The 72,089-nt window shown below is 40.6% G+C and overlaps 1 protein-coding gene across 2 annotated transcripts; it reads right to left on the reverse strand.

Annotated features, from left to right (window-relative positions):
* Positions 1–9,496: 9,496 nt before the first annotated feature.
* On the reverse strand, positions 9,497–15,541 carry PIM3 (Pim-3 proto-oncogene, serine/threonine kinase). 2 transcript variants are annotated; one of them, XM_080625752.1, is made up of 6 exons: positions 15,027–15,541; positions 14,632–14,741; positions 14,446–14,496; positions 13,835–14,198; positions 12,434–12,610; positions 9,497–12,302 (listed from the first exon to the last, which is right to left on the reverse strand). In XM_080625752.1, exons 1-6 carry the CDS (start codon positions 15,109–15,111, stop codon positions 12,118–12,120), a joined length of 972 nt encoding a protein of 323 aa, XP_080481878.1. In that variant the 5' UTR covers positions 15,112–15,541; the 3' UTR covers positions 9,497–12,117. The 2 variants fall into 2 exon arrangements, with proteins under 2 accessions (XP_080481878.1, XP_080481877.1); XM_080625751.1 differs by having other exon boundaries at positions 14,446–14,741.
* Positions 15,542–72,089: the final 56,548 nt, after the last annotated feature.

A 72,089-nucleotide genomic window follows, 5' to 3' on the forward strand; every position in this document is an offset into this window, starting at 1 on the left:
AGTTCCAACAAGAACATGTAAGGTTTATAGGAACCTATATATGTGGTAAACTAGAGATTTTGCTACATGACACTAACACAATGAAGCTAGAAACATTAAGTTAGGCAGTGAGAGATCTCCTCCAGCAGCTCTGTTCTGCCAGGGCAGTCCGTTATGTAGCCTGAAACAAAGGCCTACCTTATGCTTTTCCATATGTACTTTTCTATACTTATCTGCTTTTATCACTGTTTTTTATAATGTCCTCCATTTTAGCAGACCAACTGTGGCTTGTACAGGTTCCTGTTAGAAGTGATACGATTGCTCTGACTAGATTAATTTTTGGTGGATGAAGGGGAGATGAGATCAGCTACCAACTATGACATTCTCAAAGCTGTCAAGGGATAAAAATAGAGTAGTGTGCAATGTGTGTAATATGTAAACATGTAAAAATAAGGTGCCTGTGTATGTGGCAGAGGTGGGTTGGTTTCACTGGCTGCTCTTGTCCAAGGTTATCCTATGTTATAAGCTGATGTAGATGGTTATTGAACAGATTGGGGCCATCCAGCAACACCTAGCAACATCTAGCATCTGTTCACCTAGCAATGTCAGAACAAGGGGGCAGTTGCCTCTAAAAGCCACTTACATATTAATCCACTCAACTGTTTTCTGCTTGTACATCTGGGGATGAGGCAGGATCAGACTCTAGCCATGACCTCACATAATCCTGCTTCTGTAACGACACCCTTGCATAATGCAGAAGAATATTTGTGGTATAAGGGTCATATGTCACAGCAGCACAGGGAGTCACAAGTGCTGTGACTGTGTCAAGGAGTTTTTAAACAAGTGTGACTGGCTTGGAGCCTTACACGTGTCTGTCACATGGCCTTGTAAAAGACAGATTTGGGAAGCCCTAGGCAAGGCTGTTACCAGATGTAAGGTCACCCTCACAAAACAATGATGTCCCTGTGAGGTGCTCCAAAGACAATCATCACATTTGACCATCAGATTATTAGAGTGGATGTTGTAACAACAGTGTTGAGTTTGAAAGGAAATTATTTTCACATCTGAGCCAAGAAAAATTTTCCAGTAACAGTAGGAAGATTCAACTTGGATGCCTACAAACTAATGCAAGTTAATAATGGCTAGGCAGAAGGCCAGTGGAAATAGATGGTATTTGTTTAAAAAAATATATATTCCCCTTTCCCCTTACACTTTGCTGTTTGTCTTCCTGGACTGCAAGCACTTAATAGCAAAGCTGTGATTTTAGCTTTGGATCACTCATATTGCTCACTTAATCAATGGTTGCTAAGGACAAATAGTAATAATATAAAACATTAACACCTTTTTACCCATATCTGCATCTGTCTCTCAGTGAAGTACTGCCCTTGTTACTGCTGCATCTGACCATATGTTCGCGGTGCAATCCCTTTAATGTCATCACAACAGCAATACACCTGGGATGTGAAAGCTGTTAGCAAATCTTTGGTGTCAGTGCTGGAGGCAAGAGGCAGAAACCAAGAAAGCCAAGAGATACACCAAGCTAAAGGGTGTGGTGTAAAAACGGCAAAGAATGTGAAGAGTCAAGAAATCCATGTAGCCAAAGGTGAACCCTGGGCCAAGGAACAGGCAGAGACAGAGCAAAACCTGGCAAGCTAGATAACAATGAGATCCTACAACACACAGGGTTGGAACTAGATGATATTTAAGCTCCCATCCAACGCAAACCATTCTATGAATCTATCATTCTATGATTCCCTTATCGCTGATCTGTCTAACAAGCCAACTCTTAATCTCAGCTTTGGCCAAATCGTTGACTGTGGCTCAGTCGTCTTGATGGATGCAGCAATATCTATCGCACTCTGGCAAGAACCTGGGGCCCAGATGACATTCTGCACAGATAAAAGTAATGAGATACACACCTCTTACATGTTCCTACATACTAATGATGCAGCTGGATGCTAATATATGTAAGGAGACATTGAAAATAGGCAGTGTTTTGCAAGTCTTTGCACCTCACTGTAACAATAAAAAGTAATCATTTCATTTCAAAAGTAGTCATTGTCATTTTCCTGCATTTTTCCTTCTGACTCTTCAGATGAATGTTACACCAAAACAACCTGGTTTCATTAGCTTTGAACAAGCTGCTGTAGTCATTTCCCTAGAAACAGCAAACATACACAAAATCACATTTTCTGTGAGTATTGTAATAAAGATTCAAGTAGGAATGGTTGTACAAAATTCCAGTGCCCATATCATTCACAAGACCTGATTAACACAATGAACCCAAAATCTGTAAAGCAATATTTTTCCTCTAACTATTCTTCACTTTCTCATTTTTAAGACCATTCAATTTGATCAGTATTCCTTCACTGTGTTGTCAGTCTGCGTTATGGTGGGGTTTTGAAAAGCCTTCAGTAAAAGAATACTTGACTGTGCTACAACCCTCACCCTTTGTACCTCCGTTCAGATCCCAACAGAATGAAATTCTACATGCCCACATGCTGCAGGAAACGAATTCTTAACGAATCTTAGGATACAAGTCTAAACAGATGACAGTACTTCCAATCTGCTACAGAAACAATATGTTTTAATTAAGTATAAGGTTTAATAAAATTTTCACTCCTTGTACAAAAATGAATGGTGATTAACAGATGGCTGACAAACCAATTAAATGCTTTTGTTTAGTGTCTTCAGTCGCTCTCTACAGGGAATTAATTTCTGGAAATTAAAAAAATGAAGTTTCATGCCAGTTAATATCCTTGAGAAACCGAAAGGTAATCAACTGCATAGATTACAGTGGCATATGCAGGGCAGCTTGTGGTCGAAATTTGTACAACATACTCCAAACAGTTTTGAACTTGGTTAGACTGAAAAATGTAGGTATAGAGAATCTGTCTTAAGCAACTACTTCACAGTTTAAGTAAGCAGTGAGCAGCTGTATGCAGAACAAGATTACATTGTGACTTTTCTTCAGTTTATGATTTTTAAATGACATTTATTTATTTACAGGGGCCACTACTATGGTAGGTTCAAAGCACATGTTTACATGATCCTTTCATGCTTCAAATTGCTCTTTAAATAAGCAAACCAGCTTCTAAGGGCAAATCTGCATGGAAATATGCATGAGGAGAAGCATCCACCAGTGATTTAATGTGAAGAATGTAAGTAGACAGGCAGGGAGTGCAGTCACCCTGCTCTGAGATGCTGCTTGCTGCAGTTGGCACTCAGCTCCCCACCCAGATCCAGGTTTCACGTAACTTGCTGAGGCCATTCTAACTAAATTGATATAACAAGCACCCCAATAAATGTCCCCAAACAGGCTTCGTATAAAACTAATTAAAAAGGAGAAGAAAAATCACTTTTTATTGTGCATTGTCCTCAAAGAGATGCTACTTTGAAAATTTACCTGGAAAACTTTATTTGGCAATAATCTTCTGTAGGCAATCCTTTAGCTGAAGTCTGTGACTCTGTACAATGTGCTCCTCTGAGCTGATTGCCAATTAACCTGAGTTAGTTAACAGCATTGGAAATGTTACTCTAGATATTTCATGAACAATTGAACAGAAATGTTTGTGTTTTTCTCCAGGTCTAAGCCAATTGGCAATCAATTAACTTGAATTCTAGCAGCTTAGGTGCAGTACTCTAGAACAAACACATCCTCTGTGCAACAAGGCAGCTGATATTTCCCTGCAGAAAACCAGTACCAAGCCATGTGATGTCTTGTCACTATGCTATTGGAAGCGCCTTCTGTTCCAGTTTGTCTTCAGTGCCACATTAGCTTTGTATTGACCATCTGCAAGAGCTGAGAGAGAAATTCATGTGCACTTCTGATAAACTCGTGTTTCCAGGGTTCTTTAAGACTTTCTAATACTGCCTTGATCATCACCACTTACGGCGTTTAGTTGTCAGTGAGCTTCAGCTGAACTAATTTTTTCATTGCAGAAGACTTACTACGGTAGTCTGAAATATTAGAAAATTGTATAGTCACGTATATGAACTTGTGTCATTCAAAATTTCCATTATACAAATTCAAAGTTTTCCAGTGTAACCAAAAGAAAAAAAAAGAATCAGTAAGTAAGAGCAAATAATTTCAGGTATTTTGGGGTCACTGGCTACAGCTAAAGGCAAGAAAACATAATTAAATGATGAATTCCTCCATGATGGAGATTCATTGGGATATAAATTTCTGTTCACTTTTAAACTCTTCTCCAGCAGGTTTCACTGGGAGCTGGAACAGCAAAGGCCTAAGAAATGTGAATTATTACAAAGTGCAGAGACTTCTTTCTTACAGTCCTGTTTTCATTTTGTATTTTATATTATACAACATATAATAATTAATTATATAATAAATGTAAGTATAATAAACATCTTTATTCTTTTTTAGAGCTCTGGAAAATTAAAATTAATTTTCTTAACTTAGCTAATTGCTCAGTGCTGTCAACTGTATTACTTTAGACTTGAGAAAGTTTTTCTGTAAGGTGGTAGGAAGATGTGAGCAAATGGTTGCTATCATATGTACATTTGCAATCAGCCAAGGAATTTTCTAAACCACTATGAAAACTATGTGGGTGAAAAAGAACATTGGCACCAGTGCAGTTTTTGCCGTTGTGGATGTCAGTTTTTTAAATAATTTTTAATTGATAAAAACATAACTAAGTAAAGAACATGAAAACATGTATTAATATTTGTTCTACAAGCATGACTCACACATACTTGCCTCATCACCTGCATCAGTACTAGCTTGTCACAGGAGTCGGATGGCCCTCTTGGTTTGTGACATAAAAAGTCTGTTCAGCAGAGGAAGAGGAAAAGAGAGGTGTCAATTATTATCAACATTGCAAATGAACACTTTCTCACACTAACAGGCAGTTACATGGGAAAAAAGACTTCTAGTGAGTAACTGCTCTTTGTGGTATTAACAAAAATACCACCCACGTCTCAGGCTTTGAGATCATTTTTATGTTCTACTTTTCTTTCTGGTTACCTTGCCCTTGCTTTCCAAGTATCTCCTTTGTTGTCTTTCAGAGTGATGCAGCTCTGACTCTGGAAAGGCAGAAGGGCTCCCTTTCTCTTCTCTCTACTGCTTTTCAGCATTGCAGTAGAGAGTTTTCAGTACAACTTGAGGCTTTCTCATTAATTTTCTCTCCAGCGAAGCCCTTCTTTTGTCACAACTTGAGAGATAATCTTACAGCCATCATACAGACAACATTCCCCTTGAAATGATTGGAACCTCTGGACAGGAACTGCAGAATTGAGTCCTATGCCACCAAGAGCTCTTTGGCTAGGAGTTGTCAGGAAAGCTATTAGAGCTACTTGAGTGTATCACCACAATAAGCACTAGACTGGGTAAAGAGGTATCTTCAAAATGCACTCAAAATTCATGGTTTACTAGGACTGACAAAGATTTCCAAGATCGATTGCTGACGTTTTCCTATAAATATATTGGAATGCTATATATTAAATTATAAGCATAGGTAGAAATATCTCAGAGATAACAGTGGAGCTCATGCCTGCTGAACAGACTCATAATGACAGAGAAATTGGAAAATAAATATATTGAGCTAAAACAATAAATGCAGTTATGAACTTTCAACTCATTTGTGTTAATTTTTCTCACTGCAACTTTTTTAATGCATACATAGCTGTAAATTGTCATTATTTATTAGCTATTTTGAAATGTTTCATGTATTTTCTCATTTGCAAATGTACCTGTGAAGCTGGTTATAAAGTAGGGCATACTGTAAAAGTATTTGTGAATTAAGTTCTGATCTTTGAGAGATTCCAAGTGATCTGAGTTCTTACTCCTTACATCAGGAGCTGAGGTACTGTGAACCTTTCAAGCAAGTGCTCAGAATCCAATTTGAAAAAAACCCATCTGAAATATTTCACGTACAAGGTTGAAAATAGCAGGATTTGTCAACATTCCTTGGAGATTTTTTGTTGCAGAAGTTATAAAGTCGAAACTAGGGGTCTGTTTGATGGTATTAGAGAAAATGAAGGTTATCACACATACCCTTTCTTCAGCAGTAATATCTCTCTTCCCCCCAACCCCAGTCCCAAGCAGTTGTGCATAATCACTTATGCTGGGTGGCTATCACAGAGATCAGTTTATTGATCTGAATATCAGTGCACCAGTGAAAGGAAGGGATGGTGTGAGGGAGGACCCATTTAGTGATGCTGGCTGTGAGCAAAGGTCAGTAGCCCCATAGCCTCACCATCATGAGAAAGTCTGTCACTACTTTTATTGATTAGGCCAAATTTGCATTAAAAAGTATCTTGCCAGTAGCAAAAGGGATACTGTCAATAAATTTTATACTGGTTCAACAAGCAGAATGAATGCTGTGGATGGAAATCTCTTTTCGTTAACTCGTGATCATTAGGCTGATGAAATCCAAAGCATTTTAAATCAGCTGTAATTTCCAGATGATTTATGAAAAATGCTTGTTTCTAAAAACGATGATTTGATATACTCCACAGTTAGTTTACTCTGGTGCTCAGCTATCCTTACAGATATAAATCTCTTCCTTACCGCAACTTAACCTGCCGTCCTGTAGATTAAATTTGTTATCTATTTACTTCTTCTTGAACAATAGGCAAGTTACCTCTGTAAAGAAGAGATTCTTTATGGTTTTCTATTCTGATGTAAACCTGTACATTGCAAGACTTTTGCTATTACATGGAAAAAAAAAACCTTGCATGGAACCTGAACATTGGAGCATTTCCCCTTGATTAATGGATTCCCATAGGATGAACTTGAAAGAGACTGGTCCCTTCCATGGCACTATCAGGTTTGGAAACCTGGCAAAAATAAACCCCCCCTGGGGTGATCCCCACTCTCACCTTTTATAGCATATGCTTGATAACATATTTCTGTATTTTACCTGGAATAAACTGATACTTCATGCTTATGTTTTCCTTTCCCAAACCAAGGGAAGTAGAAAAGTGGAGACACAAACTTCAACCCTGAAACCAGACCATTTTTTTTGTTGCAAGCAGAACTGTTTTTATTTCAACAAAACAGCAGGTTGTTTTTTTTTTTTTTCTGTAGACCATGCATACAAAAAACTATTCTAATTAGCCATTACACAGACAATGATTCACAGAATTATGAAATTTATTTTTTCATAATTCTACACAGAATGGAGCAAAATAACCTTTGGTTTTCAGTATAATTTTCTTCAATCTTTCATTATTCCTGATTGGAGAGTCAAAGTGACTATTGAGTCATTAATACTAAACAAAGAAGCATATTGATCGACAAGATGCTTTGCTGCCTATGACTAAACTGTAACTTCAGGGTTTTACACAGATTTACCCGAGAAAGGGTGCAAGTTAAGTCTGCATCTCACTAATTCTCTACTAGTGGACTAGTATAAGCAGCTTTTTGGCATAATGGTTTGTGTAGTCAATTAGCAGAGTAATAAGTCTCTGGTTTATCAGCTACCTGAAGGAAACTCTTAGGCAAAACCATATTACATTTTTAAATCACAGATAACCATGAAACTAAGCAATTGCAAATTTACAATCAGAGAAAACTTCAGTATAATATCAGAAAAACTATGTATTGCAACAAAATTAAAATGCCACGATCTCGACTTCTGCTACCAACAGTAGCATCGCGGCTGTTAGTAGTAAAAAATCCACTAATTATAAACTGATAGGGCCGCAATGTTCTGTTCTGTTATTTACTTACACCACTGAGAATTATTGCCCATCTGTATGTCAGAAGACAAGTGCTTCTCATTGTGACTGAAATGAAGTGCAAGAATGAGGGCTAATGGTCGTAAATGCTTATGCCAAGAGTCATATAAGTGACTGGGGGCTCACTAGGCGTGACACCCCTGTAACTTCAGCTACAGAGTTGGCAACCTTTTTATTTCATATTCCTCTCTCCCATTCTCATTGAAAAGCTGTTTTCATAGTTGTAGTGTCTTTTTATCTTTGTTTTTTTTTTTTGTTTTGTTTCCTTTTGTAATTGTAGCTTTTCAAACACTGTAGGATATCTAAGTATTAGCCATATTCGTCCATATCTAAAAATGGCAGTCAGCACTGTTTTAAAATATCTCTTCCCAATTTATGCATCATTATTTTGGGAACATATACTTTAATTTCACCAACAGAGGTCAGTAAACCACTGAAAGAGAACCGTAAGTGTTTGGTGAGAACACACCCTCGTCAATCTTTCTAACATCCCTCTGATAGTTTTGTTCAAAGGGCCTCAGTAAATGTAAGCTTAGCTAACTAAAATTAAATAAAAAAAGAAAAAAGAAAGAAGCGAGTGTATGCTTATGCACACAGAAGAGTGAGTTTTATTAAGGATATGAATTACACAAAATACTACATTGTTAAAAGATCTTTCAGCATTAGAATATATTTCGTATACCTGTTACGAAGCCTGTAACATACATATGTGCATAGGTATGATCACTGCTAAATCAATTTGCCAAGGTTAAAACAGGCTGTGACTTACATAGTAGTATTCTGAATGATCTGCTGAATTTTACTTATCAAGCTCTGTGCTGTTGAAAACCAACCTAGTGTAGGGAAGAGTATGAAGAGGAGGATCCCAGAGAAGTAACATTTAACGATATTAAAATACCAGATAGAAGCGCAGGAGAAACCAAGAGCTGTCACTTACTTGCTCATTTTGGCAGTAACACTCAGCTAATGGAACTATATTAACACATCATTTTCTGACTTTCAGCTGTAATGAAAAGCTATTTTTACAAATCATTACTTTCAGTATATGGTGTTTCAGCCACGTGGCTTCTATTAGTGTACAGGGGAGTTTCACAACTAAAGCTGCCTGCACAGTACTGAAAGTGCACCTTTTTATGTTGAACTAATCCCAGAGGGGAGTCAGCACTCGCGCCCATGTCCTTTTGACCTTTATCCTTTTAATGCGTTTTGCCTCAAGTAGCAGAAGGTGAAAACCTAGTTTTTATGTTTCAAAACAGACTGCTTCAACAGTAATTCTCTATGAAGCTAAGGCAAGTAACATAGGCTCCTGTGGGAACGTTGAAAGTCCTCAGTTCAGCCACCAACAATAGCTTTACAAATGTATTTTTAGAACTGCTTTTCTGGTAGCCCTTTGAAGCTCACCCGAACGGCCTCACTGCCACCCCTCTCAACAGCTGCGAGCATGTGAAGCCACTGGAGTGGAAGATGTTAATTATCATCAGCTACTGGAATTTCTCCAGGGACCACTTGTGGTTAGAAACATGCTTCCCTGAAGAACTGCAATAGGCGCTGGGATCATCTCTCCTGTGGCTTTACCCAAGTCCCTCCTCTTAAGCAAAAGAAACCTGTCATTCCAAAGCAAAACTCCCAATCTTCAATTCTAAGTGTTCTTCCATTCAGGTAGGATTGAGTGATTTTATTAAGCAAATTTAAGATTAAATTAAATTATACTTAAATTAAGTGTAAAATCTTTAATTTCCGTGAATAGAGTTCCAACAATGGGGATTTTCATGGATATATGTTTCACAGGGACTAGGTTTAACGTATGTACAGATTTTCATTAAACTGGAGAAACAAGTCTAAAATGAAAAACAAAACCAGAAAACAGCCAAAATGATGGACACAACTGTAGCTGTTATTTTTTTTCTGACAAGAGCAATATGAACTTCCTTTATATGGCCAAGAAAAAGCTATGCACCTTCTCCCCATATCATCAGAAAACTGCAAGCACAAAAAATGGTCTTCTCCCTTCTGCTTTACCTCCTGCTAATTCAGTGGCATTTTGAGTCTAAACTACTTAGCATCAGGAGCTTGATGTGATGTCAGCAAGTGAGATATTCCCCACAGGGAACCAAAATAATAGATGAGCTGGCAAAAAGATCCCCAGAAAGGGAAATAACATAAACCCAACAGATTTTAAGCCTAGCCCTTTGCTGTGACTACTACAAAGCACCTTTAATGACTGAACACATCCCTAAATGTACTCTGCAGATCCCTCTGTGGTAGTTAAACCCAGTAAATAGCTACACCATGCCCACAAAAGGACTGAGCCAGGTTAGTCTCTAGCTGCACAGAAAGTAGGATGAACTCAGTAGTCTCCAAGGCTTGATTTCCAGCATACTAAGATGGTATTTCTCTTGCCCTTTGCTATGGATGAGAATGGCACGTGTTTCCCAGAACTTTATGAAGTGACACAGCAGTCTTTTTAATAATCTAAAAAAAAAAAAAAACAAACCAGTTACCCTGCTCTCCAAGAATGCTGTCCCTTTCCTTTAAGGGCACAGGAAATCCCTGTACACCCCCGGGAGGAAAGGGCAAGCAGGAAGAAGGAAACTGAATGTAATGGAAAGTAAACACGTCAACTGTTAAAACAGTTATCAGCAGCCAACTACAAAAAAAGAAATCCTTACTTGTTATACTTAAGGGCAGCAAGTACAGTGACACTTCAGCTATTCCGTGTTTACAGAGCTACCCTCTCTCCTCCCATTACTGGCTAATTCCCTTCTATGCAGGCCGCTGGTGCTCTTGTATTGTACACCATCTCCAAATCAACACCCAATACAGCAATGGAGTAGATACAGTCAAGATGAGGGACTGTTTAATTCCCCAAAATGGTCAGGGCTTAATGGCACAGACCTATTAACTGCAGGCCTTTACAAGCTAGAAGGTAAGAGAACACATGTTCCCCAGGTGGTATCAAGAGTAGCAGTGAAGGTAAAAGTGAGCACACAAACACAGAACTGTTATATACAAAAAAAGTTTAATTGAAATACCTGTATAAAAAATATGATCTCCATACATTTCACACTGTTAAAGAAAAAAACAAACAAAACAAACCAAATCCAAGCTGCATAAATGCAACCAGATCACAGAAACACAGCTATTAAAATAAATTAAGGTTTATGACTCTGCCACTCTACCTTCCAGAGCCAATGCACGGAGACTGTACAATGTCAATAATTTAAAACCCTTCCAAACAGCATTACTTTACATTTCTGGTACAATAATACCAGACAAAAGGCATACTGACTAACTTGAAAAAGTCTTTCTATTTCCCTTAAATTAGACTTTGTACAACAATTTTCCATCTTCCAACAGAAACTGGTAAGGTCAGAAATTTTTTTTTGCCTTTTTTTTTTTTTTTTTTTTTTTAAACAAAAGTTGACAGGAATGCAGAAAAAAAAGTGCCACGGGCAAACCACTAGAATTCCCATGGGGAGAAGGAGGGGAAAGCACAGTGTTGAGTAACTCTAACCAAATAAATTAACCAAATAAATAGCCACAGCTGAAACCTGTGGGAAGTCTTCTTCTAAATTCCAAACAATAAATAACTGTATAGTACACGGGGAAAAAATAAGTTTACATAAACACATTATACAGGTATGGAAAAAAAAAGTAAAGTCCTTGAATATTGCATTGATTGTGCATTCAACATGCCCATACATACTTTAAGACTCGCAGGGTGACAAAAGGCCAGGGGGAGTTGAGAAAGGGGCTTCTCATGCCCAAATGGTAGAGATGCTAAAAGGAACATGAATAAATGTTTCTGATAAAAAAAGCTGATATACCTGTTCGTATTTCTGTGCAGGCTATAGGAAATATTTTGAGCAGCAGAGGTGGGTTGGATTTGGAAAAGGACTGGGGCAGGGGGGGCAGGAGTGAAATGTCTTGTGTTCAAGTATTCCATCACCAGTGGATGGGACTACTTCATTCAATCACCGAACATGTTCTCCAATGCATCATAGGAGCTGCTTCCTCCAGCACCGAGTCTAAAGGGAGCAAATTCCTATAATGAACTGGATCTTCTTTGGACATACACAGCTCAAAAAAGAAAGTCCCACTGAAGCAGCTTTCAAAAAGGCACTCAAAAGCAAATAAAATCTAGTCCAGGCTCTATGAGAGCAAAAAAGTTTACCATGTATTCAAGAGGTCACTGCTTTCTTAATAAGGTCAGTCTTTGACTAAGTACTGGCCTGCATCTCCCAAACATCAGCGTTTCCAAAGGAAATCTCATTCCAAAGCAGAAACCAGCAAAGGGGGAAAATAAAATCAAGTCCCTCAGACAAAGATTCAACTACAGAATAATGAATGCATTTTTCTAGCCCCTCCTAAGTATTGGCAGCAGCACTGTGGTCTTTCTGCTTGTAGCTCCCCTCCCAGTGCGAGGTCCTTAGTAATTCACAGACTCTCATTACTTGAACTTGTGCTAGATACATCAGTATCAAGGGTCCGTAGCCTTAAGTCACAGTCCTCGGACTTCACGACTTCAGATTTGTGCATCCATTGATGGTCAAAAATTTGCTCAAGTGTTGGTCTGTCTGAAGGCCTCAGTGAAAGGCACCATTTGATCAGCTGTTGACATTCTGTTAACAACAAAAAAAAAAAAAAAAAAAAGAAAAGAAGGCACTTTTAGACTAGGAAAGTAAAAAGAGAATCCAAGGTCAAAGGTCTTCTATTAGAAGAAAACCCATCACTTGTATAGGGGTCAACTCACCAGGTGAAATTCTTCTCCTGAAGTATAATCGTCCCCTCAAGATTTCTTCATCTTGCTCGAAAGGGATGTCTCCGCAAACCATATCATACAGCAGAACTCCCAGAGACCATACTGTTGCTGACCTCCCATGGTATCTGTGGTATCTGATCCACTCTGGAGGGCTGTATACTCTCGTTCCTAAAATCAAGAGTAAAAAAGAAAAAATTTAAGTCGAGGTTTAGAGTATTTCCCCATTGTTCAGCTCATTCTAGCAGGGATAAAATTACATTCATAAGCTTGTCATGTTGTACTTTAAAAAAAAAAAAAAAGGGAAGAAGCTTTATATTTCTCATGTGCCAAAGCCATTAGCGGTGTAACGTCAGGTCACCCGCGGGGTTACACCACCACCAGACTTGGCTCATCCGGTTGTGCTATCCGCCGCAGGGCCCAGCGCAGCCCATCAGCTGACTGTTTACTGAGGCAGCTCCTTTCACTGACCACGTGGCGTCTGCAGCATCGCACCAAAAATAGACACAAAAGGACAAAGGGGGCTGGCAGGCGGGGAGGTGAAAACCCGCTCTGCCCGTGTGACACCAGGCTAATCCGCTTTATCCAATTCTGCAAGCCGGTAAACAAAATAGGGCTGCTTACCATTTCTACGTTTGTAAGCTTTCCCCCCACTGCTGCCCTGCTTCACCGGCTCTGCCCCGGTGCGCGCCGCTCCCCGGGTACCAAATGGAAGCGGGAGCCGGGTGATGTGCAGCGCGGCTTCGGGTTTCACAACAAACAGATGTGAGTGCGGCAGCTAGCAAGGAGGGAAGGTGTGCGGGAAAAAGTCCTCCGTTACACCAGGGCTGGGGAAACACTCCCTGTCACACACTGGCTTATTTCCAGCCTTTCCCCCTACAAAGCGCCAAGGCGGGCCTCGAAGCTCACATCCCGGCTTTTCCAGGGAGCATAGGTATCCCATCGCTTTAAAACCTGCAATGCGGGATTTCCAGGACACTGGCAGAAAGGGAGGGGGGAGCTACCGCTTCAAGTTAAAAAAAGCGACTCATGTAAAAACTGCATATCCACACATGGAAACATCTGACACTGTCGGAGCCTCCGTGTAAACAGATCGCCCTCTAGGAAAAAAAAAATCGTTTTTTCCAAGACAGGGAAACATAAACTGCTGCGTCACTGCCTGGAATCGCTTCTTCTCTACGCAACTGAACACCCCCTAAGTTGCTTCGGGTCCAAAGGTTTCCATTACTGATAGACCCGATATGAACCCCTGCGTCAGCCACAAGGCTTGCTACCACCGGGCGTCAGGAGTGAAAGAAACGATGGCTTTAGGGAGGGCATCACCCGGGGTTGGAGGGTGGCAGGGGTCTGCCCCAACCCGGCCTGTCCCGGGAGCTAGCGGGGGTCGGCACGTACCATCGAAGTCGGTATAGACTGTGTCCTTTAGGAGGGCTCCCGATCCGAAATCGATCAGCTTCAGCTCGCCTGTCCTGAGGTCAACCAGGAGGTTCTCGTCCTTTATATCCCGGTGCACCACGCCGCAGCCGTAGCAGTGGCGCACAGCCTCCAGCACCTGCCGGAAGAACCCGCGGGCCGTTTCCTCGTCCAGAGCGCCCTTCTCCGTGATGAAGTCGAACAGATCCTTCACCAGCTCGGGTCGCTCCATGATGATCAGGTAGCCGTCGGGCCGCTCGTACCAGTCTAGCAGCTTGATGACCCCTCGGAAGCCGGAGCCCACCTTCTTCAGGAGAACGATCTCCAGGGGCACCATGACCCCGCTCTGGGCAGAGAAGGGGTCGCGGGTCAGCCGCGGGCGGAGGGGCGGGGGGAGGGCGCGGCCGGCGGGCCCCCTCCGCCGCTGCCGCAGTCCGAGGGGCGGGCGCGGCGCTGCGGCGGCAAACCCCCGCCAAATTCCCTCCCGACGCAGAGGCCGCGCCAGCGGGGCGGGCCCCGCCGCCCACACAATAGCCCCGCCGCGCCGGAGCCCCGCAACGCGCCCGCAGCCCCTTCCCCATCGCGGTACTTACAATCGTGCCCCACTCGGTCACCCTCTCCTTCACCACATGCTTCACAGCGACCTGCGGAGCGCGGAGGAAAGGAGGCGCGTGAGCTGCGGCGGCGAGGGCACCGCCTGCGCCCGCAGCCCCCAGCGCCGCGCTCCCCCCGCCGCCATCCCACGGCCACCCCTCGCGTCCGCCCGTCCCGCGGCTCACCGGCAAACCGTCGGCGATCCTGCTGCCCGCGTAGACGGTGCCAAAGCCCCCGCTGCCCAGCACGGAGCCCACCTGGTAGACTTTGTCAAACGGCTCCTTCTCCACTTTCACTGGGGAAACGAAAGGGAAACGCAATGCGTTAGTGCCTGCTGCCGTACTGCGCCAGGAATCGAAAATAATAGTAATAAAAATGCCCGTTGGGCGCACATTATGCGTAGTTCTGCCCAAGGGTTTTTCTTACTAGATTTAAAAAAAAAAAATAATAAAAATCTTCTACTTAAAAAATAAAAGGGCACCCGAAGTTCCGGGGACAGCGAGGCACCGGCCCCAGCACCCGGTAATGCGGGGCCGGCTCCGCTCTCGCAGAGGACACCCCTGCGCCGGTCCCTCCGTACCTGGCTGGAGGATCTTCACCGGCAAGTGGTCCATGCTGGTGGGACTGCAGATGTGAGCCAGAGAGCCAAACTTGGACAGCAACATCTTCTGAAAAGCAGTAGGGGTGGTGGTGAACAGCGGGTCCTCCGCGGCGGCACCGCCGGCGTCCTCCCGGCGCGGCTTTCCTCCCCGCGGGGCCGGCGAGCCGCTGAGACCCTCCGCGCGCCTGTTTTCTCGGCCAGAGGCTGACACCAACGGAGTCCTCGGGGGTCCCCAACGACGCAGGTCCACTCGGCGGCCGCACTAATTCCTCAGGCGAAAGGCGGTTGGCTCAGGCACCGTTCCCAACGGGCGAGAGCCGCTCGCTGTGCGCAGGCAGCAGCAGCGCTCCGAGGAGGCAGTCGGGTGAGCTCGGAGCCCGCCCCTGCGGGGGCCGCGGCGGCAAGCAGCGAGCTGATGAGCCTCAGCGCGAGCCGAGCGCCGCCGAGCCTGCCCGCGCGCTTCTGAAGGGACGGCGCCGCCGAGCCGCCTCTTAACTCCCAATGTTTTGGTGCGGGCAGAGCGCGGCGAGCGCGCCCAGGATATCCCTCCGCGGGGTCCGGGCGCGGGGAGGAGGGAAACACCTCTCCCCGCCGCCACAGCCGGCCCCCTCCCCTCACCACCGGGGCGCCCGCCTTGCGGCGATCGTGGCTGCAGCCTCTCGTCCCGCCCCTTCGTGCGGGCGGGCAGGGGAGAAGATGAGGGAGCTGGGAACTATTTATTTGTAGTAACCGGCGCGCAGCGTTACAGGCTGTCTGAGGTACGCATCACACATTAGCGGCGGAAAAAAAAAGAAGGGCGGGGGGGCGGGGGAGATTCTCCCCTTGCGTGAGCAGCCCCACGCGGCCAATCGCGGCTCCCCTTTTGAAAGGGCTGCCGGCGGGGCCAATGAGGAGGGATCTCATTTTCAGGCGAAGAGCAGGGCCAGGCGGCTACGGCGGGAATGCCGCGGCGCGAGCGGCACGACCCGGCCCCGCCCCACGGCTGCGGGAAGGTCGCCTCGCTCCGTTTCGCGCCACGCCGCGCCACGGCGGGCAGGGCGGAGCAGGGCATGGCATGGCATGGCTGGGGTGCGCCACTCGCTGCAGCTGGGGCCTCCGCCATCGCCGGGGTACGCCGGTTTGCGGCGCTGGCAGCCCCTGACACGGCGTGTCAAATCCCGGTCACTCAGAAAGCCGGTGCTCAACAACGAATCGCGTGGCGCGCTTCCCCCGCCCCTCCTTCGGCTCCCTTCTCGGTGCAGCCCGGCGGCGTGCCAGCGCCGGGGGAAGCCGGGCGCCCACCCTCCGCGCCTGCTTCTGTTGGTCAGCTTCCCTGTGCGGAAGCCCCGCGGGGCTGCTGCGGCGCGACGGCGGGCGCCGGTACCCCGGCGCCGCGCCTCGGAGGAGCTGAGGGCTTCCCTCCCTCCCCTCCCCCGCCCCTCCCGGGCGCCGTGCCGGGAAAGGACACGAAGCCGTTTTCCTTCCCGGGGCCTGCAGCTGCGCGGGCCCGCGGTTCTTCAGCTCGCCCCGCCCCGCAGGGGGCGCTGCATCAACAGGAATCGGGGCGGGCTGCGGCTGTCGAGACTGCCCCCTCCTCCCCGGAGGTGTCCGGCCCGCGGCGATCCGGGCAGCCGGTAGTGGGGGCTGGGGCACGGCCGCTTGAGGCCCACGGCACCGGCCTTGAGGGGAGGCCCAGGCAGCTGGGGAAGTCCATGGGGAGAGGAAGGCCCGAGTGCACACAGGGAATTTTGTTGCGTGCCTGCCCAGCAAAATCTGTGGGCCACTGTGGTTTAGAAATTACTTAGCCCCGTGCTGGATGGGTATCATGGCAACTGTTGTGGCAGCTACGTAGCGTACTGCTCAGATGCAGATAAGCAGAGAAATGGCGTGCAGATGTACGAGGCTGAAGCTGAGCCGGGGAATACCACAGCGTTTGTAGAGAACGGCAGCGCTCAGCACCTCATCCCTGCATGGCCACCTCTTTGACAGTACTGCAGTCCTGGGCACTGCCACCCTTCTGATAGTCCAGGGTGTGTAATGGTCGTGTCTCTTGGCCCCTCAGTTGACAACACTGAAGTTGGAGATGCCGGTGCTGCGTGGGGATCCCTAACGTGAGGGTATTTTTGGACAATTACTTGAAGAGTTGGCAGTCTTTCCCACCCTGGGCACTGGGAGAGCCTTGCAGTTGGCATTGTCTGATAATAGTAGTGCTGTAATCTCAGGCAGTCATGCCCATAAACAAAGCAAGGGCTTTTAGGGGGAGGTAATATCTTTTATTAGATTAGACCAGCTGATGTAAAGGTCAAGTTTTCAGGCGCAGTTTCAACCCTTCATGTTCCAGTATACAGTTTTTTGAAGCTAGATCAGTTAGGCTGTAAAAGTTACTACCGCTTGTACAGACCATGGTGTATGTAGAGGAACCAAACTAAACCATAATTTTATTGAGCAGCTGAAGGATTTGGGAGGTTTCATGTTTACACTTTTCTTAAAGCTAATGATTTGGATTTATCAGATAAGGCAGTAAGAAAGCTATTTTATTTTTTGTTAGTATTCGATATCCTACCTTTTGGCTATTTCTCATCACATTAAATAAATCTTTACCAAGTTTCTTCAGACAATGGCAAATGCATGCTGTGCTTATGCTTATTGCTGCTGAAATGTAAATAGGTACAAACAGTAGGGAGATTTCATGATCTCACAATACATGTTCCAGGTTTATTTTAAAGAATTTTGCTGTATCTGTTGCTATAATCCTTGTCAGTGACTTGATATAAGTATTGTTGTAAATGGAGAGGAAGTGTTTCTCACTTCTAAAATGAGATCTTTGGTTATTGAAATAGTAAATATTTTTAAGGGAGAAAACTGGCATTAAATATTAATATTCATAAATGCAAATTATTTAGGGAATTGACACTGCACGTAGTTACTAATTCCTGCTTTTTTACATGGCTAAGTGTGAAAAATCATGCATGTATCACTACTGTGCAAATACAAAAACATCAGGCCTTTTCATTCCAAATGCATTTGCAGTTTCTGAAATCCATCTCTGTGTTGTCAGTCTATGGTAAGTCAGTGATATACCTGCCTTGAACCTCTTCAAGAAAATAGTACAGTTTCCTCAAAATCTTCTTGACTTTAAGTTGCAACTTCAGTTGTATCAGCTGCAATAGTTTGAGTCAAAAAGAATACAGAATCACTTTACACATCTGCATTTGAAGCAAAATGGTAATCTGAAAGAAGACCATGATCAATGTCTGGTATTCTGATTTTGATTTGTATTTTCACAACAGTGGAAAAGGAAGGGTATTTTATATTTAACATTAAAGAAAACAAGATAGCTACTGTAAAAAAAGTGATAGGGGGATATTTGTTCTTCGTTCACTTAATTTTGGCAGACAGACATTTCATTTGTATACAGCTACAAGGACTCTTGGTTTGACAGAATTACAGATGGATCCCAGACATGGAATTTGCTCTGTCTTTACACATCAGCCTTTCTTGGGTTTGTGGTGCTCCTTTTGATCTGGCTTGGAACATGCAGTTCAGTGGTCCTAAACAATTATAGTTGCAGAAATATTTTATAAACTAATTTTGGCTTCTCTAGCAGTGGTTTTGCAACTATAAATGGAAAACCATTCACGGGTAGGATGCCAGTTTGTTCTTTGATGTACAAATCATTTTTCTGTGCAACAGTCCCTGAGCAGGCATGAGTTTGTCAGGCACAGAAATATGGAAGACCCATGGGAGTTTCTGCTTGCAGCACAGAGGCAGTACCAGCTTCAGGCTACCTTTTAATGTCTGTGTGGAGCCCAGTTCAAAGTTTGCTGTGGTACACCAGGAACTGCACTGGTAGCATCAGTGTACCCTGATAGATACCTATACCCAATGTAGGTCTTCTGGACCTGGTCTTCTGCGTCTGTTTGCATAATGGGACGATAAGAAATGCTGCTAAGAATGCTCTATCAGTAAAAGTCCATTAAAGTTGATAAGAATATTGGTATTCTCAGGTTCCGCATCCTCCTTGTATGTCAAAGCTCCTAGCCATCTTCATGACCCTTCACTTGATTCTCTTCAGTCTCTTTTATTTGGCAAGAGAACAAACTGAACATAGTGCTCCAGTGTGGCTTCATATGTGCTGAATAGAGGGCAGTAATCATGTCCCTTGACCTGCTGGCTGTGGTCTTGCTAGTGCAGTCCAAGACGTGGTTAGTCTTCACTTCCAGAGGGACACACTGATGACTTTGTTCAGTTTGTGGTCCACTGGATCCTCTCCTGGAGAACCACTAGTCCCAACCTGCACTCCTCTGTAAGTGTATCCTCTCCCAGATGCAGGACCTTGTGTTTATCTTTTTGGAACATCAAAACAGATGTATCTGTTATACACTCATTCAGCTTGTTGAGGTCTCCCTGAATGGCAGCTATACCTGCCAGTATACCAACAGCCTCCTTGATTTGGTGTCACCTTGTACTTCCTAAAGGGTCTCATCATGCAGGTCATGGGTGAAAAAGTTAAGTAATATCAGCCCTTGCACTGAGCCAAGGGAAGGTCCCTTCCAACCCTTACTGTTCCATTACTATGAATCATGGTGCTAATTTGACTTCAGTTGTTAGCTGCCCTAACCCACCTCGTAGTCTACCTGTGTCTGCACAGTTTGGCTGCAAGGACCCTAGGAAGCTATCACAGGCCTTGCTAAAGACAAGGAGAGCAACACCTACTATTCTAACCTCACCCAGAGAGCCTGTAATGTAGTTGTAGAAGGCAATCAGTGGCTAGACACAGCTTGCCCAAGATGCTCAAGATGGCTGTTCTCAATAACATTATTGCATTGTATGAATGGAAGTGGTTTCTGTAAATATTTGCTCCACAATTTTCCCAGCAACTGAGAGCAAGTTGATCAGCTTGTTATCACCCAGATCCTTCTCCTTGCAATTTTCTGAGACAGACATAACATTTTTATCTGATCACTGTGTCCTTTCAAGAGGGATAGAGAGTGCCCTTCCAGTGACATTTGCTGTCAGTCTTAGTACTCTCAGATGTATCCTTTCCAATCCCATGGACTTGTATTACGTTTCCAGCTTGCGTAAATAGACCCTAACTTGGTTCTTGCTGCTTGATATAAAGCTCTGTGATGCCTGAGAGCAGACCTTGGCAGTAGAAACAGACAAAGAAGACACTGAGTACCCATGTGCTGTGTCACGAGGTCACCTGCTGTATTTAGCGGCCGGCCTAGCTTTTACTCAATTTCCCATTTGGCTGCAAAAGTGTCATTACCCTTGACATCCTTGGATTTTAACTGTACACAAGCATCAGCCCTCTAATTCTATCCCTGCATCCCTGGGTGGTGCTCCTATATCCCTCCTTGTCATGTTCCCACTTCCACTTCCCATATGTCTCCTCTTGGTTGTTGAGCTCAGCCATATTCACGGTGCCACTAAGGCAGGCCCCTGCTATACCTGCCTGTTCACTTGCAAGTAGGGTGTCTGACTCTGTCAGGTCTTGCAGAAAGGTTGTAGGGCACTTTCAGCAGCTTCACTGCTTTCCTTTTGACCATGTGGTAGTGGTGGGTAGGGCTATGGGACGCATGTAGAAATAACCCCTTGTCTGGTGGAGGCACTTGTAAACTAAGGGGATGAACACTGACCTTTTATCAGGGAAGTATTAATTTAAGAGTAGGCAGAGAATATAACCCCTTTGATTCTGTATGAGACCAGTACTGGGGTACTGTTAAATGAAGGTAGCAAAACTGGAAGGGGTTTCGAGGAGAATACAAGTTCTAGTACCAGTCTCTTAAAACATGAAGCTTTCAATAGCTCAATCTATTTTGCTTATTTGGGAGAAGGTTAAGAAGTAGTCTCTTACCATCACAGTCTAGAAGTATCTATGATATTTACTTTTTTCCCCAACTTATTATTTCACAGCTCTTTAACTTTCACACAGGAAGAGTTTTCCAGCTTGGGAACTGACATAAACCAGCAAATTATACCAGTAAAGTACAAGCAGGTAACAGATAACTGTGGATGTAGTCCTCTGTTAATTGAAGACCTTGTATTGAAACTGGATTTAAAATAAGAAGATATGCTCATGTTTAAAAAGAACTTATAGATTTGATGCAGAATTTACATTAGATACCATGACATTGTGTCAAGGGAACTCAGACTGGAAAGTCTCTGCAGCATTAATATTTATGAATTGAAGAGCATGGCTTTCCACTGATCTGAGTTCTCAGGACCTCATCTTCCACTGTTATGCAGGTGGTACATTCTGCTCAGTAGAGAGATTGTACAATTTCAGCAGCTGTTTTCTGTATGTCAAAAATGTATTGGAGAACTAAAGTGAGATCAAGAAAGGGTAATAAGAATGACTGAAGATATGAAAAAAGACCCCTCTTCTAAAAGATTAGGCCTTTTTTCACTTTAGAGAGAAGATTAAGAAAAGTGATGCAGTAAAATAGTGGTCTAGGAACAGCAGATTAGATGACCGTGTTCTCTGTCATCTAATATGAGCTCAGGAACATCAAGGAAAATTAAAAGGTAACATTCAAAACTGATAACCCTCCCCCCTCCTCCAACCTGTAATTACCTCTACTTATAAAACTTGTAATTAGAGTGTGGAACTCACTTCCAAGTCACAAAGGCCAAGAATGCAACAAGATTAAAAAGAGTATTGTGTTTTTTAGGGATAACAGGAATATTCAGAATTATAATTGGAGCATAAAAATAATAGAAGGGCTATTAAGTCTCAAGTTTCAAGGTGGAAACCAGCTTTCTGTCTTGTAGAATAAGATGATCATAAGGCTGGAGCACCTCTTTTATGAAGACAGGCTGAGAGAGTTGGGCTTGTTCAGCCTGGAGGAGAGAAGGCTGCATGGTGACCTTCTAACAGCTTCCAGTACCTAAAGGGGGCCTACAAGAAATATGGAGAGGGACTTTTTACAAAGGCATGTAGTGATAGGACAAGAACGGCTTTAAACTGAAAGAGGGTATATTTAGATTAGATGTTGGGAAGAAATTCTTCATTACATGAGTGATGAGGCCTTGGCACAGGTTGCCCAGAGAAGCTGTGGCTGTCCCATCCCTGGCAGTGTTCAAGGCCAGGTTGGACGAGGTTTTCAGCAACCTGATCTAGTGGAAGGTGTCCCTGCCCATGGCAGAGAGGTTGGAACCAGCTGGTCTTTAAGGTCCCTTCCAACCCAAACCATTCTATGATTTTATGATTCTAATTTCTACTCTACATAGAGATATGTTTCTAATTTTAAAAGCAAAAGGAGTCATTTAAAAGAGAATGAAAGGAAGATTGGTAGTGGGGCAGTTAAATCAAGAATTATTATAATAATATAGTAGTTGTAATATGGGCATGATGGAATAACTTCACATTTTAAAGTGCAATAGGTGGATGCACTTTGGAACAACAGTTTAAGTTTTCAACCAGTTTTATGGCTATGTAAGGTCCTACTTAAGGCTTTGCAAGCCAGGACTGAACAGTGTAAAAATATTTACACATTTCCTACTACCTTACCATCACTTCCTGTGTGCCTCCGTCTCCACTTTCTCCACTTTAGCTTCTCAACCACCCTGTAATGAGAAAACTGCTGTAAATTTTCACATAATCGCAGAAGTAGGATTTGTCCCTTGAACCACATACAGGAAGAAACCATCAGATTACTTTGAATGGGTGTGCCCCAGCATTCTGACTGGTAAACTGCTGGTGTTCCTGACCTTTGCTAAACTAAAAGAATATAATTATTAACCTGAACGTATGCATCCCACGTGTAGTCTTCTGCAAAACCATCGCTGGTCACTGCTAGCTTTGTTAGTACCAGCCACCAGCAGTATCATGAGCAGCCTGAATTACTGTGTGTGCCTTTGCGCAAAGGATCCTCAATACTGTGCTGATGCATGTAATTGACAACAGAAGTTCACATGGAGGAGGTTACGTACTGAGTACATTTTTTCTGTAAGTGTAATTACTTTTGTCAGCATTGGCCACACTTTTATTTTTTTGAAGTCAGATCAAGTCTATGAGAGGAACAATTCCATTTAGCATATACAGAAGGTTGATACCTGGTTTGTTAATGTACTATTAAAATTGAAAAAAAAAAAAAAGATGGGAAGGGATACGTATCATTAAGTGATCTTTGATCAAGGCTCAGCTGAATGAACTCCAACACTTGCACTATAATTAAAAATGTAGTGACTGTCCTTGCTCAATGTTTTATTCATAGATAACTAAGGTATGTACCATAAACTACGTATGACTATATGTCAAAGGACACTTTACTGTGTATCTTATCTGTAGTAGTATAATAACTTTATGATCAGAATTTTTCTTTTTCTGTTGTATTTACATGGGCTTCATGAAGATTATCATAGTTTTGTTATGTTAATCAATATCTTATGGATTTTTTTTTTAATTGCTTCCTAAATATTAAAATTTAAAACAAATATTATAATGATTTAATTATTATGCTTTCTGAAAGCATGATTTTACTTATATTTCAAGCTGGTAAGTCTCTTATGCCTGATTTAAAAATGTGTCCACTGAAAACCAGAAAAAGATAACAAAATTGGACAGCAAAAGCTGGGACATACAAGACAAGTCCATTCTGAATATTGTGACCATATTATCTTTAATTCCTTTCCCATGTAAAGGTTTTGAGAACAGATGTGAGACTTTCTGGCTTTGAATATATGTGGAGAGCATTCCAAAGGGTCTGATTATAAGGAGGTGGGGTCTCAGTATTCTGTTAGTATTCATGCAGAGTTAAGAAGTAATTCAAGTATGTAAAGAGATGCCATTTTAGATGGTAAGTGTACCCTATTTGGTCTCCCACTGCTGTGCAGTCATGTGCTGTCATCTGCTTTGTCATCTTCCTTTGTGGAAGCCTCAGGTATGCTATTATCTGAAATTATTCATGCATCTAATAGTTTAGACACCTGAATAATTCTGTTATTTTTCAGTAGCTATGTTCCTGTAAGGTGTTATGTGTATGTTCACTTTACAGTGGATTTTCAGATGTTCTATGAATGGATGCTCAGAATCATAACCAGATTGATGTGGATGTATCATTGTGGGACACTTATAACTACCTAACTCATGTTTGTGTCTACACAGAAAATAAGGATGTATCTCGAGGTCATTCTCAAGTCTGTTTGTGTCAGTGAGCCACTGTTATCCTAATAATTGTTTAGCTCTGCTGGGCTTCCAGGAGTGATGATTACCTGAAAACTCTGTCCTTCAGCCCTTCTGTTTCTGCTGTGTGTTAGAAACTACCTATGATCATGTTGAAGATCTGCTGGCAAACTTATTCAGAATTACTTTTTTTTTACCTTTCCATATAACTTTCACTATCTTTTAGAAGCAGCGAATCTGAGATGAGAAAGATATGGTTGTGCCGGAGACCAGAGACCCTGCTTTCCAAATGCAAAGTGTGAAGTGTACAGCTTTCATCCTGGCTGTTCATCCTGGCTTAAAGAAGAGTATTACTTGAGTTATTTTGACAATCGCTTTTGACCAACCCTCACTACTGTTGACATTCATCATGAGGAAGGGTATGTCTGAAGAGGCATCTGACAGAGTCTGGCAGAGGACAGCATCTGCTTGGTAATGAAACATTGTCCTGTGGTGAAAGTACTAAAATACTCGAGTGGTTAGAGCCTTGCAAAAGAAGGAATGGTATGTGTTCTAGACTCTTTGCATTAAGGAGAGGCACAGCTCTTGCTTTTTAGGAAGTATTTTACCAGGCTAATGGTACTCTGAGCGCATCCACCCTCTGAGATGAAGAATGTGTTGATTTGAGCACAAGACTGCACGGACGCCAAAATGGAGTCCTCTAATAACTTGTATTTATAAATAATGTTCAACAGTAAAGTGATTCTTGAGGGTACCAGTGTATTCTTGAGCCTTGACAACTTAAATTCTCATTTGCGATTTCATTTTAAAATGAAATTGCAGTTGAAGCATTCTGAGTATGTCACTACTGGTTAGGGTAATTTTGTGTGAGGGAGGAGTACTGGACTCTAAATCCTGGTCCAAAAGTCATTTCTGTATGTATTGTGTAAAAGGACACCGTTATACTAAGCCATAAAATGTATATTTCATGTGAGGTGAAAAGGAGCAAAGTTATCTGCGTTTAAGACAGTGATATGAAAAAAAAAGGTATTGAAGGAGCTAGTAGCAGTGTGGAACATGCTGCTAAAAATATGTTTTCGATGGTACTGAAGTAGAAGCTATAGACAATTGATAGGTTGATGGAGCTAGAAACTGAAAAAGACTGAATGACTTGGACTGCAAGAAAGTGTGAAAAGACAAAAGTGTACCCAGCACTGCTTAGGCTAGAGAACGGTGACTAGGACTTCTTTCTGGATGACACCCAAGAAGGAAACTAATGACAACCACCACTCTCTCTGCTTCCACAAGTAGCAGGGCCAGCTAGCAGTATTCTGCTTCTGCAGACTTTGGTTGTGATACTTAGCCTGATAATATTTAGTACTTCAGAAACTATATTTAAAATACATGTGAGAAGGCCTGTGTAGACAGTTCTAGCTAAGGTCAGAGGCTGAGATATATAGCACTTTTTCTAAGAACTGTGCCCTCTGTTACTATGTAAAGTTTGGGTTATTTCCTCACTTGGGAAACCTCTGTGTCTTTCACTCTTCTTGTTCTTGCTTCACCCAGAAGCAGCAATATGTTGTTTTAGTTAGGTGATCTAACAGTGACACTCATAATTTTGACTTAATTGTTCAAGATAAACAGTCATCTTGCTGCAACACTTCAGTGGGATATCAACCATGCTTCCAGAGTGGTAACCAACAGGAATGTGCACAGCAGCATGCTGCCGTCATATAAATTTAGGCCGTATAAATACAAACTGGAACAGGTTGCCCAGAGAAGTGGTGGAGTCACCATCCCTGGAGGTATTTAAAATGCATGTAGATGTGGTGCTTAGGGACATGGTTTAGTAGTGTACTTGGCAGTGTTAGGTTAACGATTGAACTCCGTGATCTTAAGGGTCTTCTCCAACCCAAATGATTCTGTGATTCTAAAAATGGATTTGATATTTAGTAGGATAAAGCAATACACATTAACAATTCCCCTTGGGAACTGTGGTGGTCCTGTTGCTGCTGTGCCATTAGTTTGCCTTGGATCGTAACATTTCTCTTTTTGAAGCATTGGTGAAGAAAATTCCAAAAGGCAAGACAAAAAGCCAATTCTGAGTCTTCAAAATGTGTTGAAATTCTCAAGCATCCAGATGACTCATTATTTTAGGATTCTTGGGAGAAAGTTACCCAGGCCTGCTTATTTTTCAGTGTTTAATTGCTTCTCTTCAACATCATCCTTAGCTAATCTTGGAAAAGGAAATATATCACCGTTATTTTATGGTACAAAGACACACTTAGCTCTGTTCTGAACACAGAGCAGAAACGTGGTGAGCACCTCTGTCTTTTCCTGTATGATTAACAATCTTGTCATCTGCCTTTTCTGATATAATTGATATTCTTGCCACCTTTGCAGCAACATTCACAAAAGCTAGGATTTCTTTTACTCCTGATTTTTATTAAAAATCAATTGTTGTCCTTAGTCCTATCAAAAATGGAATTATTCTGTCTATAATGTTAATATCCCCTGTTACCTGGTTTTCTTAACTTCTGTTTTACATTTCTTGATGCCGTATTTATTGTTCTTTGCCATCTCTCTGCAGGGAAATTTGGTATATCTATATTACTAATACTTAAAAAAAGACAAATATGAGAAACTTAATAAATTCCTACATTTTGAAAATGTGTGAAATACATGGGCTGAAGGTAGTGTCTCTGTAGTTTGAGACCTCATAATTTCTATTCTGTAGTCAAAAAGAAGAGAAATAAGACAATGTTGTATTGCTTGCCATACAAATGCTTTTTGTATTGTTTCATAGAGGATAAGATTTCTGGTGGAATTGAAGATTTAAATTCATGATGTGAAAGTTGAAGCCCAATTTTATGTGTGTAAAAAGTACCTGTCTGAGGACACTTACAGGCATGAAGGACCAGCTTAAAATCTAATGTTTATTAGTATCTTACATTTTGTGCCTTACCCCTGAGAGGTCCGCTGCCACCTTTGGGCCCTTCTTGATGTGTCTGCTACAATTTTTAGGTCTGAACACTAAGAGAAAGTGATTTCAAGGCTGAATTGTTTTAGCTGAGTTTTTTATGAATATAGTGAGTGTTAAGTTGTAAAAATATAATTTAGTTATGGTTTCTTTAAATCCTGTGCAAGTAAAGAGAGGCAAAGTATAGTGACACCAATTCTGCCAGCCACCTCTAATAATTCACAAGAGAAGCTGTTATGTCTGCTGCCATTCTTGTCATATTATTGGGTACTTCTGTGTTTGTTCCCACAGTGCTTCACAAGGCCGACTTCTAATTTCTCACATCCTGGATTTTCTTCACTGAATTCAAAAGGATTTCCATTGCCATAAGAGAGATTTAAATAATACCATTGCAGACTCATCTCTGCAGTTGCAGTATTACTGTCCTATTGCTTTTTATGACTCCCATTGCATACTTTATTTTGCTGGAGCAAATGGGCCTTCCCTCCCCCCACCCATACCCAGGATCAAGAGGTAACAGAGCAAAGACTTATCAGCCTTGAGGGTCATATTGCTGAAAAATAGATTTAAATAAGTACAGTCAAATATCTTTGATTTCTAATTTTGTTTTTCAAGTTACATTGCTCACATATCTTTTTTAAAATTTTCATTCTTTTATTTCAGGTGTGAGTCCATGGTTATCCATATTGCTGAACTTTGCATTTTGTCAGGAAATAATAATCAGTGAAAAGATTATATATAGTAGAAGTGTAATTCATCGCTTGCTCTGATTTCAATATTATACGTTGCAGATAACAGAATGTCATAACACGTTGAGATCTGCTGCATAATACCATACAAACTGGCATGATGTCTTTTAAGAGTGTGATAAAGAATCATAGAATGCATTAGAAGTGAACGGAAAAGCTTTTCTCTTAGACTAGTTGTCACTGTAATGAGTCTGTTCTTGACTTCTAAATGTCATAATAATAGTGTTAGTAACAATGAATGCTATACAAGGTCCAAAAGCTCAACAGCTTTCATAATTTATGAAGTTAGAAGTTTCATCTCACAAGCAATGCCTGATTCCTTTGTGTATTAAACTGTATACACCTTCCACTCAGTGTGCAGAAACTGGCAAAATATTGCTTACTGCTTCCTTCATACAGATCCAAAGTGGCAGAAATCTGTCTTGTATCCAAACTCCACTATGTATGTCTTCAGTATGTCTTCATATCCTAACAGGATGAATATTATATTCTGATGAACCAAGTGTCCACTATATACAGACTGTACCTACTAGTTCAGGACTCCATATTGCAAATGTAAAAATTTATTAAATTGCCTTTGATTACAGTGGTTCCTGGTGTGCCTTCTCTTATACCTTCTCTTACATCAACAAGTAGGATACCTTTTCTCTGACCCTTCTGGAGATATCTGAAGGTGGAACAGTTGAACATTGTTTCCTCCTTGGTTTGGTGATGACATCTATTCTTCCCAGAGATGTGGTTATGCATTGCCAAGAACAAAAAAAGCGCTTCTGAAACTTTTTGTATGTAAAGGCAGTATTGCCTTCCACAGTTTATGGCCTTGTAAGGCTCATTGGCTCTGGCAAGGTGATAATCTTACTCATTTTTCTTCTGTGTGAAAGGGGAGGGACAATAGAGAAATAGTGTATTAAAACCCTCCAGTATAGTCCTGCTTACAGGTTCCTGGAAATGTGACTTGACTCAATGGTACTGTATTATGAAAAAGAGGGGTTTGTGTCTTTCAGACACTGTGGAGTTTTTGAAGAAATATGGAATGCATAAAGGCCAACAGGCACGGTCATAGTGTGACGACACAGTAGTGCACAGACTTCTGAACGTTGGCTTGCTTGAGTTCTTCAAGTCACCCTAAGATACCTAGGCTGTGCATTGATTTGCTTTGAATGTTTTGTGCTGTAGGAAATCAGGAGAGGAGCTTCTTGGAGCTCGATGCTAGGGCAATCAGGAAATGTAGGAGTTAACACCACTGCTACAGGACGTTCAGTAAAAGTATGTGAAGTGCTAGGATGGATGAGGGTTTTTTTCATCTATCTTTCTTTTAGTATTTCTTCTGTCTTCACAACAAACACTCTTGATGGATCTGTACATCTTCCCTTGAACATGGATCATCAGTTTTCCTATAATACCACCTGTTTTCCTAATAAGTCTCAGTATGCCTGACTGGGCTGTGACTGAATGCTGCTGTGGAAGGAGAAGGTCTTTTCCCCTCCCTGCCTACTTCTACCCACACCATGCATTTCTTGCTCCACTGCTTTCTTACATTGATGTTGGTGCCCATTATAACTGTGGCTGATTTATCCCTCTGTCATTATAGAACTAGACTAGCAAAGAAATAACCAAACTCAGTGCACAGACATACCTTGTCAAAACTTGTATTAACTGACAATTCATTAAGTAAAAATCTCCCAAGTTGTACCAGTTTGTCTATGACACCATGGTTGAAGGTAGATTATGTTCTGCAAATAAGTGGTGCAACTGAGGATATCCTACTATTGCTTTCTAGGCACATACTGTTGCCTTCTGTTATAATTTATCCCATCCAGGACTTCAGCTGGAAGTTTCCCTTAGCACTTCCTACTTTCTTCTGACAAAATCAGCTAAATAATTTAAAATATTTTATTTAACAATGTGAAGGGGGTTAGCTGATGTGGTCTGAAATAGTCTAGGAAGCACTTCACCTAGTTTAGTGCAGAAGAGTTGGTAAAGGAGTGCTTTCATGGAAAAGCATTAACACTTCTGCTAGTGAAACCTGCATTTCGTAAAGCAGTTGAAGTTTCACTTTACTAAAGGAGACTGACTCCATCCATTGCTACAGCACTCCATTTTGCACAACTCTACATGTGGTAATCTCCAGTGGCAGCATGGTGATGGATAGCTGGAAATCACTGTACCTACGGCTGGCACAGGGTATGTCTAGTCTCATTTCTGGCTCTATACTGCTGTGGATTGATAACACCTGTCATGTCTACCTGTGCCGGTTGAAAATTTCCTCTCTCCTGATTGCAACTAGCCTGTAGATCTGTAAGTATTTCCTAACCTATTTCAGGCACAAGGGTTAGCAAGACCTGTTATTTAAATCCTTTAGGGCAAATTACCTATCTTGACCAAAATGGGTTAGGGACTCCTTATGTGTGTAAATCTGGAAGTGGCAGCCTATTGCTCTGTACAACTGGATTACAAAGTGGGTTGAAACTGCTATCCTGTGTGGCTAGACAGCATTCAGTTCCTAAAGCAAACTTCTTTAGAGGTACTTTTAATATTTTGACCAATTTATAGATACGTTTTCTTTCCTTTTTTCAAGTTAGTTGTACTTCACTTTGCAGCATGTTCTCTGAATTGTATTTTATTCTTTGTCTCCCTAGGCCTCTTTGGCCTCTTTGGAGATAGAAGACCTGATCATGTCTCTGAGTCACAGATTGCTGAAGGCTGGGAGAATGTATAGAAGAAGAAGAAACTCCATGTTTGCCCTGTTTGTATGCTTTCCCATAGCATCTGTTAATAGCTACTGTTGTGAATTGGATACCAGGCTAAAGAGATCTTTGTTTTCACCTGTTATGGCTGTTCTTAGGGTTTGCTCCTATATGGCTCCTGGAGGACAGCAGCTACTCTGGGGGGTTGCAGCACATTGTCCAGCATGGAGATAATTTTTATTTTTTTGGCCATGTACAGTCAAGAAGGGGGAAAAGATCAAGAAAAGTTTGTGTGAGAAAAGCATTTGGCCTTTCCATATGTAGAGGACACATAACGCATGTAAAAATTAAAGGACAGTGAAAACATGGAGTACAGTGAAGAGCTAAGGGTATGTGCTCTTCATTGACAGAGAAAAGGAACAAAGATTGTATTATTAACGCAAGGCATGTACTGAAGGCACTGTATAATAGGGAAGCGGTAAGTACTGTAGCAAACAATACAGTAAAAGCAATATAAAATGTTTACATAGGATTTCAAGAACAAATAGAGATAGTAATTTCTGAAACTTATTTTTGAAACTTTTGAAATCTTTAGCAAATAAAACCAAAAAGAAATACATTTTCTAAAAATTGTGAGCCCTCATTAAAAGGGCAGTGTTTTTACTGATGCACTAATTCACCTGTTCAAAATGCTCCAGTCATCAAATCCTGGAATTTAGAGTTGCAGTGTTAGTGTGTATGTGTGTGCGTGTGTGCATTTGTGGTTTGGGTGAAACTGGTATTTTTTCATTTGAATCAGACAAAGGTGGGGTCAGGGTGTTTTCTTCAGGCATTTATTTATCATAGCTTACAGTTTGGTTTGTTGTTTAAATAGTATGTGACTCCACCCTTTCTCGTTATTACTAAGCAGGGTTATAAGGCTGCTTTAGACAGTTTCTAAATTAACACTATTGAAGTCTGCTATCACATGGCTTTCTAATATTTTTAGAGGTAAGACTTCAGAGGGAAAGTGGTAAGCATTGTATCATGATTGCAGAAATATCTGTCTTTAGAAGGAAATACAATGTTGAAAGAAAATTCTAATACTAACCTGTTCCTTATTTAATGGGAAAGAAATTGTCCCCTTTCGCTCCGTTCGTTCCAAACATCCTGTGTAGTTAGCCTGTGCAAGTCCAGGAATGCAACCACTGTGTTTAAGAATGTGTGGGTTTAATCTCCTGAAAGTATTTCAAAGGAGTATGCAGACAGTAAGTGTAAGCATACCTTCATCTCCCTCTCAGACAGGCTACCAGAAGCTGTTGGTTGATCATGCTGGAAGGAAATAGTGCTTTATTGCTAAGGGTGTCACAAATCACACCCAGTGTCTCCAATGCAAATGTATTGCTCCAGGAAGCAATCTGTTTCCTTCTGTCCCAGTATTCCCTGCAGGATGATGCAACTCTACTGTCTTTAGTGCAGAACAGTAGCTGCAGCCAAAGGTTGGTTCCTGAAATTTATGGGTGAAAAGGAAAATCAACCCCATTGACTACTTCTGTATATGAAACTGGGTCATAAGCCCATACAAATTTGTTTCACTCAGACCTTGTCTATTAGAGCATTTCTAGATTTTCACAAGTCCTAAAATAGCAGGGAAGAGCAAGAGTGGGGTGCATGAAAATGAAGGTAGATTGTCAGTCTCTTTGGGAGTGCTGTCAGTATGCTTCATGCTACTGAAGTATATTTCATACCTTTTTGGACAACAAAACTCTGTGGTAAACCTAAACACAAAAAACCCCATCATGTTGCAGGTTTCAAGTAGTGTATGCTGGAAACCAATGCATTGCAGGATTTGGTTATGTTCCAGTGTAACACACAGAATGTTGCCCATCTCCTGTTATAAACTTTTCCATCTCTCCTCAGTAGTGAAATCACCTGTTCTTTTGACAGATGTAGGTTTGCTCTCAGACTTAGAACAAAGATTCCTCAAAATCAATGTGTGTAGCACCTGAGCAGGGAGAACTATATCCAAAACCAGAAGGAGCAACTATGCACGGGAGAGGATTCATAGAGGTCAGGGAGGAACATTTCTTGTAGATGACTAATAGTAAGGGATGGGCAAACCTTGTGTTGTTTTGAGGTTTTGTGAACCTTGTGAACTGTGTTTTTGGTTTCATAGGGCTTGTGAACTGTTCACTCTTCCACCTTGTCCTTCTTCCCATGGTATTTTTAAGGATGGGTTTTTTGTTGATATTTGGTGGTTGGTTTGTTTGTTTTCTGTAAAAGAGAGATCCCTTTCTGTATGTATTAATGCTTGAACAATCTTTCCACTCCAGCAGGTTCTCAGGGTGTGAGCAGTTTCTGTCTATATCATCTCCTCTTTTTCTCAGTATTTGCATTTTAATGATATTTTCTTCTCAATATTAAAGCACAATATGGGAAAGGGACCTTCTGGGTCAGTATCAAGAGGAGCGACAGATTATTCTTTCAGTAGGTCTATCTAGCTCCAGTTTAAAATGAATTATAGTTCTTTACTTTACTCTTAATTTAATCTAAATAATCTGATTTTATATAATTCTATAGAATATTATTTTAAATTGTGTTTGTATAACATCTCACCTCTCTGCTCCCGTTTTCAGTCACTCAATTGATCTTTGAAAGCACAAATCAGAATCAGAGCCCTCCTGGTTTCATTAAGTCCTTGCACCTTTGAGTCGGGTCCTTGGACTCTGCAAAGTTTAAGAGGTTTTTACACTAGAAAACCATATTCCTTCTTCATTGTGATCTGTAGGAATGAAAGTCCTCAGACTGCTTCTGGAAGAGATAGTTTTATATTACTACCTCCTCATTTAAGTCTCTGTTAGACCATGCATGTATGTTATATGTTTAAAACAGACTGATTTATTGTGTATACTGCTACCACTTTGCAGTTGATGAATTGTAAGGACAGAAACGTCCCTAGACATTGCATTAGGATGATCTGCAAGGTGCCCTGAAGGAAAATAGTCAATAATTTGGAAACTTTGTTTAATGGACTGTGGTTTGAATATCTTTATCTTATAAATAGAACAGATTTATTTTATTTTTTATTTTTGGCATGGTGTTTTGGTAGATTATTGCTGTGTTCTTAGTGGATGCCAATTATGTTAATGAATTCTAGCTGGCCAATCAAAGAAGAGTCAAAGTTATTTTCTGTTTCTAAAGTATACTAATTGAGATTGCTATACACATTTTAATTGTGTTGGTAAATACTCTAATGTTTCATTTCTAAACATTTCATCTTTTAATGGAGGAGGAGGAGTAGTATGGGATTTAGTAATTTGACAAAAATGAAGACATATTTTCATTACACAGATTATTCATTAGCATCAGTGCTTACAAAAAATCCCCTATGGCACAAATATATACATATAAATTTAAAAAAAGGAAGTAAAGCTTTGTCTAAAATAGAACCTAAAACAGAAATTGAAGCCAACTTTGATGAAAGCTTCACGCATTTTAAGCTGACTCTAGGGTACACAACAAATAGATGTGGAGTGTTGCAAAACTCAAATGTTAAAGCAACAGAGCACAATCTGTATACTGCCAAGATGCAGAAAAAAAATTGTCCAAAAGCCCTTGGTGCAATTATAACAAATTAAATATGCAAACTATGCTGTGTAGAATTTATGCACTGTTCACTATCCTGCCATAAAAGGATTTCTCAGTGGAGAAAATTACTTTTACAAGAACTGTAGATTTGTAATAGAAACAGGCATCTTAATGTATATAGCCTGAGAAACATTGAGGCTCTTTAGTTGAATTCAGTTGTTTCTGGAAGAATATCCGTTTCATTTGCATTACTGCAACAAAATTAATATGAGGGCCACCGACAGAGATGTGATTTACTACAAATAAAAGGAGAGATTGGCAGATTTATATTCCCTAAGCACTTTCCCACAACAGCTCTTCTGATGACAAGCCAACCTAGCAAGTTTTGGCTTGCAGTTTCGGTGGTTTGCAAACTGTTTCATTTTGAAAGTCTGGGAGTTGCTCAACACCGGGGGCCAAATTATGATCTGAATTGTGCTGGAGTTACACTCATGCTTCTCTGATTACTATTACTATTTTGGAACAACTGCTAATGTACACTGCTGTTCAGCTCGTGATGCAGTCCAGTTTCCTATACATTGTAAAAGATGGTGGAAGGAAGAAAATTAGATTCATCTCATCTGTGGTAGACCTTTGAATGTCTGTCTTTTTTGCATTAGTCTAGAGAAAGACTAGGGTGCATATTTTACACACCTACTGAATTGCCCTCTTAAGATGCATATCTCTGCACTGACTGTAGAAGCAGTCTGGTTACCTAACTACCTTAGACCAAAATCTTAACCTTTATACAACTAGCATGAGTCAAAAAGAGTCCCACTCTAGAAAACTTGACTGAAAAGGAGATTGTATATTCTTTATTAATTCCTTTGAAAGAAAATGGTCCTTTGCATTAGCAATATTTTTGCTTGTAAAGGTGTTCATACTGGTTTTTTTTTGTAGCCCAGATTAATGTTAAAAGTTTGCTAAATCTCACAATTCATTGTAATGTCGTCCTGCAATAGAAAAATCTAAACAAAGATTTTTAGGAAAAAGAAAGTGCAAGAATATGAAATCTATTGCAAATACTGCCCTCTGCTTCATACTGATTCTTCCAATCAAGAGCAGTAATTGAGTTACATCATGGAAACTGCTTCTAGGGGTACCAGAAATTAAGAAGCTGGCTTTTTTTCAGGTGACTGCAGTTGGCTGACTTTGTTTTTCCTGGAAGTGTGAGTTCTGATTGAAAATATTTATAAAGTCTTTCTGCTGCTCTCAGTGTCTAACATGGAATGACTTCATGCTACAATCATTCCTTCAGTGGTATTCAAACAAAGCCTTTTGGGTAAGTGAGGAAATTAAGAGCTACTGTAAGAAAAACTGCAAAGGCATGTCAAATGTAGGCTAGCCAAAGAAGATCTAAGGGAGGCTGGAATGTTTCTTATGAACATATCAAGGGACTAATTACTAGTAGGTGGGAAATGAAAAAGGGTGGTGATGGCTCAAGGTAAAAGTCATAAATCAGTTTAGACTGTGAATTTGAAAGTTTTCAAGACAGAAATGATGCTCTGGGGCAATCTTCCAGGGAAGAAAAAAACCCAACTACTGTTAAGATAAGCTTGATAATTTTCAGAAAATGGTTATATAATTTTAGATAACAAGAAACTGCACTTGGTGACCCAAGAATGGTCTTTTGATAATAACTTTTGGAGGCCATAGAACACAGAGCACTCCTGCATTACCTGCTTCTGGTCAAAGCCATTAGTAAGTATCAATATATAGCTTAGGACACTTTCATGCATGATAAAAAAGCATCTGGAAATATTGGGAATTTCTGATAATCTCCTTGGAATTTTGTGAGTGAGGAAATGTTCTATGGTTTGATGGAGAAAAAAATTGATATTAAGGTCTTGTCTATAGTCAGAAAATTTATTACCTATTTTGGTTCAACTGTAGGCATAACATTGATTACACAAATGATAGTGCACATAAAACTCAAATGTCCCCACTATTGTACCCACTAACTCAGAAAATATTCCTGTTTATGTTTTGGTTTTTAAAATTGCTTTTTGAACATTCAGGTTACCTCATTACTGTGGCATTATTTTGGATCTGTGTTGTGAAGGATAGGCATGGAATAGTGATGAAAGTATTTGAACTGTGTTTGCAGTAAATACAGGATTTAGATCTAACTGGAAGCTAACCTGTAGTTTAAAATACTATCAGAATTTGGAGTAAAACAAGAAACTAACTTCAAACTATGTAGGAAGATTTTGGTACTTGTTCTAAAATATCACACGCATGCATACATGCTCAAAGATATGCTCTTAATCTATCAAAATATTATCAGTTAAGAGTTAGACTTCAATCTGTAGGTGCAAGGGCACTTTGAAACTATACTTGTGCTTAATTCACCCTGTTGTTAACAAGTGTAAAACGTAAATGTAAATTTAAAATGTAAATGTAAAACACATTGAGGCTTTCAGATAAGTCAAAATAGTGAACAGAGGTCTTGACACAAGTCCTGTATATTTTAAATTGTTTTCATATATACGTAGGTTCCTACCATAAGATGTTGTGTATGTACTTTGAAACCAGACACCATACAGTGACCACACTTAGAACGATCACTAGAATCCTTTTGCCAGAGATTGAGCTGGCAATGTCTTAGCTAACTCAACTGTATAGCAAAGTAAGTCTACATTTGTTTTTTCCCCCCTTCTTCCCCCCCATATTATTATTAGCTATATTTGATAATTAATGACTAATGAAGTGTTATTTAGCTGTTCCTGAGCATACTGAAGGTTTGTCTTTAAATGTGATAACCATGGCTACCATAGTTGTCCTTCTGCTATAAGCAGTGTCTCAGTTGTGTACACCCTCTTCTCTCTATGTTTTCCTTGGACCTATACTGTTGTTGGATCCTGTTGTAATGATTTAAACTTTTTTCCCCAGATGTGTGTGTTGCCTCTCTGCAAAGGTTGTCCTGTTCTAAAAATCAATAGAAGAGAGTGCTTGCTCAAAGTCACTATCCCACATTATTGGTCACATGTATGGTTGTTAGTCTTAATGTAAGAAGTTTGACTTTTTATTGGAGCTGAATTTATTTGGTGACTTTTATTTACTTCTTCCAAGTCTTTCTCAAAGACAGTAATCTCTCAGAAGGTGACAGGGTAGTCAGTTTGGAAAACAATACCTAAAATCATTAAAGAAAGATTTAATATAAATTGTCCATTAAACACCTTGAATAAAAAAGAAAAAAATATTTTATGCCTACTCTTTACTTATTTGATTAGTTTGTTATCTATGTTAAATTTATCAATATGTGAATATTTGACATTTACTGGTAAAAGCACTCTCAAGGAAGGACTTTCAAAGATATACGTATACGTATCTGAGAAAACCCACATCTTCAATTTGTGGTATGTTCATCTGATTGGAAAGGCAAAACAATCCCACAATATTTATTTCATCCATTACAACTAAAGAACAGAATTAGCATTTTCAATAACTTAGAATCATAGAATCATAGAATAGTTAGGGTTGGAAAGGACCTTAAGATCATCTAGTTCCAACCCCCCTGCCATGGGCAGGGACACCCCACACTAAACCATGCCACCCAAGGCCTCATCCAACCTGGCCTTGAACACGGCCAAGGATGGAGCATTCACAGCCTCCCTGGGCAACCCATTCCAGTGCCTCACCACTCTCACAGTAAAGAACTTCTTCCTTATATCCAATCTAAACTTCCCCTGTTTAAGTTTTAACCTATTACCCCTTGTCCTATCACTACAGTCCCTAATGAATAGTCCCTCCCCAGCATCCTTGTAGGCCCCCTTCAGATACTGGAAGACTGCTATGAGGTCTTGAGTTAAACTTGAGTTTAATCATTGGGTAGTGCACGTGGGAAGGCACCTCAGGAGGAGGTAGTCAGGGTTTTATTCAGTTGTTGTCCTTAAAGCCTCCAAGGATAGACATCGTGTCTCTGGGCAGCCTGACTGTCTTAACTGGGAAACGGGTTCTTCTTATATATAGTAGGAACCAATCTTGTTTCAACAGATGCTCATTGCTTATTGCTTCTTGTCCTCCCACCATGTGCCATGGTAAAGAGTCTGGTTTTGTCTTTTCAGTAACCTTCTGGTAGGCACTGGCAAGGCTGCTATTAGCTTTCCTCAGAGTCATCTCTTCTCTAGACTGGACAAGCCCAGCTTCTTCAGCGTCTCCTTATAGGGCCATACTTCAGCTCCCAAACATCTTTGTGTCCCCCCACTGAACTCAGTGCAATTTATCAATGTCTGTCTTGTAGATCTTGGGGATCCCCAAACAGGGCACGGTACTCTTGCTGCAGTTTGATAAGTACCAAGAATGATAATCTCTTTCCTCAATTTACTGATGACATTTCTGTTCATACAGCCCATCACACTGCTGGTGCACTCCCCCCCGGACTAGGTCACGCTGTTTGCTCATGCTCAGTTTGCTGTCTAATAAGATCTCTTTCCACAGAGCTACTTTGTAGCGAGTCAGTTCCCGGCCTGTGTCATTGCAAAGGACTCCTCCTTCCAAAGTGATAGAATTTGCACTTATTTCATAAGGTTTCTTTTGGTTCATCCCTTCAGCAGGTCTAGGTCTCTCTGGATGACAGCCTTGGCCCTAGCTTGATGTCATCTTCAAACTTGATAAGACTGCACTCCAGTACCTCCCAGGATCAATTTTCCAACTTGAAAACCCTAGCAGGCTAGTGATTAGGCATAGCAGAACTGGGTATGGCACGGTAATCATCTGCCCAGATTTAACCGTCCTTCAACTTTGTTTTTTGTTTAATACAATAAAAAGCTGAAATTTTATACAAGATGTGTGGATTCTCTAATATTCGTGTGATATGATCCTGGAATGACAAACCACCCTGAAAACCAGATTGTTTATCTGGTTTGGGACTTTTCTGTGTTGGCCACATAAGTAATAGGTTAATCAGGATAATAAGACAAGTGCAAGATTGGTGATGTATGAGATATTTTTTGTTCCCTGTACTGTTGATTTTCAGCTATGCAAAGTAAAATTCACTGCTTTCAGATATTAGACTTAAATTTTAAAGTGATTCTGAGTACAATTTGGCAAAGGCCAGCTTCTATCATGCTGAAATATTTGTGGAAGCACTGAATGCTAGTCCTCTGAAAATCAGTTTATTTTATTGTGTTCTCATGTATACTCATCAATGAGTGTGACACATTTGTTATGAATTCAGAGGAGAGAAGATAACAGGAAAAGAAGCCTATTGACATGCAGTAGCATAGATTCAGTCAAGCAGATTGGCCTAAATGATGCTTCCACATACATCTCTAAAAATCACAGGGGTTTCACATAGGTCAGTATGCACATAAATAGCAAATTAATAGCACATCCATCAGTTTATGACCTGGTTACATTTCCATGAATTACTGGGGAATCATAACCAACTTTGATAACAGATACAATGAATCTGTTAAACAGTGTTTCTATTAGCAATTTAACCATTAGCAATTTAACCATGCCAAGTGCAAGGTCCTACACCTGGGTCGGAGCAATCCCAGGCACAGCTACAGGTTGGGCAGAGAAGAGATTCAGAGCAGCCCTGCAGAGAAGGACTTGGGGGTGTTGGTCGATGAGAGAATGAACATGAGGCAGCAATGTGCGCTCGCAGCCCAGAAAGCCAACTGTATCCTGGGCTGCATCGAAAGGAGCGTGACCAGCAGGTCGAAGGAGGTGATCCTGCCCCTCTACTCTGCTCTCATGAGACCTCACTTGGAGTATTGTGTGCAGTTCTGGTGTCCTCAACATCAAAAGGATATGGAACTGTTGGAACAAGTCCAGAGGAGGGCCACGAGGATGATCAGGGGACTGGAGCACCTCCCGTATGAAGATAGGCTGAGAAAGTTGAGGCTGTTCAGCCTGGAGAAGAGAAGGCTGCGTGGAGACCTCATAGCAGCCTTCCAGTATCTGAGGGGGCCTTATAAGGACACTGCAGAGGGACTCTTTGTTAGGGACTGTAGTGATAGGACAAGGAGTAATAGGTTAAAACTTAAACAGGGGAAGTTTAGATTGGATATAAGGAAGAAGTTCTTTACTGTGAGGGTGGTGAGGCACTGGAATGGGTTGCCCAAGGTAGTTGTGAATGCTCCATCCCTGGCGGTGTTCCGGGCCAGGTTGGACAGAGCCTTGGGAAGCATGGTTTAGTGTGAGGTGTCCCTGCCCATGGCAGGGGGATTGGAACTAGATGATCTTAAGGTCCTTTCCAACCCTAACTATTCTATGATTCTATGATTTTGAGATTAAAGTCTGCGCAAAATTATGGTTCATCAGATTGGAAAGTGGCAATATGGAATTATTAAATCTGTCCCAGGTTTTCTGTTGGTACCAACCATTTCATCACAGCTTTGTCACCTTCAGTGAGTACTATGAATGTTACTTATTCCAATCCCACAGTGTAGTTCTATGGTAGCACCTGTGGAATATAGCTCACTGAGTGAGGGATACAGTGATACTGCAAGGTTTCACAAACCAGCTCCTTCTTCTACCAGAAATCCCTGGTACTAGGTGTCATGTGGCACTCTCCTGTCATGTGTATCAGGCATGAAGGAAGTCACATAGAGACAGAATTTCAATTCCTGTGCATCTGTGGTTGCCATAGCCTTCACTGGGGTTTGAGCCATCTGGAATTATCAGAATTTACCCATGGAATTCAATAAGGAATTATGAAAGCACTTTATTTTAGCTCTTGACCTGTCTGATGTATTCAGCTGGAACCACAGAAGATATAACTGCAAACTCATTTGTCATTTTTCTTACTTTTTATCATGAACTGTGCTATATTGCAGCTGCCTCTGTTCATCTGTTCTCCACCCAGACAATTCAATTTCAGGCATAGCAGAACAGGTGGGGAGGTGGTATTAAAGATGAACTCAAAGCAGGATGGTGTGAATTAGAGCATTAATGTGTGATTCTGTAACACATAGATGGAATGGGAAGAGGGGGCATAAAACGTGTGGACATAATGGGTCAGAAAGAGCCGGTGTAATACCTTGCGTACTCTTTGAAACACATACCAAAGAATGTTGCTGGATAGTTTGAGCTCTACACCTTTGTTTTCCAGTAGAGTTTTGATATGATTTCTGGTGTTAGAAAAATTAAGTGTATCGTTAAACTAAATTATTGAAGAGAAACAGGAAGGAAGTTTTACAGGGCTGTATTGACAAATCTAACCACTTGCATGAAAGAGTTTTTGCTACTGTATTTTGTAATCAGTCTCCAAGATTAAACGTTGACTGACAACAGAAAGAGGGATCTGAAGCTCACTGGTGTTACCATCACCTCCAAGAAGCTTCTCTTCAGACTCACTGTGACCAGCATTCTGAACAAATGAAGTAGAATTTTCTTTGTAACCGTGAAGTTAAATGTTTCCCATTTAATAATAATTTTTCTTGTAATGTAAGAAGATGGCTTAAAGCAAGCAAAATCACCTTTGATATATTCAGAGCCTGAGCATTTTCTTAATTAGAGTGCTATATTTCAGCACCAGCTCTGGAACCTTGTCAGGGTCCCCTGCTGGGATGTGCATGAGGTGCATGTGATTTACAATAATCTCTTAGCAACAACATTTCTATGAATTGATAAATTACTGCACATTTATTCTGCTCAAAAATTATGTCCTTTGACAGTGCTCTGTAGGAAATGTCTCAGCAAGAAGCAGAAGCACACACTTGAAAAATGGAATATAGTTTCAAACCAAAACAGAGTGATTTTTTAGTCTCAACACTAAAGAGGTAAGCTGTAGTAAGTATTAAACCCTTTGTGAGCTGCACACGTTAACCGTTGCAACACCCCATTTTTGTTACTGCTATGTCAGTATAACACACCTACAGCGGTCAGTAGGGCCTACCTGTGTGGTACAGATCCTGTAGCTAGAACACCATTAAAAAGTGGGCCAGTGATGCAAATCTAGAGCCCCTGATCTACGTTGTTGATGGTGTCAAGAAAAGTGACTGGAACAAAAGATGCTCTCATCTGACTCTATGAAGAGTTAGATTACTCTTCCTATGGCAAACTCTAATAGTTCAGCAGACCTAAAACCTCAGTAGTTCTATAACAATGGAAGTGGAAGTTGGGTGATTTCAGAGGGATAACTGAGTTGTCAGTTAAAAGCTGACAGTCCCCACGTACCCAAATCCATCCGTCATATACAGATGTTGTGAGCAAGGTGAGCGTTTCCTCTGAGGAAGATACTATCACCAAGACTTTCATAAAGGTACAAATAGCAGTTTTAAACTTTTCGAGAACCCATAGTTAGTGTTTTAAAGTTGCTGTCAAATACCTGTACAAGCTTCAGTTCTTCATTCGTGATAGCAAAATGAGTCTTAACACATGGTGTGAAGAAAAGCCCCTTCCACTTTTTGGCCGTGTCTTTTGCCAAATCAGATGAAATTCAGTGCCTCATCTGAAAAAAAGAAGTAGAAGTTAAGGAGCGAGTGAATTCCTTCAGATCAACTGTTAGAATGCAATGACAAAGAGTAAACAGGGAACCCAAATCTCCTGACCTTCAGACAGCTATCCTATGCATAATGCTGCCTGATATCATCACTTCATTCTGTTTGCTTTCAAAAATCACTCTTTCAGCTTTGCCATCTAACAGGTTGTTAATAGATACTTGCTTTTGTATCAGTGACAGAGGAAAACATGAAGGTGTAGTACTGAAGCAGTTTTCTGTTTATAAAATACCAGAGTACACCACCTATAGAGATAGAATGCATTGCAGATGCACTAGACAAAAAAGAGAAAAAATAACCTAACAGAGGTTTGTCTGGGACTTTCAGGGAAGTAATCTACCACTTGTGAAAATTCTTCTGCCCCCACCAATCACATTTCAAATAGCCAAGCTATCCATATGTCCCTGAGCTTGGTGATAATACTCTTGGGTGCACTAACAATGATTGCTAAAGTCAGAGATGATCAACATATCCCGTATGCCTCTTAGAGCAGCAGCAGATGTTTCTGGCTTTCAAATGGTAAGGGAATTACTGACTAGGAAACCTCCATTGTGGTTAGTTTTTTTGTTTTCCCTATTTTTCACATTCTGTAGTAGCGATCAAGGTTTTTTTTTCTCAGTTATTTATTGATTAATATTTGAATCGATTTGGCTACCTTAGAACAACTCTTTACAATACGTTATCACATGGTTATTGGTTCCCCACACATGGACCTTGATTTACCCAAAGGCAGAGAAGGGGGAAGATGTAGTAAATTGTCCTCTTCAGTTTGTGACACAATCTTAAACCTTTTGATTATCAGAGCTGGGGTTAATGCTCTCATGGAGTCTCTTTTGTGGTATAAATATTTCCACTAATGGCAATCAAGCTGAGCCAAGAAGACAGAATTTCTTTTGGAATTACCCAAAATCTCTGGTACAATCTGAATGAGGTACTTTCCAATATACAGGTAACACACAGTGTGCAGCAGTGGAAGGCATGACTCATCCCACTGTTTTCTCTTGGTGTGAAAGGTTCATGCAGTGGCCATGGTGCAGTAGCTCTTGTGTGGTGCACTTTGTTGCATTTCCCATATGCTGTTCTGTCTGAGTTACGTAGAAATGTGATACCTGAAATATGCTTCTCAGTATTGGAGTAGATTATATCCTTTTATGGAAGTACTTATGGAAGCATGACTATGGCAGAACTGGGAAAGTAGTTTATATATGATGGCATTTCCCTCATTTAGGATTTGTGGGAGAAAGAAGGGCTTTCAGCTTGGCTTCACGAGGCTCAGGACAAGATGGCACTAGGAAGTTGGAATATATTTCAGAAATTATTTCCATAATTTTCACATTGATTTACAATTATTATTGTCTCTTTTTTAATGCATTGTTACTGAAAGCTTGTAACAAATTGTCAGTTTCCAAACCCCTACAAAATTAACTCCAATGGAGGATAAGCACTTCCCTGATACTGTTCAGCTGATGACACTTTTGCTGAATGCAGAATCCATGTGTGATTGTCTTCTGCTGAAGATGAAGAGTAACTCCACCGATGACATCACAACATAAATGTCATTTATATTACTCTATTTGTTTCTTTTTTTTTTTTTTTCTGGGCAGAGGAGTGTGTAAATGCCATAAGAAATATAAGTGTGTGAGTGAGTCCAACACATTATTTTTCCCAGGATTTGTTATTTGCATTAAGGTATAACATATTACTAATGCTACAGAAACCATTAGTTCAGTTTTTCCATTCAGGTAAATCCCAAGAGATTAGAGTAAAATCTCACAGCTGTCCATTAAACAGCAGGAAACATATGGTAACAGAAATGTAGTTATATCTTGATGAGTTTATTTTTTAAAGACACTGAAATGAAAATGATTCCTTTAGATGTATTCTCATTTTATCCACATATACTTTTCTTAAAATGCCCATACAGTATATATATATACAGTATAAATATACAGAATCTTCCTCCTATAATGTCCTGGATTTTGTGAACAAACTTGACATCAAGAAAATGACTGTGTAATGACTAAGTAGCTTCTGTCCATTCTGATTTATTTCTGAAACACAAGAAAAACACCACAAATGCATGCTACATTGTTCAGAGAACATACATATGCATTTAAGTCACTTACATTATAAGTTTTAGTGATATAATTGTGAAATATGTTCTTTTTACATTCCTAATTATGGATCAGAACAGATGGCAAAGGCTTAGTTCAAAGTAATGTATATCCATTAAAATAAACGATGTTGCCAACCATTCATCAGTGATAGAAGAGTTTACTACTTCCTTGCAATATAATTATTAGGTACTATTATATACTAATTATATATTTTATATATATAATATATATATACTAATATATACTAATTTTATACTATTATATACTAATATTATTAGGCACTACTCTGGACTGCAAAAAAATGTAATTATTTCAAAGTTTATTTTCTGTAGTAATTTACAGTCAAAATTTGTTAGAAATATGTTTGAAAGCTTGCATTGTCAGGTGCAACACACTTAACCAGGGCTTGTCATTTGACAGCATGAGATAGGTTGCAGGGAATGTAACTGAGCGAGGACTACAAGTGGCATTTATTTTGTCTCTCTGTGTGACTCATAGTGTTTACACCATTGTAAGTAATTGAAAGCTAAACTCTTCCTCGGAGTAACAGGTTGCAGGAAGGATGCATGCTGTGATAGACTCTCAGAAAAAGACCGAACAGTCCAGTCCTGAGGCAGTGCTGGGCAGGATCCCTGCTGTACCTGTTGGAAGGGCAATGTTGCCAGCACTGGTAGGCTGGCACACTTCGCTGAGTGCAGGGGAGTGGTGTGCTGGACTACAAGTCTTCCAAATCACAGTTTATGTAGCATCACTGACTCTGGTTAACATTCACAGTCTGCAGGCTGACTGCCTTATTGCTGTTGTGTTCCTGTTTAAGACGGCAACAAGCAGTTCAGGTGACATGTTGTGCAGGGATGCCACAACCTTTCTCCCTGAAGACGTAGTGGAGTTAAATAAGTGCCTCTGAAAAGTGATCCAGAAGCCCTGAGAAAAATGCGAGTCACTTTAACTAACTTTATAAACAGCTGTGTTTTGGCAGTTCAATAATTTCATTCCTTCATTTCTTGATGTTAGTAACAGATATTTACATTTAATTTAAGTGCTGTACAGCTCAATGTTTTCTTAAGGTGCACAACATCAAGGATTTTACCTGGCTCTTTCACTTCGGCAAAAGGCTAAAAGGAAGCCCCTAAACCTGAAGCTACAGCCACACTAGCAAATTAAACAGTCCCGAGGAATGTTCCCAGGCCCTAGAACTCAAATTTTCTACATCATTAAATTGCTAGCACAGTCCACAGCATGGTTATGGCTTGAACTAAATAGCATTTTCCTAAGCAATTCCTGGGCACAGGGCAGAAATTTGCATGGGCCAGGCAGACTGTCACAGCGGGGAATCTGCATGCAGCATCTTCTTGTGGGGGCTAGGAAAGGTTGCTGATCTCTCAGCCATGGTCTACCTGCAGCACCAGGGAAAGGTTTCTGTATACTTACTTGTCTTGTATAGATAGTTAAGTTAAATTATCTGTCCTTAGCTACCAAATTTCAGAGAACACAAAAAATACAAAAAATGAACCTTAGGTAAGCAAGAGGATAATTTGTTGGCATTTATAGTACAGTGATCTGTGGGAGCTCCGGTCGGAAGCTCCAGTCAGGAGTAGCACAACAACCTACCACTTTCCTTTGACTCCAAATGCACACAACAATCAGCTTGTGCATGTTCGTGGTGAAACTGCTTTTGGGCCTAGGGCAAGTTGTAGTTTGCACTCAGACCCTGTATATTTGGTATAAAGTCTTGACTTAAACACATGTCCGAAATAATCTGTAGATAACAATTATTTTTCCAAGCTGGCTGCCTATATGCATGGCTGGAACTAATGAAAAAGCTTGAATGCAAGACTGTCTGTGACGTGATTATAAACAGATCCTTCTGTATTTAAAGTACAACCTGAGTATAAACACAATTTTCTGCATTCTGGCAGTGATTTAGATACTGTACATCACTAGCTTCCTGAACTTTACATAATTATTGGTTTGTAGAATGGCTGCTGGGATATTTTCTTGGGTTATAGGATTTTTGTTTGGTCACACTGTGATGATATTTGCTTTTCCTTAACAATATGAAGGTACTTTGCTTTTGCAAAACTATGATTGCAGGAATTATCAATCTTCTGTCTAAGTAGAACTGATTACTGAAATGAATCAAAGCCCTTTCTGCTAATGCAGTACTGATGTAAATCCTCCACCACCTAATCAGGAAGAGTTTTGCTATGGGTTTCAGTGCTTGAAGGATAAGTAAAAAATAATAATAGCAATCCATGGTTTTAATTATTCAATTGCATATTAATTATAGACAAGAGGGGTAATAGACACAAGGCAAAGCCAATGAGTTTAATGTGATACCTAGTCATTATTGAGAGATCTGTTCTTAATATGTGTGTCAAAAATTCCATAGAAACCCATGGAGACTTCTGAAAAAAAGTTTCCCACAGCTTTCAGGGTTGGATGCTCTTAATAAAAGAAAATGAATACAATATTATAGAATGCAACTGAATACAATGCAACACAATACATTACAGTACAATGCAAAATGCAATGGAACGCAGTAAGATGTAACATGACATGGTACAATACAATAAATATAACATGATACAATACAGTGCAATGCAAGGCAACACACACACAACTTAGGCCACATGAATTTCTATTTAATCACTCTGCTGGAATTGCTGAATTGGTAGGAGTGCTTTCTGTACCATCTTGGGTGTTTCTCTTGATTCAAACTGGCTTCAGAAATGCTTTAAAAAGCTAACTCTGAAAAGATTTTCTTAACATAGGAAATTTAATGCCACTCAGATGGAATAAGTCTCCCAGATCTGCATGTGAATCTTCTTCCCTTTTGTGCAGACATGTGCAAAAATGAACTCAACAGCCTCTTGAAACCCTCTTTCTTCCCATTCTTAGTCTCTGCAGATGTCTTCTGGAGAGCAGTCTGACTCTTTTCTGTTGGCTGATAATCCATATTATGTGACATATAATTGAGGTAAATATAATTTCTTATATGATATATGTATAATTTCTTATCCTGCTGTCCACATTGGGGGCAGAAAAGTCAATATCCTTATCAGCAAAGCTAGTAATTTTTTATTCCATTTGTCTTTCTGTACAGTTTGGCATTGGAGAAATCTTGACAGATTGGTATTGTGGAAAGCTCGCATGGGGCAGAGCTGCAGTTTAAGGAAAAAGAATCTATTTCCACAAAGGAATAAGCCTTATTCTCACCAAAAATGCTGTGGGAACAAAAAAATAAGGAGGCCAGTTCTTATGACAAAGCCCTTCTTTGACTCCCCTTCCATTGTTTTTCAATTCAGAAATAAAATCAAATATGGATCATGTGTTCCTGTGACATATTGTATATCCAGAACGCTTCTTTACCAGGTCTTTTAAATACTTAACATGTATACGTATATCCTATACTCCACAGCCAGTGATTACGCTTCAGCTTTGGAACAGTTACTGATTTTGATTAGATGCATCTGTGCATTTCTACTTTGCCTTCTTTCTACACTTTAGGAATGCCAAAGAACTTTGGCTGCTTTGGTCACTCGTCTCAGAGGAGTATGTTCACTGAAAGGCAGATTTATCATACATAAGGGCAGAAGTTTATTGCAGGGTGGAAAGAAGAAATTTATAGTACTGCCTGCATCACAATAATCCCTGTTTTGAGCAACACTTTCTCAGGAAACTCTTTGGAAGAGAATTGCAGAAATGCTAGACAAAAAAATTTAAAAACATTACTAAATTTTTCCATTCTGTTATCATCATATCTGAGCTGTTCTGTGTTATCTGGTGTATGTAACAAACTGCCCAGATCACTCCTGTCCTATGTGCGTGGGTTCTCAACAGACAGCCCTTGTGCAGATGACAAATGCTGCCTACCTTGCTTGCAGCTTGTGTGGTTTGTTACGATGTTTGTCTTTATGTTTGTGTCATAATTCCTGCATACGAAGGGTGAAATCTTAGTGTTTCAAGTTAACTGTTGTTCCCAGAAATACAGTTTGTACTGAGATTTTTATCAAGCTAGACAGAAAAAATCAGATAGAGGTGGATTGAAAGGAGTCAGGCAAAGTGATCATTAAAAATCCACAGCTGCAAATAGTGTCACCAAGAAATGCACTACACAACTGAAATTAGTTACTGCTTATATTGATTTTAATGGCAGAACATGTCAACTAACAAACAGCAGAATGCTGTCCTGCAACACACTGCTCAATTATTACTGTGAAATACAGTAAAGAAAATACTGGATTAACTTTGGTGTCTGTTTACATTCAGACAGTACAATTCAAACTGTGACCTACAAGACAGAGATACTAGATAGTTCGATATGTCAATAAAGGACCACAATGACTTTTATTTCTAGACTGTGAGAGAAGTATTCAAAGTGCTGCCACTGAGGAGTTCTTCAACTCTGGTATGAATCAGTGATTTCTGGTGATTTCTTTCAGAAAAGTGTTTATATGTGACCAGAATCTATCATAACTACACTTGACAAGTAAGACGTGTTTCAGGTGTGTTCAAATAAAGCTAACCCTCTCCCAGGAAAAAGAATCTTTCCTAAGTATCATCTCTTTTAGCCCCAAATCTTGTCCTCAGCACAAGTAAGATTTTTACAGTGATTTCTTTCATGGTCCCAGGAGAAGCTCTGCTTTTTAGAATCTGAGTCAAACTGGCTCTGAAAATTAGTGATACTGTCTTGTTTATGTTGCTCACATTGCTGTTTCCTTATACACCTTATATGGAATGTACCCGTATATGGAAAATGTACCCTTATATGGAAAAAGTTTTATTTCCTTGAACTGTCACTACTGCATCATCTTGAGCATTCTATTAACTTAAAGAAGATGACAAGGAACGTGATGAGTTTGTAGATATATTCTGTCATTGATAGGGCAGTGAAAGATTAAACAATTAGTAAAATAATCTGAAGTCTGAGACCTGAAACTGTAGATTTCATAGCATACAGGAAAGCTTCATTTCATTTAATAATGATCTTATAGTTTTGTTTTTACCCTGCAAACACCTGTGCTAACACAATGTCACAGAAGGGTTGAGGTTGCCAGGGACCTCTGGAGGTCATCCTGTCCAAACCCCCTGCTGAAGTAAGGTTACTTAGAATTGGCTGCCCAGGTGCATGTCCAGACAGCTTCTGAGTATCTGCGAGGATGGAGGCTCCACTGCCTCTCTGGGGAAGTTGTGACATTATGTGTAATAACAGTAACTGAGATGTAGTGAGTGTCAAACAACTACCTGATTGTTTATGAGCAAATGAGATGAGGAGAACATAGCAGGCTGCTCTGAGGAAGTCAAAGGAGCAAGTGTAATGCCAAGCACTGGTACAAAAAGCCCAACAAACCAACTGGTCATATCTCTCTTGTACATAGGTATTATTTAGAGTTTTACCCCCATGCCATTTTTGTATTTATAACTTTTTACTGATTTAGTGGTAGTTTACTATGCTCTATGATTTTCTCCTCTCCTATCTCCTGCTTCCTCTCAGGAGTGGATTTTGAAGGATGGTACCTTCTGTCTCTTAATGTTCTGAAAAAGTTTTACTTCTCCTTTATGGTTATAATTTATGTACTTGGTGAGTATGAGGATCACTTGTGTTTAAGTTATTCCTTCTATGCTGATGTGGTCTGATATAATCACCATTTTGTAATTTCAGAGAGGGTGGTTTGCTCCCCTCCATAAAGAGAATGGAGCTGTCTAGCCAATGTTTGCTACCAACCATAGTAAGATGGATTAGATGTTTTATACTCTTTGATTTTGCAGTAAAGAATACAATTGCTCTTTTGTTTAAGATGTCAGGAAAAATCTGTTTTTTCTTCTATGCTGATTAACGGAAACTCTTCTTAAAGTTTTTTAAGTATATATATTACCAATATGATTCATATTAATAAAAGGAATCATTGTACTTGTAATATATTTGTATTTATTTTAGTATAATGCTAAATTTTAAAAGTACTTATGTCTATATTTTCAACATTCCTGTGATTGTTTATAGCAGATAAAATACATCTATGACATATTTACTGAAATTGGTGAGTAGTTTAGATTTTTTTTTTTTTTTTAAATGGCTATTATACTAACACTGTCAGTTTTTTTCTGTATACCTCTAAGAACTGAGCATATATGCTGAGGAAATTCAGTGCACTTTACATGGAATTAAATTTATCCCTTGCATAACTGAGTTGAATCATGGGCAATGAACTCTGCCACACATGGAAAGCAGAGGTACTATAATTCTCAAGTAGGTCTGATTCTGGAGATGAGCAAACAAAGCTCAAAGTAGCAAACAAACCAACCAACAAACCTTTTTCCCAGATGAAAACAAGCTAGATCCTTTAAAATCGTTAAAGAAACTCTCTGCATGTAAAGGGGTTGCCTGTTTGTGTGTTGTCTTAGTATGGCCAATCAGTAGTAGCACAAACATTTGATAATTTGTCAATTTAAAATCTAACGGAAAAAGAGGCAAAGAAAGTGCCTTAAAAAGCTCAGAAATGGCAAAAGACCCGACAATAACTATTTGGTTAAAAACAAAACAAAACAAACCCCTAAAAACCCAGGCATGATGTTTCTTTCCTACCCCATTTTCCACATACCAATAGATATCATCGACTGCTGATGCTATTAGACTTTGTGCTGACTCTGTGTCTGCAGTAGGAATACTGGCAGGCAGCACTGTATCAGCAGTCTGAAATGACATACAGACAACTGTAAAAATGGGTGCCTACTCTTAGGTGCAAGTTTATTTATATTATGGGAAGGCTGTACCACAAAGGGTACGTGACCTTATAGATACATTTGATATGGTTTTGTAGTCTTTCACTATGTAGACTTGCACTCTATTTAAAAGGAAGATTAGAAACAAGTTTGACAATGCATGTTGATAATGATTCACTTTACATGAAGCACCTGGCCCAATTCAGAGAAGACCAGCATTCAGATTAATCTAGCATGAGGAAGGATCAAGCTATCTCTCACTGTGTAAGGTGTTTAGCTAGGAATAAACAAAGCTAAAGATGAGCAGGTTCTTAAGAGTTTCTCAATCTATTTAAATAACATAAGGAGCACACTAAGGTGCTGTGAGTAATCTTAAACATTCAGTGCCTAATCCAGAGTGTACTGAATTTAATGAAGATGCTACTTGCTGTCAGTGGGTTTGAAAACATTTCCTTGAAATCATTAAGCCAAATCTGAATGGCTTATTCCCACTGTGGTATGACCAGGCCAGATTTTGCATTCTTCTATACCTAACAATGTTATGAGAGAATCTGCTCATGCAAGTCTCAGTGCGTAAAAGGGAAACAAAAGGGCAAATTCAGTCATGATGTAAAGAGAACTGAGAGGTGAGGGCAGGTAGAGATTAGAAGAGCTATGTGAAAGGGAAATTCAAGTCACCTTTCTCAGACGTTGCTGTAGGAGGATGACCAAAGAATTTCCATGCCTCTTAGTGAATTTATATTAAATGAAAAGATTGTATTTAAATATGCTTCATAGGGGGGAATGGAGGGGCAGGACTCTCAGGACTAGAATACTTTTCATGCACATAATTGGTTGTACTTTGTGGCTCAAGGGCTAAGTCTGCAGTGTTCTTAACTAGTCCCATGGGTTGGCTAGTCCCACAGGTGTCTTAGAGTGTCATGCTCTTAAGATCTGGCTCTGCCTATCAGTGTTTGCAAATCCCACATGTCTGAAAATATGGAAGCCCTTCCAGGATAGACATTGGCTGTCTTATCTGCACAGCATGATCACATGGCATCGCTTGGTTTGACAGTACATGAAAGTGATGCAAGCAGCATGTAACTGCAGGAGAGGTTTCCCCTTTAATATACCACATGCTTCAAACCCAGTCCAAAGAACATACCTGGCAAAAACAGGGTAGTTGCAATGAAAATGACCTGTAGTCTAGTCTTGAGCCTGCCATTAAAATACAGACCTAAACTTGAGACGCCTTCTGCCTATCTCACATCCCACCTCTCTAGGCTTTATGAACAGGAGAGTAGATCCATGCTAAAGTGCTAGAGAGCATCAATGGAGTTCTTCAACTGTATCGGTCTGCAAGCAGGGGCTTAGATGTACCTCATCTGAGCAACATATAACCCTGAACTCAGGAGAAGGTTTGGAAGAGTGCTTGGACAAATTGTGAATTATGAATCAGATTTCGACAAAAATATTTTAAGATTTTTAATAGATGGTGAATTTTATTAATAAATAGTAATTTTAAATACATGCTGGATATACTGGAGATAGTCCATCAAAGGGCCATGAAGATAATTATGGGACTGGAATATCTCTTCTATGGGAAAGGCAGTAAGACATGGGACTGTTTAGCCTGGAGAAGGCTCAGGGGAGGAAGGTATCAATGTATGTAAATACCTGAAGGGAGGCTGTGAAGCAAATAGAGCCAGACTTCTTTAGTGGTGCCCAGTGACAGAACAAGATGCAATGAGTGTAAACAGAAACACAGGAGTTTCTGTCTGAACATGAAGACACCTTTTCACTGTGAGAGTAGCCAAGCAATGGATATGGTCATACTTATATTGTAATTTCACTATGGAAATAGAGAAGTGTGGTTTCATAGTCTTATCCTTTAAATGCATATACAAAAATAAAAGATAAGGATGCATTATTTAACAATGGTAGTTCCAAAATTTAAGTATTAGTTTCCAGTGGAATCAGAAAGGCAGAACTAAACTCATTGTAAATGGATCAACTCAGTTACTTTTTTCTCCATCTATATTTATGTCTTTAGAAGAGTCTGTTTCTGTCATTGTTTCATTGTTTCATTCTTTCATTTATCTCATCTGTTCCTACCCCATTTAGAAGTGTAGTAAGAACAGTGGATTTCTCTTTATAATTGATTAGTTGACAACAGGGGCAAGCCATGAATTTCTGAATTTTCACATACTTCATCAGGGTTTTTTTTTGTTTGTTTTTGGTTTTGTTTTTTTTTTAATTACATTTCTCAAGGAAATGTTATACTGAAATGACTAAATTCCATAAGACAGTAAACTGAATGATTGAGCTGAATGAACAAAGAAGCAAATTATATAGTAGGTTAATGACACTCCCAAAAACATGGGTGAAAAGCTAAAGCAGGAGTGGAATGCTAATCAGAAGCTGCTCTCTAACCAACAATTATATATGCTTGTGAAAAGTACTACTCTTACATTACATAAAATCCCTTCTTTTTTTGCAATGGCAGCAGCAATGTTTTCTTAATGTTTAATTCTTACCAAGCAAACAAAATATTTTATCCATAACAAGCCATTATTGAGTGTGAAGGAACTAAATACAGAATGTATTTCATGCCGTGAGTACTACTGTATTAAGAGGCTCTGAATATGAATCCATGCTTACACAAGGGTGTGGCTGTATACGGCAATTTGAGGCAATTTGGCATTTCCCTCCGTGTCAATAGTGTACTACTTGTTTCTAGCAGACAAGTGTCTGCACTGCAGAAACCACCATAACATCTTGCTGTAACTGACCCCCTTGTTGGCAGTGGCAGCAGAATGCAAGAAAGGAACCAAAGTGGGGATAATTAACCTGGCTCCACAGAGGTTGGGCCTGGGAAATGTTTGTGGGGTAGTGTCTACTGGAGCTGACTGGGCTGTAGTTAGCATAAAGGTTTCATACAGAAGACTTCCACCACTGAAGTTATCTTTCTGGTCCCTTTCAAGAAATCTGAAGCAACCTATTTATTTCTTAACAGACATAACAGTGCTGGTGCTATACTGAAGGCCATGGGTGTTCTTATTGAAAGGTTTAACTATTGCAAAGTCAGCTGGGAGGTATTGTAGCATTCTCACTTGTGAATAGTACAGCAAAATTCTGTAAAGAAACAAAGAAAATTCCATTTAACACCTTTTACTGACAGAGTTCCAGAAACCCCTGTGCCAGTCAGAGCACACACATGGAGCAGGAGATAGTATTTACCCTGATACAAAAGACAGGCAAAAGATGGTGGTGGCAAAATAGGGCACTAGACAGTGGAGTTGCTGAAGATCATCCAGAGTATTTTTTGGGGAGCTGAGAAGAAAGCATGGGTTTACTGACTACTACTGTGGTTTCATACCTACTAGATTATGGGATTTTCATTCACTTCCCATAATGGTATCACTTTAATGGTCTGCATATTCTGCATATTCTTTGTTTATCACTCAATAGTCCCAACATATTCTGTATGTGTCATGGTTAGTGAATAGAGAGTGACAATATTAACAGGTTAGATCCGAAGTCTACCAACATGCGTATATCCCCAAAAATGCTGGATGGAGTTTATTATAAACTAAAAGAGGACAAGTGTGCATGTCCTTCAACAGATGAAAGGAAATAGGATTTCCTAATCAAGAGCAATAAATAAAGTTTATCATTTCTTAATGGATTTTTTTTTTTTTTTTTTTTTTTTTTTTTGTGGAACAATTATGAATTCCCAACATCCTTGCCTTGGCAGGAAAGCCCCTAGTTCCCCAAGGTATGGGGCCTTGGGAACTCATGAGGACTGGACTCCTCTCTTTATAAAGGACAAATTTCTGAGGACCTCATACAAAAACCTTGGGAGCAGAGCCCAGATTGTTGAGGGCTTGCAGTTTTTCAAGTTGCTTTGGTTTGCCAGCTGAATTTTGCCTTTTGAAAACCTTCCAAGTTACTAGTAAGAAGGTGGGTGGGTTTTCAGAAACTGTGCAGGAAATCTGAGGAATGTTTTGGTTTCACTGAACTAGCATTTTCTAAGGGAATAAAATTGTTACATAGGAACGTTTCTGATCAGTTTGTTTATGATTCCCAATACTAATGCAAAGAAGTTTGAGTTCCATTTTTACAGCATTACAAACATAATGTGACTCTGTGTGTGTGTTTACACATTGCACAGAGGATAGATATACACCGTTTCAAAATGTTGTGTTTATAAAGACCATGTCATGCTTCTATAGCAGCAACTGGGCTTGAAGAGTGATATGACTACAATGCCATCAGTTGTCTTATCACTTCACATCCGTAGGCCGATCTAGAAAGACATTTTTTGCTGATTATTTGTTATTAGCATGTACATTACCAATCATAGCAAAAATGCACATTGACTTTCACTAAAGTCAGTGACTACATGAAACTAATTAATAAAGAAATAGTATTCTTAAAAATGAAAACTGTCAATGTTGCTTTCCTTTTTGATTTATATGAGTAGTATCATACATGATTATTGTAATAAATAATGTTAATGGAAAATTTCTACTATTTATAAATGCATCTCTAACTAGTTCAGTCTGAAAGAGATAAATAATTCCCTTCCCTAAATATGAGAAGATGTAAAGATATGATTTAAAATGTCACACTTGCAATCAGAGCAAAAATGCCACAATCAGGAATCTGCAATAAATATTTACATAATGTTTTTTGAAGACAGAGACAGTGCAAACATATTTCAAGCAGACTAAACATGTCTGGAATAAATTCTAAAAATAATTTCCTCTGAAGATAAGTTAATTATTGTTTTATAGTGCAGGGTTACAGCTAACAAAGTCTTTCCTAACTTCGAACTTCTAATGTAGAGCTTTTAGATAAGCAAGTGGTTTACTGTAGCGCACACATATCTGAAAGCTGAGAAGACATAAGAGTAAAACCCAGATGCTGTGGGTTATACATCTTAGTGCAAGTCAAAGAGGCATATCACAGAGAGTGTGTGTGGTTGAAAAGGTGTCATTACGTTATTTCCAGTTTTGGACTACTGTTAGGGATGAGAAACATCTGAGATGTCACAGAGCCAAAACTCTTACATGAAGCTGTACAGCACAAGTGCTCTGTGACGCTGCTGAAAGCAGGGAAGTCAGGGAAACCCATCGGGCTCCTAGTCTGCCGTGGGGGAGAGCTCAGGGGACAGAAGCATGTGGGGAAACCCAGCACCCTGCTTCTGCAGTGGGAGTTCTTCAGTGCCTCAGGGACTCCTTACGGCTCATGTATGTCACAGGAGATGTGCCCGGCCTGTTTGCTTAGAGACCATATTACTGGTTTCATCGATCAGTTAACGTACTTTCTCTAGCTAATAATTCTTTTTTAAAAATAAATAAATCAGTCAATCATGGCTGGTAAAACTCCTGAAAATAGGGCATATTTTCTGGTCATATTCAAAGTCTTATACCTGGTACCTTCAGATGTCACAGAAATGTCATTCCTTTGTGATTTCCTATTCAAACCTGTTATCTTCTGCAGAACTATGACAATGTCTGCCAGAAGATAGTGCAATTCTCCATCGTTCAGTGATTTTGATGCCATCTGGCATGAAAAAAGGAATGGAAGCGTTCCCTTATGTTAAAAGGTCTAGGCAATCCTTGTTAGCAGGTGTGCTGCTCATTTTTTTTTTTTATTGTAATTGCCTACGACGTTGCAGAAGACCTTCCTGACATAAGGTGACTTGTCTGCTGTAGAGAGTTGGCTTTCTATCTCTCTGTCTCGGTTTTACTCCTCTATATGGTGCTTGTAAGAGTGAGTTTGATTCTGAGTAGAGCTGGAAAAAGTGGAGCATTGTCAGCAAGTTTTCAGTTATTAAATTAACAGTTCTCTTATAAGTACATCGCAGCTGGGGCTGGAGAAACAGGCTGTGCTGCCAGACCTGGATCAGGAGAATGAATCCATAATACAGAAACTGACAAATCGAAGGACTTGCTTTGAAGTTGTTTGTTAATCTTGGCAACAAGAATAAAGTAGATTTGACCTTCAGACCAGCTGGGTGGTTGCATTGATGGGGGTAGAGGTTTCAGGTGGAAGCCAGTTAGCAGCTGAGCCAAGAGTGGTATTTCCAAAGGTGCATGGGAAAAGCAAACTTGGAGAGATACATGAGGAAAGGAAACTGAAATCTTGGTCTGCTGGCCTTCAGAATCAGAAGAAAGCTTGCAATGGGCTTTAGTGGACTGTGTCTAAGGCCTCGTAGGCAACAGAGAGAGGGCATGGATACTGATGCAGAGATTCTTCATTTGCAGCAGAGCTGGGAAGTGTGTCGTGTGCTTTGGATCTGACACAGCACTGAAGGGAATGAGGTTTCTGGTCTCCAGGCTTGGATGTGGAAGATAAAAAACTGAGATTTTACTAATTTGTTTCTTAACTGCTTATTGTATGTTTTTTAAAGGGGAGATTAAAAGATAAGGAAAAATGAGTAAAATAACTCCTAACTTGTGCTAAGATCTGTGATGCATTTATATGAAATCTTCTCACCCCTATTATTTTTCTAAATCCTTGTGAGTAGCAAAGGCTGAGTCCAGTTGCACAAAATTAGATGAAAGATCAAAATTGGATCTTATGTATTTTTTAAAGTCACTTTAAGTAGCAATTTTTTTGAAAAAATATCTTGTCTAAAGGAAAAATAACCACAGGAACCCCAAATGCACATTTTTATTAATTATAAAACCATACAAACAAGCAATGAATCACTGAGTTGTTTGTCATGTGATTTTTTTAATACAAAAAAGTACTTAGTAAAGATGAATTTAACAATTATTTTAGAAACTAAATTGAAATAGATTTCCATAGGTAATTGTTGCTGATGTAATTTTCGCTTATTGATATGAGATTGTAATATAAGCATTTTCATTTTTTTTTGAGACTGTAGTAAAGCATCAATATTTTTATTATTCCTCTATGTAACTGTGTTGTATTTTTTCTATTAGATTAAGCAATATAATCTTATTTTTCATATTAATTTGTGTTAAGTAAGACATGCTCTTAGAAATAATTTTTTCAAAAGATTAAATAATATTTTTCTTCTCTGATACTTTGCTCAAAGGCAAACAGAATTTTCTTTGTTTCTTTTCTTTATATTTGTAGCTTTTTCCATTACTGTTTTTAATTTGTAATGAGCAATATTTGTGCGGAGACATTTTTGTTATGAAGACAGCTGAGCTCTGCCAAATATTGTCCTACTAGCTCAAGCTAGAATTGCAAGAAAACATTCCAGACTGTGCCCTTTTTGAGTCACCACTTATTGCAAGTAGTGATAAAATAACTTCTTTTGAGCTGGTGTTGCATAAGTCAGACTATTTCTCTACTTTTTTTTTTTTTTCCAAAAACCAGAATAATGATAATATGTTTTTCCTCCAAAGTTTAGCTTCTCTTTTGGAAATACAATAAAATTATGAAAAAACAATTGTGTTATTATAAAGGATAAACAGTCATTGTAGAATCAATTAGTGAATACAAGATGTACAAATGACACAATAAAGGCACTGTTCATCCATCTGCTGCCCTTAGCACTCTGGTCTTGAATTCCTCATTGAAGATACTGAGAATTTTGTCTCAATTGAGGAATTTAGGAATATGGCAGTACTTATAAGAGAGAATAAAATGTCCAAGATACATAGATAGCTGGTTTAATACAAAGGCACTCTTACTGTTCTGCCTTTTTTTTTAATATGCCCAATTGAAATGATAGTGGCTAGATAGCACTGTTTCATCATAATTGCAATATGGAAGACCATTTAAAAGCTATCAACACTTTGACACTGGATGCAAAAATTCGCATATATTCCCAGAGTATTTGTAATTCCTAAAAGTATCAGAAAATAGATATTTGTCTCAAAAAGCTGGTCTACCTGCAGCTGATTTTCTATAAATGACAGCTATTGAAAAAATCCAGGACTTTCTGTTGTGCAGAACTGACTAGTTTATAGTAGCAGTAGACGAGATTAACCAATATGGCATGAATCTGCTCTCAGGAGACCAGCTTCCCACTCATCTTGTTATGGTGTTGACACAGCGGTCAGTTGAAAGGATCTGCAGAGAGAACCCAAGCTCTTTGAAAAGTCAGTAATTACAAAGGAAGCAATTGCAATAGCTAAAGTTGCATACCTTTGAAATTGCTCAATTAACAGAATTGTCATCACAACTAAATGAAACGTTTTTAACTTTGATCTTGTCTTACTACTGAAGCAGTTTTTGTCTTAAGCTTGTGGTGCTTTACACAGAAATGTCCAACCAATAGTATCAACATTTCTTGTGATACCATTAGAACTGAGAAAACAAAAGCAAAAATTTTTCATAGGGATTCAAACTTTTAAATTAATGTTTTGGCTGTATTTGTTCCCACTTGTACTCATTTTTTGAGATCCTTTCAGACAATCCTTTGATCACTGGCTGAAGTTAATGGAAAGTAGAATATGGAATTGCCTCAGTGTTTATAAAGACATTATGTTAAGGTTTTGGAAGTACTGGCATATCAAGCCAATCAGAGAATGGATTATCTGCCTATCGAATGTGGAAACAAAGTCCTACAACTTTCCTTGCCCATAGTTATAATGTATATTTGCAATCTGTATATATATTTGTCTGTAGATTTAAGCTATTTCAGCAAATTGAACAGCCTGGCATTTGATGAAGTCAGAATTGGCTTTGAAATGTATGCATTTGAAAAAAATGAAAATTTGAAAAGGTGCATTGGGTCTGGCTGGGATGGAGTTCCAAGGAAGTGGCTGGATATCACCTGCTGATGGGAAGTAGGGAATAAATCTTTTTGCTTTTCTTTGCTTCCTTATGGCCTTTGCTTTTCTTTATTAACCTACCTTTATCTCAATCCCTGAGGTCTTCATCTTATTTTCTCTCCTTGTCCTGCTGAGGAGGGAGACTGAGAGAGTGGCTTGGCGGCACCTGATGGACAGCCAAGGTCAACCCACCACAAAAGGAAAACACATTTTTACAGTGAATTATAAGTTACTATTCTAAACTTCATGATCATCATAAAAAGCATGGGACTTCCAATTCTTACAAAATTCCAAAATCTTAAAGAGATCTTATTTCCTCTGCAGTCTTCTGTTTAAATAAAGAAGGTCTGGAGTGTAATTATAACTTGATAAGAAGCAAAGCCAATTTGAGTTTATGAAGAGTCACAGGCAAAATAGCCAGGAGATGGGAGAGCCTGCAAAGGAGATCTGGCAATCCTGGAAGTCAGAACTGAGAGCTCTGGAAGGCTAAAGAGCTCAGAGCAGACAGCCAGGAGAAATTGGAGTGTGAGGACAGGACACGCATAGTAGTGCTGGAGGCTAGTTATTTCCAATGAACTCTGCAGGAATTTTTATTACATAGAAAACACATTGTTCACTTTTCCACATTTGTAGCCCCAAAGAGCCTTGATGGCTGAAAGTGCAAGTAAGTTCCACATGCTCTCTTGATCACAGAATCACAGAATCACAGAACATTAGGAATTGGAAGGAACCTCAAAAGATCATCTAGTCCAATCCCCCCTGCTGTAGCAGGAACACCTAGATAAGGTTACACAGGAATGTGTCCAGGCGGGTTTTGAATGTCTCCAGAGAAGGAGACTCCACAACCCCCTGGGCAGCCTGTTCCAGTGTTCCGTCACCCTCACTGAGAAGAAGTTTCTTCTCAAGTTTAAGTGGAACCTCTTGTGTTCCAGTTTGAGCCCATTACCCCTCGTCTTACCATTGGTTGCCACCGAGAAGAGCTTGGCTCCATCCTCGTGACACTCACCCTTTATATATTTATAAACATTAATGAGGTCACCCCTCAGTCTCCTCTTTTCCAAACTAAAGAGACCCAGCTCCCTCAGCCTTTCCTCATAAGGGAGATGCTCCACTCCCTTAATCATCTTAGTTGCCCTGCATTGGACTCTCTCCAGCAGGTCCCTGTCCTTCTTGAACTGAGGGGCCCAGAACTGGACACAATATTCCAGATGCGGTCTCACCAGGGCACAGTAGAGAGGAAGGAGAACCTCTCTCGACCTACTGACCACCCCGCTTCTTATACACCCCAGGATGCCATTGGCCTTCCTGGCCACAAGGGCACAGTGCTGGCTCATGGTCATCCTCTTATCAACCAGGACCCCCAGGTCCCTTTCCCCTTCACTGCTCTCTAATAGGTTATTCCCCAACCTATATTGGAACCTGGGGTTGTTCCTACCCAGATGTATCACTCTACATTTCCCCTTGTTATATTTCATCCATTTTTCACAGCCCAACTCTCCAGCCTGTCCAGGTCTCGCTGGATGGCAGCACAGCCTTCTGGCATGTCAACCACTCCTCCCAGCTTAGTGTCATCAGCAAACTTGCTGATAGTACACTCAATTCTCTCATCCAGGTCGTTGATGAAGATATTGACTAATACTGGCCCCAGCACTGACCCCTGAGGCACCCCACTAGATACTGGCCTCCAACTAGACTCTGCCCCATTGACCACAACTCTCTGGCTTCTGTCCTTCAACCAGTTCGCAGTCCACCTCACCACCCAACCACCCAGTCCACACTTCCTCAGTTTAGCTGTGAGGATGCTGTGGGAGACTGTGTCAAATGCTTTACTGGAGTCAAGGTAGACCACATCCACTGCTTTGCCATAATCCAATGTCGTGGTTTAAGCCCAGGCCGTAAATCAGAACCACGCAGTCCACTTCCCCCCCCCCCCCACTCCCCAGAGGGACGGGGAGGAGAATCGAAAGAATGTAACTCCCACGGGTTGAGATAAGAACAGTCCAGTAACTAAGGTATAACACAAATCACTACTGCTGCCACCAATAATAATAATGATAAGAGAAATAACAAGGGAAGAGAATACGATACCGCTCGCCGGAAAAGAGAGCCCGACCGCAAAGAGGACGTGCCCTTCCGGGTAGCTCCCAGTTACATCCCCGGGCATGACGTGCTGTGGTATGGAATACCTCTTTGGCTAATTTGGGTCAGGCATCCTGTCCCTGCTTCCTCCCGGCCCCTCCTCCTCCCTGGCAGAGCATGAGACTCACAAAGTCCTTGGTCAGTCTAAACATCAGTGTTATCAGCTTTGTTCCCAGGCCAAAAGTCAAAAACACAGTGCTGCAACAGCTACTAAGAAGGAGAAAAACTGACTGCTACTGCTGAACCCAGGACAGTATCCACCCCTTATTCCATACCATTCACGTCATGCTCAGATCCCACATTTTCCATATACCCTCACTCTCATCTCAGTGCACTGTTATCTTAGTGCACAGACCAATTCCTATAAAGCTACTGAGTCCATTCGGTTCATGATGTTGGGCTCCATCTCTTGTAACAGTCTTTCAGGGCAGGAGAGGCTGTGTGCAGTGTTGGATCGTTGCCTGCTGATGCTGATCATTCCTTTACTGTAGAACTCGTCCGGTTCTATCAAAGTTCATTCTCTGTTGGGATGATGGTCGGAGGGAAGTCAGGGCCAGTCGCTGGTGCCCTGCAAACTTCTAGTTGATGGCTATAGCAGGCAACAGCGTACAATTGAGTTCATTGTCTGTTTTCCCCTAAAATCAAATCCCCTTGAGGTACGCATCGGACTTCCCCATCTTCCCGCATTACCCACCAAGTATATCCAGGTCCCTGAGCAAAAGCAATCCCACGAGTGGGTTTGCCTTTACCTGAAGCAGCAATAATCCAGACTGTCTTCCCCAGCAAATTCTTCATGTGCACCACAGGAACTTTGTCCCCCTCTACAATATGTAAAAGTTCTGAGTGGGCTGGGCCAGCCCTGTTGGCAGATCCTCTGGTGCTGACCAACCAGGTGGCCTTTGGTAAGTGTGTATCCCAATGCTTGAAAGTTCCCCCACCCATTGCTCTCAGTGTAGTTTTTAATAGCCCATTGTACCATTCGATTTTCCCAGAGGCTGGTGCATGGTAGGGGATGTGATATACCCACTCAATGCCATGCTCTTTGGCCCAAGTGTCTATAAGGTTATTCCGGAAATGAGTCCCATTGTCTGATTCAATTCTTTCTGGGGTGCCATGTCGCCACAAAATCTGGTTCTCAAGGCCCAGGATAGTGTTCTGGGCAGTGGCATGGGGCACAGCGTATGTTTCCAGACATCTGGTGGTTGCTTCCACCATGGTAAGCACATGGTGCTTGCCTTGGCAGGTTGGTGGGAGTGTGATATAATCAATCTGCCAGGCCTCCCCATATTTATACTTCAGCCATCGTCCTCCATACCAAAGAGGCTTTAACCGTTTGGCTTGTTTAATTGCAGCACATGTTTCACACTCATGAATAACCTGGGCAATAGTGTCCATTGTTAAGTCCATCCCTCGATCACGGGCCCATCTATATGTTGCATCTCTGCCCTGATGGCTTGAAGTGTCATGGGCCCACCGGGCCAAAAATAATTCACCTTTATGTTGCCAATCTAAGTCCATCTGAGCCACTTCAATCTTAGCAGCTTTATCCACTTGTTGGTTGTTCTGGTGTTCCTCAGTGGCCCGACTCTTGGGTACATGGGCGTCTACATGGCGTACCTTCACCACCAGGTTCTGCACCCGGGCAGCGATATCTTGCCACAGTGCATCAGCCCAGATGGGTTTACCTCTGCGTTGCCAGTTGCTCTGCTTCCATTGCTGCAACCACCCCCACAGGGCATTTGCCACCATCCATGAGTCAGTATAGAGATAAAGTACTGGCCACTTTTCTCGTTCAGCAATGTCCAGGGCCAGCTGGATGGCTTTCACCTCGGCAAACTGACTCGATTCACCCTCTCCTTCAGCAGTTTCTGCAACTTGTCGTTGAGGACTCCATACGGCTGCTTTCCATCTCCGATGCTTTCCCACAATACAGCAGGACCCATCAGTAAACAAGGCATACTGCCTTTCACTTTCTGATAGTTTATTATATGGTGGGGCCTCTTCAGCACGCATCACCTTCTCCTCTGGTGACATTCCAAAATCTTTGCCCTCTGGCCAGTCCATGATGACTTCTAGAATGCCTGGACGACTGGGATTTCCTATTCGAGCTCGTTGTGTAATTAGTGCAGCCCATTTACTCCATGTCGCATCGGTTGCATGATGTGTAGAGGAGACCCTGCCTTTGAACATCCAGCCCAGAATGGGCAACCGGGGTGCCAATGAATGGGCATATGATGACGGTGCATTCCGTGTAAGTTTTCGCCACATGGGTCATGTACATTCGACTTCATCTGGGTCTATGGGTATATCTCCGTTATTCGGTTTGATGTGATAGATCATCTCTACGATGGCTGATTCCCTCAGAGACTGGATGCCTTTGTCTAAAGTAGTCCACTTGGCCGAACGACTCGTAACATCGTCCTTGTATGGAAACCTTTCTTTCACAGCTGCCAAGAGCCGCCTCCAAAGACTGAGAGACCTTTTCTCTCTTGCAATTGCCTTGTCAATTCCGCCTTCTCTAGCAAGTGATCCCAGCTGCTTGGCTTCCGTACCTCCTAGCTCGTGACCATCGGCCCCATTGTCCCAGCATCGGAGCAACCAGGTGATGATGTGCTCCCCTGGTTGACGGGTAAAATCTTTTCGCATATTCCGTAGCTCGGTTGAGGTCCGAGGTCGAGAAGTCACCTCTTCTTCTTCTTCTTCGTCATGTGACGATGACTCCTGATCAGATGGTGGCCCGGGTGGTGAATACATTGTTTCTTCATCTTGCTTCACCCTTCTTGCCTCTTTTTTACTTTTTCTCTTGCGTACAGGGGCAATCGATATTGGTACGAATTGGTCCTCTGATTTAGCTGCAGTCATCACTGTGGTTTGAGTAGCAACTGTACTTGTCCCTGGGGGTGGTGTAGCTCCTGTGGTTGGAGCTGGGGTAGCTTCGCTGTCTGTTGCAGTTGAAGTTTGAGTAGCTGCTGTACTTGTCGCTGGGGTAGCTGCACTGTCTGTTGCAGTTGAAGTTTGAGTAGCTGCTGTACTTGTCGCTAGGGGTGGTGTAGCTGCTGTGCTCGGAGCTGGAGTAGCTGTGCTGTCTGTTGCTTCGCCCTCAGATCCAGGGACATTTTTTCCCTTTTGAAGGTGCTGGATAGTGTTGAACAAGGCCCGGTAAGCATAGGCCAAGCCCCAGCACGTTGACATGATTTGTCCCTCTCTGGTATGACCAGGATGACAGCACACCTCATTTAAGTGTTTTACTAATTCTTCTGGATTTTGCACTTGTTCGGTGGTGAAGTTCCAAAACACTGGAGGGGCCCACTGACCTAGATACTTGCCCATACTATCCCACACACCCTGCCACTCATGGCTGTCCAGCCTCGGGGAAAATCTCTCGGTCCCCCTATTTTGTCATCTAACCCCAGACAAGACCCAACCCCGACTCTGCTTAACTCTTGAGATCAGACGTAATGGTTGTGGACAAAACACACTCTGTATGCGTGCCAACATGGTGACCCCCATCACAATCAGCAAGCAGGTCTCAACAATATTAAAAGGCCACTCAAAAATTTCAAAACTCTCAAACGATGCTGTAAATGGTCTGGGAGGCGCCAGGAGGGTAAAAGAATGTCTCCTTCATAGGTTGACCACCCAGGAAGGAGAAAAAAGATGTATAGTTGCTAAGCATTTGTATTATATACCTCCCAAAGTATAAAGGTGGTGACCACACTGGGAACATAAGCCAGACCAGTTTCATGATCAATTTTTCTATTGTATTACAAGTCATTACCATAAAATATAATGAGACAATAACCTTAGCCCAAGCCCCACACTTGAAAAACACCAACACAGCAAATACCGGCTCTAAGTAACCTACGGCATATTGAGACTGTGAGATCAAAAACAACAACTTTGAGAGCCAATAAATCAGCATTGTGACAAGTGATTATCAATCCAAAACACTGAATGGCCTCACGTTGGGCGCCAAAAAGAACTGTCGTGGTTTAAGCCCAGGCCGTAAATCAGAACCACGCAGTCCACTTCCCCCCCCCCCCCCCACTCCCCAGAGGGACGGGGAGGAGAATCGAAAGAATGTAACTCCCACGGGTTGAGATAAAAACAGTCCAGTAACTAAGGTATAACACAAATCACTACTGCTGCCACCAATAATAATAATGATAAGAGAAATAACAAGGGAAGAGAATACGATACCGCTCGCCGGAAAAGAGAGCCCGACTGCAAAGAGGACGTGCCCTTCCGGGTAGCTCCCAGTTACATCCCCGGGCATGACGTGCTGTGATATGGAATACCTCTTTGGCTAGTTTGGGTCAGGTGTCCTGTTCCTGCTTCCTCCCAGCTTCCTCTTCTCCCTGGCAGAGCATGAGACTCACAAAGTCCTTGGTCAGTCTAAACATCGGTGTTATCAGCTTTGTTCCCAGGCCAAAAGTCAAAAACACAGTGCTGCAACAGCTACTAAGAAGGAGAAAAACTGACTGCTACTGCTGAACCCAGGACATCCAACCACCTTGTTATGTTTTCATAAAAGGCTATGAGATTGGTCAAGCACGACTTCCCCTTGGTGAAGCCATATTGACTGCCCCTAATGACCCTCTTATCCTTGATATGCCTTGAGATGGCACCAAGGATAAGGTGTTCCATCAGTTTTCCATGGATGGAGGTGAGGCTGACTGTTCTATAGTTACCCGGGTCCTCCTTCTTGCCCTTTTTGAATACTGGGGTGACATTTGCTTTCCTCCAGTCCTCAGGCGCCTCTCCCGTTTCCCAAGACTTGGCAAAGATGATGGAGAGTGGTCCAGCAATGACTTCAGCCAGCTCCCTCAGTACCTGGGGGTGCATCCCATCGGGACCCATGGATTTATGGATGTCCAGATTACTTAATTGCTCCCTAATCCAGTCCTCATCAACTAAGGCAAACTCCTCCAATTTCCTGACTTCCTCTGGGTCCTCAGGGACCCAGAGGAAGTCCTCAGGGGTACGGGGCTCCTCAGGACAGCCTCCAGCAGAGTAGACAGAGACAAAGAAGGCATTCAGCAACTCTGCCTTCTCTGTATTTTCTGTCACCAGGGCACCCACCCCATTCATCAGTGGGCCTGATAAACTGAAAAACTGCTCTATTACAAAGAGCTCTTCATGCAGCATTACAAAAATGCCTTGAGTAGGATGCTCAGACCAATTGCAGCTTGGGATACGTAGAATGAAGGCTTGGAGGCACAGAAGATCTGCCTCCTTCAAGGAGAAGGCCCTGACTAACATATACCATAAGGCTTTTCATATACTATGTTCTGAAAAACTGCAGTGATGAAGTCTGAGAAGCCCTACAGTTTGGGACTACTCTTCCCATGTGGCTTGTAGACAAACACTTTATCATAAGGCATGTGCCTTAAATAAATTTTGACCAACAAATTCTGAGCAGACTTATGAATTGATTCATAAGTTGGGAACATAAGAGTTCTTTGGGGAACAAATAATATGAGATAGTAGACCAGGCGACAAAAGAAAAAGTATGTTTAAGAAAATAAACAATTTTTGAGGTAAATCTCTAAGTAAGCCAAGACTGAAAATATGTTTAAGCTATGGATGTCCTATTTCTGGTCTTGCTAGAAGCATCTACCAGAAAAGATAGCTCCACTGTTTCCTCATCTCATGCAGTTTCTCGTTCCAGCCCATGCAATCTAACCCATTTTCATTGTATTGGGGTTTTTTGAACTGACACCAGTTCCCTGCTAGTTTTGAGTGCAGCTATACAAATCCTTACCACAGCCCAAGGGATACACGATGCCATGAAACCAAAGCAGGCTGGTGGTAAGAAAAGGGTGGGACCACCCTTTTCAGTCACAGCACTGTATCTTGCCATCTTAAACAGATCATGGAACTGGACTGTAAGAGATGTTTCCCTCAGGACATAGACATGCTGTGGGATGAGAAAAATTCAGTGTCTTTGTGCTTAAATGTTTCTGGAAGAGTGCACGTATCTTCTGCTGCACTGAGGCCAGTGTTGTCAGAACAAGGTTATATATTGCATTTCCTCCAGTTGAATTATGCAAGCTGAAACACATGAAATACAACCTCTTTCTTTTTGACTGATCAGTTGATGTCTGATAGAGATGAACCAGGCTGCTGTGTGCAGAATTGTATTTGTATTACCTATGGAAATAAAGAACATGATTTGATGTCTTCTGGGTTAAAATATTAGGAAGTTGGTTTCTTCTCTGTTCCTCAAATTCATGTTGTGTTTACCATGCAAAATACCCATTCAGAGTATATGGGAGCAGATTTGTGTGGACAGAATGGTATGCCCTCTAATAAAAACTTGTTGTAATCTATAATTTGTGTGAAGATATATGTTTATGTTTAGAATTAAATATCTAAATTTTAACATTTTGGCCTTATATAATAATCATGGTCTTTCAGTAAGTTTAATGCCTTGGCTAGGGACATAATTATAAATGAACCTTTACACATTTCGAAGTCTTTATATTAAGTGGATTATTTAAATATGGCAAAATAAAAAAAAAAATAAGTCCATAGTGGCAGCAAGCTATATTTTAGATGATAACCTAGTAACCACAGTACTGACTTGTCTTACGGTCTTCTTGGCTTTGCTGTGCAGATAGAGGCAAGATAGTCCTGCATGTGCCTCTTCTTCTCTTGCTATATTTTTGGTATGCCTTGCTTGTAGACTCCTCATTGGAGATGCTATTTTACCACTGTATGTATATAACAGGTGGCAAAACGCAGTCTGGCTTTTAGGTGGGGAATCTAAACATGAATAAATAATGCTAATACAATGTAGTTTCCTGTCTGCATTGTTTTCCAAGGGTTGGAGAATAATAACAGCTCATCAGGAGTCCTGCAGTTTTTTTTTTTGTGGAACACTGGCAGGATATGCAAGTAGGATTTGTAGATACCTGGCAAAGGTGGCCGTAGCTGTCTAGTAACCCCATATCAGCTCCATATCACGTATATGTCACTCTCTGCAACTCGGGAAGAGGGCATGCACAGCAATTGCTCAGAATCCTCATGAAGGATCTGTCCTATTAGATGCTGGTTTCCTAATTCACTAGCTAGTAAGCAGTACACTCATATGCATGAGAGAGACATGTTTGCTGGGAAAATTACAGTTTCAAAATTAACAAGCTGGCTGCAGAAAAGCCTTAAGTGAACTAGGTTAAAAAATGAGAGCAGTAAGTCAATGAGAAGGAGAATGAAAAGCTAGTGCAGTTGTAAAAACACTTTTTCCTCATTTAGCAGAAGGAGCTCAGCTGTTAGGCAAAAGTAATGCACAAAACAGAAGTAGTTTCCTGTCCTAAAATAAGGCATCATTATGAGAACAGAAATAAATAATGACAATTGCATAAACATTCATAAATGTGTAATAGTTCCCATTTCTTCAGAGAAAACTTACATTTTCTGTAAAAATATGTACTTTATGTGCTTTCAAAACTTTTCACTGCAAAAAGCTTGATTAATTATTTCCAGGGAAGATTATAATTGCCTTTTCTGTTTTCTTACAAAGCCTATAATTTATTTTATAGGAATTTATGTTTTATATAGAATACATCTTATTACCAAGAGTTCTGCCCACAGCATAACTGGAAAGAAAGTTAACAGGCATAAAAATCAGAGGTAGAAAAGCAGTTGCTGTTCTTTGCCATTGAACTGGCTGCTCTCCCCATCAGAGCATATCAGGCTTTCTATAAAATGCTCCTAAGGGCTTGACACAGTGATTTGTTACTGGAAGTGGCATAAAAGTGCCAGTGATTCAGTTCCTAAAATGCCCACACAGCAATGGTTTGGTTTTTCCCTGTCTCGTTTCCCGATATTAATTCTATGTATTCCCTTTGTTAATTTTTCCCCATAAACTCTAAATAATACATATTCCACCCAGCATACTCAGACTGCCATTACGTCTCCATTAAATTGTTCCTGAGCCAGACTAAACTCTTAAAAATCTTTCTTAGTAAATTAGCACTAAATCATGTTGTTCTTTACTGAACAATCTCTGCTTTGACAAAATCTTGCTGTAACGTGGATGTAGGAACTGAATAAGCTGTCTGAGTCTCTTTTCACTATGGCTGCACAGGGGAGGAATTCTGTACTTCCTCTGCCTATGCTATGTGTATATGCATAGGTAATCTTAGAGTACCATTTCTAGTGTTTTATAGCTCCAGCTGCTATAAACCATAAATGACTAGGCAATCCTTTCACAGTGAAGCAATGTTTAACCTTCTCAGATCTTCAAGATCAGAGAAGAGGAAAAAAACCCCATGCAATGTATCTTAAGATGTCATTTTTTTCATAAGTTATTATTTCAATCAAATGGTTCCTGACCTTTGCCTTTGTTGCTGATGTTAATTTGTGTGCCAGTGGCATCCACAATGTGCTCATGATTTTGAAAAGCAGAGGTAGAAATAGGAGCTGTCTGGGTCAATGATTGAGTAATAAAAGATGGAACAATTAATCTCATGGTTCAGATCAAATTTGGTGAAGTGCTGGTTCAGCCTGACCATTTTATTTAGGAATAATAGCAAGAGCTGAAGTTACTGTATACTCTGACGTGCAATGTAGAGGTACCAACTAGCTATATGTCACTGGACCTCTTCTGATTATGTAAGCGTCCAGCCAGCTGCTAGATGGCTCCTGTAGAGGTTTTTCCACTGGTCCACTGCCATTGCAAATGTGCCTTCATTTTCCTTTTCACTGCTGTTAAAGAGGATATGGCAAAGCTCAGCAAAGCCACAGAATAAAAGCATCTTCCATCCTCAGTGTAAGGAAAAACCATTACAGCTCAAAAAACCTGAAGAGATTTAAGTAAGTGCTTAGGATCTTTTATATATTGTAAGCAGAAAATGTAGTTGCCCTCTTCAATTGTCAGATTGGATTCCCTTGGTAATGTAGTTGCATTTATATGATTTTATGGTGATGGCTGCTGAACAGAGCATTTTTTTCCTGCCAACTTCCTTAATTCAGGAAGCAACATACTCTTAATGCAGATTTCTTTGATATACTGCAATATCTCACAAATCTCTCTGTGTAGGAATTTAAATGTTCAGCAGTAAAACTGTTTTCTCACCTCTGAACTCTTACATAGAACGTAACCTCCATTGCTTTCCCAAACCCTGCAAATCCTGATGTATATCAAGAATAAAAAGCAGACAAGCTATTTTAATTGGAGGTTACATAATAACGTTTTTTCATTTAGACTTTTCTCCAGAATATAGCTATTCATTTCAGAACTTGAAATTATCTTTTTTTTTTTTTTTTTTTTGCATCTCAGTTAAATGAATACTGAATTCAGGGCAATAAAATGTTGCACTAGTCCTCTGGCACTAGCATTCTCCAATATAATTGAAAATTGAATTGTATATGGCATGAAATCTAACTATCATCATAGATAATTGCAGTGATCTTACACTTTTGTCATAAGGCAAATATGCTAAAATAGCCTTAGATGACTTACAGTGAAGCATAGTTGACCTTATTACATGGTTTCTTGAAGTGTGACAGCAGACTAATACTTTCATGTGAGCAATGCAGATAGTAAAGGTCAAGGAATGAAGACGACAATAACAAATCTGACTTTCAGCACTGTAAAGTGAAAGCCATTAATGATAATGTATATTATTACAGCCAAGACTTAATGTAGGGCTTGAAACTATGCAATGTAATTTATTTGATTTATTTCAATTTACTCTTATTTTATTTGTGCACTTAAGAACAGTGATCGGTTATATAATGGGGAAGCAG

This window comes from Psittacula echo (assembly GCF_963264785.1).
Source record: "Psittacula echo genome assembly, chromosome: 1".
NCBI lineage: Eukaryota > Metazoa > Chordata > Aves > Psittaciformes > Psittacidae > Psittacula > Psittacula echo.

Bases quoted from the DNA above. Each gene is read 5' to 3' on its own strand.
- PIM3 (XM_080625751.1), bottom strand. From the start codon at position 15,111: ATGTTGCTGTCCAAGTTTGGCTCTCTGGCTCACATCTGCAGTCCCACC. The intron at 14,199-14,445 runs GTAAGTACCGCG...TTCTCTGCCCAG, and splicing joins TGACCGAGTGGGGCACGATT to AGCGGGGTCATGGTGCCCCT. The intron at 12,303-12,433 runs GTGAGTTGACCC...TGTTGTTAACAG, and splicing joins CAGGAGAAGAATTTCACCTG to AATGTCAACAGCTGATCAAA.